Source organism: Euphorbia lathyris, chromosome 10 (assembly GCF_963576675.1).
Source record: "Euphorbia lathyris chromosome 10, ddEupLath1.1, whole genome shotgun sequence".
NCBI classification, from domain to species: domain Eukaryota; kingdom Viridiplantae; phylum Streptophyta; class Magnoliopsida; order Malpighiales; family Euphorbiaceae; genus Euphorbia; species Euphorbia lathyris.
The window spans coordinates 5984909-6056997 of NC_088919.1; the positions used below are offsets into that span (position 1 = coordinate 5984909).

The 72089-nt window shown below is 34.6% G+C and overlaps 3 protein-coding genes and 1 long non-coding RNA gene across 4 annotated transcripts in view; all 4 read right to left on the reverse strand.

Annotated features, from left to right (window-relative positions):
• Positions 1–15983: 15983 nt before the first annotated feature.
• Positions 15984–24176, reverse strand: LOC136208500 (GDSL esterase/lipase At5g55050-like). The gene is made up of 5 exons (XM_065999411.1): positions 22045–24176; positions 20799–20947; positions 19218–19442; positions 17647–17908; positions 15984–16293 (listed from the first exon to the last, which is right to left on the reverse strand). Exons 1-5 carry the CDS (start codon positions 22292–22294, stop codon positions 16055–16057), a joined length of 1125 nt encoding a protein of 374 aa, XP_065855483.1. The 5' UTR covers positions 22295–24176; the 3' UTR covers positions 15984–16054.
• Positions 24177–36363: 12187 nt separating this feature from the next.
• On the reverse strand, positions 36364–40369 carry LOC136208501 (uncharacterized). Its single transcript, XR_010677185.1, has 2 exons — positions 40218–40369; positions 36364–40087 (listed from the first exon to the last, which is right to left on the reverse strand). It is a non-coding gene; the product is annotated as an uncharacterized lncRNA (long non-coding RNA).
• A 1309-nt stretch (positions 40370–41678) lies between these two features.
• On the reverse strand, positions 41679–47038 carry LOC136208004 (GDSL esterase/lipase At2g23540-like). Its single transcript, XM_065998859.1, has 3 exons — positions 46855–47038; positions 43738–44075; positions 41679–42592 (listed from the first exon to the last, which is right to left on the reverse strand). The coding sequence occupies exons 1-3, from the start codon at positions 47036–47038 to the stop codon at positions 42350–42352; spliced, it is 765 nt and encodes a 254-aa protein (XP_065854931.1). The 3' UTR covers positions 41679–42349.
• Positions 47039–60417: 13379 nt separating this feature from the next.
• Positions 60418–72089, reverse strand: part of LOC136208005 (GDSL esterase/lipase At5g55050-like) — a 13333-nt gene continuing 1661 nt past the window's right edge. The window contains exons 2-7 of the mRNA XM_065998861.1: positions 71302–72021; positions 64838–65020; positions 63558–63694; positions 62885–63121; positions 61996–62245; positions 60418–60635 (exon numbers count right to left, since the gene is read on the reverse strand). Of these exons, the coding sequence (XP_065854933.1) occupies positions 60418–60635; positions 61996–62245; positions 62885–63121; positions 63558–63694; positions 64838–65020; positions 71302–72021 (1745 nt within the window). The remainder of the gene's footprint in view (positions 60636–61995; positions 62246–62884; positions 63122–63557; positions 63695–64837; positions 65021–71301; positions 72022–72089) is intronic.

A 72089-nucleotide genomic window follows, 5' to 3' on the forward strand; every position in this document is an offset into this window, starting at 1 on the left:
TGCATATTTGTACAAATATGAGATCCACATCCAGTATCAAGTACCCAAGATTCAGACTGTGAAACTGTATTTATTTCAATATAAAACATACCAGATGTTGAAGCACCGCCCTTTCCCTTCTTGAGGGAGGCTAGGTACTCCTTGCAGTTCCTTCTCCAATGCCCGTCTTTACCACAGAAGTGGCACTCTCCTTTGGGCTTCTTCACTTCCTTTCCCTTAGCTCAAGTGGGCATGGCTCCCTTGCCTTTCTTGGGATGTTTAGGATTGGGAAAATTCCCCTTCCTCTTCTTTGATCCCTCTATGACAAGAGCCGGTATTGCCTTATCTTTCTTCATATTGGGCTCAACTGACTTGAGCATATTTGCAAGCTCTTCAAGAGAGGTTTGCAAGTCATTCATCTGGTAGTTCATGATGAACTGTGAATAACTTTCTGGGAGGGATTGAAGAATTAAGTCTATGCTTAGTTCGTTATCCATCGCGAATCCAATACTAGAAAGCTTGGTAATATAGCCAATCATCTTAACACAATGTGTCATCACAGATGTGCCCTCTTGCATCCTGCAACGATATAGAAACTTGGATATCTCGTAGCGTGCCTAGTCTGTTTCCCAAACAGCTCCTTTAGGTGCATGATGATGGAATAAGCATCCATTTCCTCATATTGCCTTTGCAATTCCGGTGTCATCGATGCAAGTATGATGCATCCCGCATGATCGTCATCAGCTTTGTGCTTCTGGAAAGCATCAATTTCTTCGATGGGAGCATCATCAGCTGGGATAGGGGGTATCGTTGTATCAAGTACATACCCTATCTTATCGAACTTCAAAACGATTTTGAGGTTACGAAACCAGTCGGTGAAGTTTGAACCGTTCGACTTGTTATCGGTAAGTATATTTTGCAGATTGGTTTTAGTCATGATTTTAAGAGTGTTTTAATATAACCTGAGAGTGAGAAAGAGTAAACGTACGTGTATTCATTTGCTTTAAAATACATCAATCTAAAATTATAGGCCTTTTGTTTATTTTAGATTGCTCCCACTATTTTGCCAAATTAATAGCCCTCCATATTAATTCGAAGAATTTCGCAAATCCTTTAGTGAGCTAGGATCCTAACTCCTGAGATTTCACCTTGAGTTTGCTCAACAAGCTAGTCTCATTTGTTAGGTAGATTCATGTAATCAATCACATCTTTGATGTGATTCCTAGGTTATTGGGTTACTAACCATATTAGTAACTAATATGCTATTCATATTAATCTCAACCATATTGCCCATTAGTTTATGACAACATGAGTTTGCTCATCCAATTATCATAATCTAATTTAAGTATTACCCCATATTCATGAAAGAACGATTTTCGATAATTCAGGTGTTACCATAAGACCCCGAGCTTGAGTTTGCTCAACAACCCAAAGGCCCCCAGTACTGCCGGCTGAATTATAATATTAGGGAGGGGCAACCGATTTTAATAACTTGCTTATTTACTTAACTTTTAATTAGTGAGGGATTTTTATTTTAAGTCTCATAATCTAACTTAGTCTTGATTTGCTTTAGCATACATCAGACACATACATTGGCGTTATGGACATATCATCTAAATTATTCAGTCGAGCCAGAGACGGAATAAAGGGCCAAACCTAGGGAAATACTAACTATTACATATTTCTCTTTAGGTCCTCTATCTTCTCCATGGCGCCTTGAAATTACATATTAATTTCTATTCTACTAAAGAAAACTTCAATTAACTTGAAGGGAATTAGATGAGAGGAGAAATTACAATAGATAGTAGAAAGGCAGGACTCGCAGGCCCTATTTCAAAAATACCAAAAGACTGAAAGAGGGTCCAAACATGTCCATAACTCCAAACATGCACAGACTCAATTAAATAAATTTAATTGGTTGATTACATAAATACTTTATGTAATATTTAGGTTAATCACATTAACACATCAAATTAACTTTCATCCAATTTTAATTCTAATAGTTTCGCATCTTCTATATTAACCTTTTAGATTAATACAACTATACAAAACTTTAATTATGCATGTCCCAATTATTTTGATTTCAATTCATTTAATACTTTTGATTTACAAATAGGTAAACCAAACTTTTAAATAAACTTTTCATTCGATAATCAAAACGTAAAACTGATTTTAAAACGATTTTAAAATAAGTGGGTCTCGGGCCAGTCTCGAGGACGCGGCTGCTGCCATTTGGCAGCAGCCCTAACGCGTCTGGCCCGCCGCTACGCGGTTGCTGCCGTGAGGCAGTAACCGCGCGACAGCAGCCGGGTTGCGCCGTGAGGCGCGACCCGTTATCAATCTAATTATAAAACTAATAGATTTTGTTATAATGATTATCAATCGAAATAATTAGCAATATATGCATAAACTATTTTAATTAACAATTAATTAAAACTTATTTATCTTTAGAACTAATTAATCAAAATAGATTTGTTAATTAACCTAACTATAAATATTTATTCAATCTGATTGAAAAACTTCTAAATTTTCATATATGAAATAACGAATTTAACGCAGGCTCTGATACCACTGATGGAAAATAAGGCTAACGTATGGCAGCGGAAATATAAAAATTTTAACCTTTTTCCACTAACCCAAGATCCGTTAATCGTTATTTCATATAAAGAGGGATAGAAGGAAATACCTTTTGACGAACTATCTATCGTTGCAAGCGAAGTGCCCTCAACTCTTACTCCGAGTTCACGAGCACAAAACAAAACACAACCCAAATCAAGTTAGTGATCAACCGTGAAAACAATCAAGTATAGATTGTCTCTAATAAATCAACAAAAGATCAAGGATAAAGAGAAAGAGATGAAATCAATTGAATCGGTAGGAAGCGGTGGATTATTTCATCCTCGTCTAGGGGGGTCGAAATTCTCTCTCTTGGTTGCTCTAGTGGGTTTCGAAAATCACACATATAGGGGGTATTTATATTCTCTTGTATCTAAACCCTAGTTAGATAGAATTAGGTTACTGAATAAGAATTTAATTCGGAATATAATTCTTATTTATTATCTATAATTATATCTTAAATATAAAGATAATAATAGTAACCTTATAGGATAATAATAGGAGCAATTTAATCTAATTAAAACTCCTAACTTATTTATCCTTTAATTAATTTAATTCACAATCATAATCTAATTAGAATTGTTTAAGAATCAAATTAATTATTCATGTAATTTTCTTACATGAAAATCGCCCCCCCCCCCTTATATACTGGGCCTTAGTGGACTCAGTTGGGCTTCCATTAATTAATTAACATCTGTTTCTCTTTTGGGCTCCAAGTCTTATGTGTGACCCATTAGGTTCTTATTGCTTCTAGCCGTATGCAACTATTAAATTAATTTTCACATAATTATATTTAATCTTTGCATAATGGAATGAGTACGCGAAATATGATTAGCAAATCCGAAACATTCCCCCAGAGCTATAAGAAGACAGGTTGATTCTGTCGTTGACCTTTCCATATTAGTTACAGTATAATTCGATCCTTTGTCAACTACATCCTTGAACTGAATCTTATGACTATGGATAATGTCAAGTCACATATAGCGAGACGTTCGTTTTACTTGTACAGGCCGAGTCAACTCCAATTAGATAGGTTAAGTGAAATCTGTATTTCAAGTCTTAAGTTATCACCTTGTAAGGATTTAGAGTCAAGTCTTCCACAACCGATCCTTGGACGTATCTCCCATTTATCGAGAGTGACAAATGCTCAATCCAATGTATAATTATCCTGCAATTACTTTTTGTGATACCCAACGTCTGCCGTTCACACCCCAGAGTCATCTCTGTTATGGATCGTGTTACAACAGGATCAAAGCATCACATTCCGTAATCCAGAATCACTAATTAACATTCCTTTGAGTCTGAGGATTACTTATACCTATTAATACCAATGAGATCAACATGTGACAAGGATGAATCTACCCATCCTATTATCTCAAGCCGGGTCCCCAATCCTAATGAACTTCTTTTCATTGGATCCATGTAACTGTCCAGATATCTGTATATATGAAGCTTGTGAGATCAGCTTTCTATCTCGACAGAAGACATTGTTACATGCAAGTCTCAGCAGTGATATGTCAATCCTAAACATATTACTTGACTTGGGGTGGTTTTAAGTTTATTAGTTTATCATAAAGTTTCGTCTCACTTCATGCTTGTATGAACACTTTATAATCACTTTAAACAAACTTATGGAGTTCCTTTTATTAGACTTTATTTAGTTCTTAAAAAGGGGTTGCCTTTATACAGTTATGAAATCATATCTCATTAAAACAAACGATATAAAGAACACTTCATTTACATTAAGTTCGTATCCTAGAACAATTGTCTATAGGACACTAAACCCCAACAGGCGATTTTTATGTATTAAATGCATAAAGAAATTAATTTGATTTTAAGCAATCCTAATTAGATTATGATTGTGAATTAAATTAATTAAAGGATAAATAAGTTAGGAGGTTTAATGAGATTAAATTGCTCCTATTATTATCCTAAAAGGTTATTATTATTATCTTTATATTTAGATATAATTATAGATAATAAATAAGAATTATATTCCGAATTAAATTCTTATTCAGTAACCTAATTCTATCTAACTAGGGTTTAGATACAAGAGAGTATATATACCCCCTCTATATGTAAATTTCAGCCAACCCTAGTCTGTCATAGAAAGAGAATTTCGACCCCCCATAGTTGAGGACGAGATCATTCACCGCTTCCTCCCGATTTAATTGATTTTCATCTCTTTCTCTTATTCCTTTGATCTTGTGTTGATTTATTAGAGGCAATCTATTCTTGATTGCTTTTACAAGGTTGATATCTAACTTGATTTTGGATTGTGTTTTTGTCTTGTGCTCGGGAACTCGGAGTAAGAGTTGTGGGCACTTCGATTGCAACGGTAGATAGAACTTCAAAAGGTATTTCCTTCTATCCCTCTTTATATGAAATAACGATTAACGGATCTTGGGTTAATGGAAAAAGGTTAAAAATTTTATATTTCCGCTGCCATACGTTAGCCTATTTTCCATCAATTATGTACCAATTTTTAATAATTGACACATTGAAACGGTATGAATGGATGAGGTTTTTGCAGACTCTATAATTACATTGCCGAGGTGCTTTACCACCTCGTCGAGTTGCGGTGACTAAAACTAAGAGAAGATCACAATATTCTCACATTGTCGATGTTGGGAACCACATGTATTTTTGTTAGAAAATAGTTTGTTGACTTCTGAACCATTGGCTGATGCTCCCGATTTGGTTATATGTAACAAAACCTTACAAAAACGCCTGAAAATACACGAAAACAACGTTAAGCATGTAAATTATTGAAAACATATGCAAAATTATTATTATAACTACAAAACTACATGGAATAAATACCAGTTAAATGCAAAAATACTATAAAATGCGACGATAACAACGGACATGCTAACTTCTTGATAATTCCATTAGATTTAAGTTGTAATTTTTGAAATTCTTAATCAAAGTCAGAGTATAAATGTTTGATTATGATATTCTATTGTTTATTAATCATGGCATAAAAATCTAGAAAAATAGAAAATACTTCACTTTTTTGTTTCATGCAATTAACCCATGTTTAGGGTCCATTCCCTATTTTATCAAAATTAAGCCCAATGGGTTAATTTTGATAAAATAGGGACTGGACCCTAAACATCCAAAATACAAATGTTCAAACTTAAATTGACTAGAACGAGAAACATAATCCTGTTGACTTTCCTAAAGGACGGGACAAACACGCCTCTGACGATGGGGATAAAGGTAAGTTGTGTTGCTTAACCACTTGTTGAACAGTATGAGACTGGCAATGTCTGAGACATGCATCCCAATAGAATATTGGTACTTTGGAAGTAATGAGAGATTGTTTCAGGGTAGTGGGAAAATATACAAATCGTCTTTACTCGGTCCTCGCAATAGGATTTCCTTTTTGTCCTTGATAAGAAAATAGTTAGGCCAAAATTTAAAGAAACATGTATTGTCACGACTGAACCTTTGAATAAATAATAATGACTTTGTGAGTTTAGGGGCTAATAACACATCATTGAGTAAAAGATTGGTAATTTAAGAGGAACCAAAATGAGAAATTTTCAAACCTTGATCATTATTGAGCAGAATGTTATTGTAAGGGTACATGTTTTGAAGGTTATGAGGTTCTCCAGTCATGTGATGAGTTGCCCTAGTGTTAGGATACTAGGGTCACTAAGCCATTGGATCATAAGGAGCACTCTATTGTACAAGGTTTGCTTGTGATCCAGGTGTTGAAGACCATCCATTTCCACGCGTTCCTTTATTCCGACGTTTATTGTATTTGTTTGCCCAACGATTCACACCACCAAAGATAAGGCACTTCCCTCTTTTCTTCCCCGACTTTTTGTCATTATTTTCAGAATTTTGGGAGGTAAAGTTAATCATAAGTGCCAGAGTCACGATGTTTAGTAAAATCTCATTATTGACCAAATGATCATACAGTTCATTAAAGTCAACTAAAGGCCCAACCTGATTTTTGTTCAGGATGTAATAATACTATGATATTCTACCCCAATATTACATAACATCATACTAGTGAGAAGAGTAAGAGGAAATAGATTACCCGAGGATGCAAGGTCATCCGTAATTGCTTTAACTTTCTGTATATAGTCAACCACACTCATGTTATTCCTCTTCTAAGTATGTAATTCAACAGTAAGTTTCAGCTGTCGACTTTTAGAAATAATACCATATGCCTTCTCAAGAGCAACTCAGATGGTTCAGAATGATGTTAGTGTTGGTCCCGTGTAACATGACAAGATTAGTTCCAGGGGGGTTAGGAACTATTTAAAAAATTTCACGTAAGGCTGACTTATATTTTGAACTTAGACTTTTGTTAAGTCTTTTAGCACAGTAATGCTGAGTAAGGTTAGAGACAGATTTAGTCAACTGCTGACTTGAACTGTTTCTACCGTGAGTCAGGAGATAGCACTTAAGTCTATTCCTGAACTCAACTCTCAGATTACCCAACTCAGCGTATGTTCGTTAGCATTTTACTAGGCAGTACTTAGCAAGCAATATATTTAAAGGAGTAAAGGGTTAGAAGTTACTCAACATACGTATCCTGGTTCGGCCTCTCCGCCTACGTCTAGTCCCTGGAATTCCTTCCGAGCTTTTCGAATCCTCTACTGAGCTCTTTAAAGGTGGCGCACAAACCTTTCTACAAATAGTCACTAAGTATACAAGAGTACCTTCCTCTATTCTTCTACTTAATACTATATCTACCGCTGAGTGCTATAACCGAGCAACTCAGCTTCTCCTTTCTATTCTTCTAGAAATGATAAAGTGTTTGTTCTAAGCAACAGCTAAGAACACTTTAGATGAATTGAATCACTCTAGACTTTTACACAAAGATATGAATTGGTGTAAGAATTTGCTTTGCTTTTCAACACAGAACTTCGAGTTATGATTTGGTCAGCGTTTCGACTTGATGAAGATCTACATCGAATGAAGCGTTTCAGAGGCCTATTTATAGTGACACTTGAGGCACCGGTCATTTCGAATTTTGAAATAACCGTTGGAGGGAAATGGCTTCCTGACGCTTTCACTCAGTCAGTGCTCAGCGTCTTCGGCCAATAAGAACGTTGCATCTTCTATTTTCGTCAGGGATCAGTTGCTTTTGCTCAGGCTGGTCAGAGTGTCTCCACATTTTGGGAAAAGTCTTCCAGACAGCTTTCTGCTTCGTCTGAACATTTCCTTAAGTGGAAATACTTTGTCTCTAAGTTGTCCAGGCCAGCTGCTGACCTGACTTCCTTGTCGCTTGACTCAGCAGCTTCGTCTTGAAGCTATTGAGAGGGCTTCTTGATCCTCCTCTCCACTGGGCTACGTTTTATTCAGCTTGTGCCGCGTTTTGTTCTTCTTGGGTCGTGTGGCTTTCAACAGTTGACTTGGGCTTGACTTTCTCTTGTGGGCTTTTGGGCCTTGTTCTTTTAATGTCTTGATTCTTATAAATCCAATTTACTCAACATTGAACAAACACATTAGTATTAATAAATCAAAGTACTTAAATTTAATGTGTTAGAATATTTTAATCATGATGAATTAACTATACTTAACTAATTTTTTCAAATCAAAATCATGTGAAAAGGTGTTTCAACAGTTAGGTTTGTTATAATCAGAAAGACTTCCTTAGTTAATGATGATATGAGTCATGCTCGAACAGTATTTTTAGTTTGCTCCCACCGAGTAAACGATGGATTGAGGATGAAGTCAGATTTATTCATAGCGTGAGGAACCAATGTAATATATCTCTAGGGTTGAGGCGTGTCATTTACAACGTGATCATAAGCTTTGAGAAAGTGGAGAACTGTAATAATATTTGTTTTCCAAGCCCGATAATTCCTCAGATATTAATTTCCCATTAATGGCCGATATATAGGGGAATAAGGGTTTGAGTGGAGTAAAGATTAAGAGACATGATAAACTAAGGGGATTGGTTTATTAGTCCGTAGGGTCGTGGCTACATTCGGGCAAAGTTAGACAATTGAGTGGTAAACATAAAGGGATTCTAGTAAGGTGGAGGAATTTGAATGGAATAATAGAGTTTTGTGGTGGGATTTGAAGGACCCCAAAAGACGGGTTACCAATAATACGCGGAATACCAATAACAACACCACAAGGATCTATCTCACAAACAATCAACCAAAGCACAATCCAAGTTCCAAATCAAGGCAACAAATATAACCACAAGAATGGAAATCTAAACCACAATCAACAACACAAGATTTATACGTGGAAAACCTCTTCGGTGTGAAGAGTAAAAACCATGGGACGTTTGAGGAGTCCACCCTTCTTCTCTTATTATGATAAAATTGAGGGCAAAACAAACCCAATAGAGTCTTACAAAGGTTTATAACCTACCAACAACAATCATAATCAACAAGAGATCAAGAACAAAACAAATACCACAAAGAGAAGAATCAGTCTACAATCTGCCCCAACTTCGAACAGACCTTCCCAACCTCCGAACGACAATCACAATGGTTTGAATATGGAACAATATGTCTAGAAGCTCTTGTCCAAAAATCGTGACGATCCGACGGTTCAATCTCCGGGAATCCACAAAAACGTGGACTGACCTGATGTAGAAAAGCAAAAAACGAATTTCTCTTTTGTGTGTGTCTTTTCTTCTTCCTTCACTTCTCTTAAATAAAGACAACTCATAGACTTAAATACATATTAACCTAGCTTCTCAAAGAAGCCAAAATTAATAATAAATGGACCTTAAATATGGGCGGAACCCATAACAATCTCCCCCTCCAGCCCATCACGGAGAGGAAGAAAATCAAAATTCTTCAACGTTTGAATCTCATCCCGGAGAGCTTATTGCAAAGCTCAAGCTTGCTTCCGGGAACCACCTTGGTTAACATGTCTGCTGCATTTTTGTCTGTGTGGACTTTCTTCAACAACAATTCTTTCTCTTCAATCACATTGTGCAACCAATGATATCTAATATCAATGTGCTTAGTATGTGCATGATACATTGCATTCTTGCTCAAGTCCATAGCACTCTGACTGTCACATAATTTCACATACTCACATTGCTTCAAACCCAACTCTTGAAGAAACCTCTTCAACCAAATCATCTCTTTACATGCTTCCACAGCTGCTATATACTCTGCCTCAGTAGTAGACAATGCTACACACTTTTGTAGCTTGGATTGCCATGAAATGGCTCCCCCTGAAAATGTAAACACATAACCTGAGGTAGACATTCTATTATCTAGATCACCATCCATGTCAGCATTTGTATATCCCTCAAGAATCGGTTTGCCACCTCCATAACACAAACTCAATCTGGAAGTACCATGCAAATATCTGAAAATCCACTTAACAGCTTCCCAATGAACCTTACCCGGATTGGATAAGTATCTACTCACCAAACCAACAGCCTGTGCAATATATGGTCTAGTACAAACCATAGCATATATCAAAGAACCAACAACAGATGAATAAGGAACAGAAGACATACTTGCTTTTTCTTCATCTGACTTAGGACAAGCTCTATTACTCAACTTGAAGTGAGCTTCTAAAGGTGTATTAACAGGCTTGGCATTCTTCATATTGAACCTTTCAAGCACACGTTCAATATACTTTTCTTGAGATAACCACAGCTTTCCAGCTTTCCTATCACGAACTATCTCCATTCCTAAGATATGCTTAGCTGGACCCAAGTCTTTCATGTCAAATGACTTGGACAAATCCTTCTTCAAGTTGGAAATCATCTCTACATCTTGTCCAACTATCAACATATCATCCACATATAAAAGAAGGATAATGAAGTTACCTCCAAGGAAATTTCTAAAATACACACAAGGATCTGCTGAAGTTCTATTATAACCATTCTTTGTCATAAAAGAGTCAAACTTCCGATACCATTGCCTTGGTGCATGTTTAAGCCCATAAAGACTCTTCTTCAGCTTACAAACAAGCTTTTCTTTTCCCTTCTCTTTAAACCCTTCAGGTTGCTCCATATAAATCTCCTCATGCAAATCACCATGTAAGAAAGCAGTTTTCACATCAAGCTGCTCCAACTCCAAATCAAGACTTGCAGCTAAACCCAAAACAATTCTTATAGATGTCATCTTGACAACAAGAGAGAAGATCTCATCAAAATCAATGCCCTTCTTTTGATTGCAACCCTTTACCACCAATCTGGCTTTGCGCTTCACTATCTTATCACCATCTTTCTTGTTCTTGAAAACCCATCTGTTTTTCAAGACTTTCTTACCTTTAGGAGGCTTCACAAGCACATATGTTTCATTCATTTTCAAGGAATCCATCTCTTCCTTCATAGCATCAAACCAAAGATTTTTGTCTTTACTAGATAACACTTCTTCAAAGCTCTCTGGCTCACCCTCATCAGTGACAAGAATAAACTCTGAGCTTGGATATTTTGTAGAAGGTTTTCTTTCTCTAATTGACCTTCGAACTGGTGCTTCTTCCACCAAAGGAGCTGGCTGCTCCCCCTGCTCATGAACATCCTCTATATCATTCTGATCATCATGTGGAACATCATCAAATTCTGGTACACTATCACCATCATTATCAAATTCTGGTGCATCACCATCTTCATTTGGTTGTACCTCCTCAACACCATCAAATGTTGCTTCAACATTCTCATTTGTTGGCTGCTCAACAGGAATAGGAGTAGAAACGGAAGAAACATCAGTAGTATCAAAAGACAACGTAGGAGTAGAATTGTACCTTGTACTTAGAAGTTCTGAGACCATCTCATGCTCAAAGAATACTACATCTCTGCTTCTCACTACCTTCTTTTTCTCTGGATCATAGAGTCTAAAACCATACTCCTCATCATCATAGCCAATAAATACACAAGGATTAGTCTTGGAATCAAGCTTTGATCTCTGTTCTTTTGGCACATGCATGTATGCTTTACATCCAAAGACTCTCAAATGTGAATAAGTAGGATCTCTGCCCTTCCATGCTCTCTCATGAATATCAAGGCCAAGAGGAATTGATGGTGAACGATTGATCAAGTACACTGAAGTATTAACAGCTTCAGTCCAAAATGTCTTTGGAAGATTAGACATTCTAAGCATACATCTCACTTTCTCCACAATTGTTCTGTTCATTCTCTCTACTACACCATTGTGTTGAGGGGTGCCGGGCATAGTTTTTACATGTCTAATTCCATGGTGTGAGCAATAGTTCTCAAATTCTTTAGAAGTGTACTCACCACCATTGTCAGATCGAAGACACTTCAATTTTCTTTCTGTCTCCCTTTCTACCATGACATGAAACTTCTTGAAAGTTTCAAACACTTCACTCTTTGTCTTCAACATATAAACTCAAGTTCTCCGAGTAGCATCATCAATAAAAGTGACAAAATATTTAGTGTCACCAAGAGATTCCACCTCTAAAGGACCACAGACATCGGAGTGTATCAACTCCAATTTTCCTTCCTTCTTTGTAGACTTCTTAGAAAAGGAAGCTCTATGTTGCTTTCCTGCTAAGCAATAATCACAAGGGTCAAAAGAAACAAATTTATCAACAGGAATAAGAGATTTACCTGCCAAAAGCTTTAACCCTTCATCTGTCATGTGTCCCAATCTTCTATGCCACAAATTTGGAGAGTTCTTTTCTTCAACTGCATTTAGCTCACCAGAACATACATTCAAGTATGTTTTATACAAAGAACAACACAAATCGCCTCGAGCAACTGTCAATGAACCTTTGGACAATCTCCATTTGCCATCTCCAAAGGTATGCCTGAATCCTTCTAGATCAAGAACATTTGCAGACAACAAGTTAAGGCGTAAATCGGGAATATGGCGCACATTCTTCAATACAAGCATGCACCCAACACTTGTCTTTACCCAAATATCACCCATGCCAATAATGCTTGCCGAACTCTGATTTCCCATCTTGACACTACCAAAATCTCCTGCTTTGTAGTTCAAGAAGTATTCCCTTCTAGGAACACAATGATAGGAAGCACCTGTATCAACAAGCCACTCTGTGTCTGAACCATCAACATGATAACACCCACTAGTTGCACAAATCAAAGCAACACCATCATCACTTTTAGCAGTGACAGCTGCGGTATTTTTATCATCTCCATCCTTCTGAGAATCTTGCTTCTTGCCTTGTTCTCTTTTCCAACGGTAGTAATATTTCTTTATGTGGCCCGGTTTGTTGCAGTGATGACATACCATAGGCTCTTTCCCATCTCTGGACTTAGGCCTACCTCTCGAGTTACCACGCCTCTTTGGACCTTTACTCTTGCCTCTACCTCTGTTTTCAACAACAAGAGCTTGTGAATTATCAACTCCCATCTCCTTTCTTCTTATCTCTTCATTAAACATACTCTCTTTGATCCCATCCAAAGAAAGTACACCATCTAGAGCAGAGTTACTAATAGTCACAACAAGAGTTTCCCAACTATCTGGCGATGAACTCAACAGAAATAAAGCCTGCAACTCATCATCAAGAATAATCTTCATAGTGGTAAGTTTGTTGATTATATCTTGAAAATCACTAAGATGTTTAGAAACTGACTTCCCACTTTTCAACTTCAAATTAACAAGCCTCTTAATCAAAGAAGCCTTGTTATGAGCAGTCTTTCTTTCATAAAGACCTTCTAATTTCTTCCACAAATCATATGGGTCGGACTCTTGAGAAACATGGTTGAAAATGCTAATATCAACCCATTGTCTGATCCCCAATGTCTTTCTTTTCAATTTTTCCCATTCTCTATCTTCCATCTTTTCAGGTTAAACCGGTTTAGACACACTACCATCCTCTTTAATTTCTGTATCAATTGGGTCATACAAGTCTTTGCAATAAAGCAAATCTTCCATCATAGGTCTCCATATAGAATAATTGGTTGATGTCAATTTAACCATGGAACTATTACTACAATTAGACTCCATAGCTAACTTCAAAATTAACCTTGCTCTGATACCAATTGAAGGACCCCAAAAGACGGGTTACCAATAATACGCAGAATACCAATAACAACACCAAAAGAATCTATCTCACAAACAATCAACCAAAGCACAACCCAAGTTCCAAATCAAGGCAACAAATATAACCACAAGAATGGAAATCTAAACCACAATCAACAACACAAGATTTATACGTGGAAAACCTCTTCGGTGTGAAGAGTAAAAACCACGGGACGTTTGAGGAGTCCACCCTTCTTCTCTTATTATGATAAAATTGAGGGCAAAACAAACCCAATAGAGTCTTATAAAGGTTTATAACCCACCAACAACAATCATAATCAACAAGAGATCAAGAAGAAAACAAATACCACAAAGAGAAGAATCAGTCTACAATCTGTCCCAACTCCGAACAGACCTTCCTGACCTCCGAACGACAATCACAACGGTGAGAACATGGAACAATATGTCTAGAAGCTCCTGTCCAAATATCGTGACGATCAGACGGTTCAATCTCCGGGAATCCACAAAAAAGTGGACTGGCCTGATGTAGAAAAGCAAAAAACGAATTTCTCTTTTGTGTGTGTCTTTTCTTCTTCCTTCACTTCTCTTAAATAAAGACAACTCATAGACTTAAATACATATTAACCTAGCTTCTCAAAGAAGCCAAAATTAATAATAAATGGACCTTAAATATGGGCGGGACCCATAATAGGATTGAAGGTAAACTTCCAATTGAAACAAAATGGAGCTATACCTTCTTGTTTCCTAAGAAAAGATGGATGAGTCAAACTAGATCTTGGAAGAGGCTTTTAAGAGAGTTAACGCCTTGTAGACAGAGGAAGATGGAGTCAATAAACGCGATGTGATAGGGCTAGTGCAAGTGTGCTATAAAATGTATATGTTACGCGTCTAGTTTCGAGTAAACACTCAAACAAATAATTCCTAACCACAACTAGGGAAAAGTGTATCACGTCGTGCTAAGTATTGGATTCGGTAAAGACGGGGTGCAAAATCCATAGGAGTTATTGTTAAGAAAGTATTTTCTTACTAGGATTCCTTAATGTTTAAGTGAACAATAAAATAAGTTTTGATTCTAAATTAATTCTACTCGTACTCCTATTCTATGTGAGATAGATTTTTAGCATGTCTTTTTCTAACTAGTACGAATAAGATGAAGTGTGAAAAGATTGCTTCAATGAATTGTGTTCTAACACATTTTTATCGAAGTAACTATCTTTTTCTCTCAGTCTAAACCCATTAGTTTAGCCCCAGTAGGGAATGGTGAAACCTAAGCCGAGAAGCTAAGGACTCGTAAGTACTCATAGGGTTGGTAAACCTACAATTGAGGAGGTTTTAACCCTAGCAAAGTACACTAATATATACTTGGATAAAAGATAAGGTGATTTAGACATAATTAGACCAAGGGAAAACAATCATAATAATCGAGCAAATAACAAGAGACTGAATAAGTATTGAAATCAAAATTCAACCAAATGATATAGGTCCTAGGAGAGAAATAGATTATGCCCTCAGAGCATTTGTTAACTCAACCCTTCACACGTTAGAGGATGGATGATGGAATTTCTTCAATTGTAACTTGCATGGAATACAAAACCTAAACATTTGAATACTTTTATTTTAATACTTAGAAATGAATTATAAGGGGATTTATATAGAAATATAAGCTTTAAAAGCGGTATATAAATTAAAATTTCAAGAGGTATAATATTGTTGTACAGTCTTTATTTTTGTATATAAATATATACTTAGTGGTGAACTCCCACTAAAGTGCACAAAAGGTGAATCAACCTATTAATTAACAACATTTTTTAGTAGTTTTTTTTTCAAAATCAAATTTCTAATTTTTACTCTCTTTTCTCCATTTTTTCTCTACAACTCCATCATTCTCTCTCCCTTATTCTTTTTTTTTGTCATTAACTCCATATATATTGGGAATTTATGAAGAAAATTGGAGATCAAAATAGACCAATCAATTGTAAGCATCATTTTTTTTAAGAAAAATAAAAAGTTAGAATTAGTGAGTGTGTATATATATATAAAAAAATTACATACGTAGTATTCCTATTTCACACTTTGATATATAACCTTTAATTTTATACATAAAAGTGTATAGCCTTTTAATGACCTCTCACTAAAGTGTACAACCAGTAATTGTGACCGGTCAACGCGAACTCAATGCGTCACGTCAACAATTTGACCTCCATAAAAGTCAGAATAGCTGACGTGGCATGTTGACTTTTGTGTCGGTTAGTCAAGTTTTGACTTTTATGGAGGTCAAATTACTGAAATGGTGCATTGATTTCGCATTGACCGGTTACAATTATCAGCTATACACTTTAGTGAGAGGTCACCAAAAGGTTATACATTTTTGTATGTAAAATTAAAAGTTGTATACCAAAATGTTAAATATGAGAAATGTTGTTATGTAATTTACCTATCTATATATATATAAGAGTAAATGCAAGCATATCACATTATCAATTAATTTATTAACAAAAGTTGAACTAATCCACATTAATTTATTGAAATTAGATACATAATTATATATGAACTTTAGAAAGAGCTAATTGACTAAAATTGAAGGGTGTCATATATTTATTATCTCCACTAAAAAGAGTTGAGGCTAGCAATTGAGAAGCAGCTTGAGTTGGATGATATAAGTCCCAAAATAAATGGTCACTCCTATTATTGCATAGATTTGAATTTATCTTATCAAAACACCCATTTTCTCCATTGTAATTTCCCAATCCACAGCAAGCATACTTTGTCTCATTGAATCCTATTCAAGAAAATCAAAATTAGTAATTTTATTTAACAAAGTAAACTCAAATTATTATTAAGACTTAGATATGTTCACGGGTCCAGTATCCAACCAGTTCGTCCAGGTCCACATCTAATATGTCGGGCTTGAATAAGAAAAATGAACTTAGGCATGGCCCAACTTAGATTGCTAAAGCCCGACTATATCTAGAACGGGTTTGAGTTTTATAAAAATATTACGTTTTGGCTCGTTGTATTAATATTGGCTATTACATTTGTATATGTTAAACATTTTTAAAGTACAAATTTTCATTTATACTACTAAAAACAATATATTTTTTTTTTTGGATAAAGCTATATGCAATTCTATATCTAATGTTGGCGGCAATAGCAATTACACTCTTAATACTGGTAAGTTGAGTCAATTTCAGACATTATTGAAAAAAATAAATATTTTGTATGAGTTGCATATCAGTTATTCAAAGAAAAGATTTTATTTTTTTTAATTTTATAATAGAATTAGAGATTAAAATATTTTTTAAACTTGACGAAATATTTAGATTTTTTTCCAACTCATGAGAATACGTACGGTATAAGTTTTTTAATTTAATTTATTTTTTCATATGTATACATATGTTCGTGATATATTATTAATAAGTGATAAATGACACACATATATGCAGTTAGACATGTTCATGGGCTGGGGTGGACCGGGCCCAGCAGACTTTTATCTAAAAATGCCCATTTAAGGTCCAGTCTAGCATGCTGTTAATTTAAGCGGGCTCAGGCCGGACTGTGCTCGAAATCAAAAATCAAATCTCAAACTCAACCCATGTAGGCCCACCTAAATATATATGTAAAATTTTTACTTAAAAATAAATATTAATATATAAATTTATTAATTAATATTAATAAGCGAGTCAGGCTGCGCCAGCCCGTACTATTTTTATAAATCCCAAACCTGCCCAATATATAGACAGACTTTAGCCGGCCTGGGCCAAAGGACAATTTTTCTTATCCAAGCCCAGTTCATGGGGAATGGGCTTGGGCGGGGCGAGCCGGTACGTGGGCCTGTGAACAGGTCTATTTTCAAATTGACCTACTTGACAATGTTAGATATAAAATTTCTCTTTTGATCGCTAATGTTAGGGGTAAAATTATACAATTTTATCCTCCAATTTTTTTAAGGCGAATTTATTTGGGCTAGATTTTGAAATTTGATTTTTAAACCCGAAGCTACTCCAATCCAAATCCGTTAAAATAACAACGGGCTGAGCTAAGTCTTGACTAAGCATTTTTTAACAAAAACGCACTCGTCCTAGCTCGACCCTACCCATGAACATGTTTATGAAGAGTTAATTATGGAACTTACCGTAGGAATGATAGTCGTTGAGCATATCCATAGTCATATCATAAACATTGCCAAGAGAATACTTGAAATTAGGAAGCAACGAAGTCATGTTTTGCAAAAGCATGAGTGTGGAATTATAGAAATCTTTGGCAAAATCGTTCAACATCGGCATACAAGCATCACCTCCACCTTGTCTTTGGTTAATAGCTCTTGAATATGGACAACAACCGATCGGCGGAACCCCCATTACGGCGAACTTCCGACCACCCATATTGTACACATTCTGCCACATCAAATATTAATACAATCAAGCCAAAATCCTACATAGATTAGGAATTCTTGATACATTTTATAGTTTTAGGGAAGTCAATTAAGTAATTCGGGTGTTTGATTCCCGGAATGCTTATTCGGGACTTTAAACTCCGGACTATTTAAAATGATGTAACGCTATCGGGAATTTAAGTCCCAGACAAGCTTTTTGTAGAATCCGGACTATTTAAAATGATGTAACGCGCTATCAGGAATTTAAGTCCCAGACAAGCTTTTTGTAGAGATTCTCTACAGACTAGTGAGTAATTGGTTTTTGGCATCCGTTTTTTTTTTTTTTGCTATTAGCAAAAGTTTTTAAAACGACGCCAAAGCTCGTCATTGATTGCCTGACTAATGCCGCCAATAGCATGATCTTAGGGCCGGTCTTTAACAAACGACAGATCCCAAAGACCATTTTAAATTTCGTGCGGTCCATAAATTATGGACGCTAATGAAGACCAATAGAGTCGGTTATTTAGTACGATCGACGCCAATGTAATGATGTTTGGAGTTGATCTTTAACAAATGACCGACCCCAAACCCTTTTAGGTCCGTAAATGGAATGATCTTTCCGGTCGTACCATTTATGAGATGACAGCATGCAGAGATTCTTCTCTACATTGTTGACATGCCACATAAATCGGGACGTAATTAGCACGGATGGTCACAAAAGTTTGGACAATGTCTCCAAAAAGTCATAAAAGTTTAATTTGACTCAATAAAATAAATTTAAACGTTTTTCAGTCACTTTTTCGCCGAAATTACTGACGTGACATCTCAACATCATGTACTACACATTTTAATTGACAATCGATGTCACGCGAGTTAATTTTTAGTTGAAATTTTAATTGCAAATCCTCATTTACTTGTGTTAATTTTTGTTATTATGTCACATGACGTTTAGACATGTGATTCGATGTCACGTCATCAACCCCGACAGAAAAATGATCAGAAAATATCCAAAGTGGGGACATTGTCCAAACTTATATGATTCTATGGAGACAAATTAAACTTTGATGACATTGTGGGGACATTGTCCAAACTTTTACAACTACTGGTACTAATTACACCACTAAAAAAACTCTCCAAAAAAGCACATTCGGGACTTAAAGTCTTGATAACCTTACAACATTTTGAATCGTCCCGGACAATCATTCCGGGAGTAAACACCCAAATTACTTATTTGATTACCCTAAAACTATAAAATGTATTAAAAATCCCTTAATCTTGTAATTAGTTTCTATAATTACAGTAAACATATAATTTAATTAATAGGGAAGTACCTTTAAATGGTCAAAGTATGCATATTGAACAGAAGACTGATAGAGTTCTTTGGGAGTGTTATTTTTCGCACGCATATAATCGAAGAAGTCGTTAGATCCAATGCAGAAGATATGCAACGCTTTTGCAACAACTTTTTCTGTTGCATTAGGACCTCTTGCTACTTTTATATTTGATATCACTTCTCCAAACTGCTCTATTTGCTTTGTCATTGGAACTACTTCATTCTGCAATTTTCAATAGATCCAATTGACAGTTTCAACATATTGTTAGGGATTTAATTGCCGATTAAAAAAGATTACAGAGCTAATTGAATTTCAAAATATCAATCGATAACCTAATTGATAATCGTCGGACTAAATAAAGCCACGACGCAACTAATAAGTCCATTGTGTCGAGCTTTTGAAGCTCGACGCAATTGATGAAAATTCCGTCAATTGCGTTGCAATTGATGAATAATATTACTTAGCTCGTGCTTGTAAAAAGAGCGACGCAACTATTGTACATCAATTATATCGCGCGTGTGGAACATGCAATATAATTGATAGTAATTGTGTTGGCCTTCTATATGAGTCAACGCAATTATCCTTCTAATATAAGAATACGTAAATCGTGAGCTGTAACTTAGTATCGGTTCGTTTATCGGAAAATATTGTGCAGGAAAACATTTTGGTGCTTTTTTCGGTGTTAGTTTGCTTAGAAAAATAAGTCAATGGAAAATTTTATATCAGTCAACATAAAAAATTACGAAAAAGGTGAAGAACATGTTTTACCCTTTTTTAATTGTAAAACATTAATTTTCCTAAATTTTTGGAATCTTAAGGCCCGTTTGTTTTACCTATTGTTTGGCTTTTACTGTTGGAAAAAGCTGTTTTTTCCAAAAAAAACATGGATTTTCTATTTTTGTAAAAGGCTACTTTTCAGTTGTAAAAAGCAAACAAGGTTTATCTAACCAAACACCAAGAACTCTCCATTTTTAAGTGAAAAAACAAACAGCAGCATGAAAATGAGCAACCTAACACCCTATTATTCTATTCCTTATTACCTTTTTGAAAATATTAGCCGCCAACTACTACTTCTTCCCATTTTCGAATGTTGTAGCTAAACAATGAATAATATTTATTTTCTTACATAAAATTATTCCCTACCCAAAAAATTTCAAAACGAAATATTTTCTGACAAACAAAGAAGGCTTTAAATTCCTAATTTTCTATTTTCCCCCAAAACTGATCTCTCAAAAAGTTGAGTTTTCTCCGGAGAACACCGTCACTTCGAGTGATTGTGGTCATTCGTTTCGACCGAATGACCACAGTCACTTCGAGTGATCACAAAAATCGAGCCCCTTCGACCAATTGACGCTTAATTGCATCACACTTTTAGTCGATGCAATATAATTGCGTCAAGGTCAATTGTGTCACCGAAAGTGTGGCACAATTAGACCTGAAAACGCGGCGCAATTAAGCCAATTTTTACTAGAGTGATGATTTTAGAAAATTAGAAACATAATGATTTTTAAGATATAGATTAGGGACGTAATTTTGAACTTTAAACCTTTTACAAAGAAAAGCTATAAAGAAACTGACCCATGTATTGAAACCAGTATTGTAAAAAATGCCAGATCCTGCAGATGCAAAGTTGACACCTCTTTGAACTTTCTTCTTCAAGTCAATGGAGGGATTATTTATAAGGTCTAGATATGCTGGTGGACTCTTCTTGAACCCAAACATCATTGCTAATAAAAAAAAAAAAAAAACAACCCCAATAAATAAATAAACAGAGAATCAATACATAGATCACCCATCATAATGTTCGGTTTTAAAGTTCATACATTATAATGAAAGTAAGTGTAAAGTTTATGGACCTTAAGTGTAATTTACCCATAAAAAAATCTAAGTTAGCATCCTAAAATATAGGCTTAATACACCCTGTATTTGGCCCAAAACTTAAACGGTCTCTCCAAACTTTCAAAAGTATCACATGACCCTCTATTTTTGTCCCGTTACACTCAATAACCTTATATTCTTATCCAATTATATTCACTAAATATATTTTTATCCAATTGCATTCAACAACCACAAAATTTCAAGCGCCATATGAACTTTCAAAAGTTTTTAATTACTTATCTAGTGATATTTTCTTTTTTGACACGTAGTGAGCACTTTAATACGTGGCGGAGCGTGTCTCTTAATTTCTGCATCTAACAAATTCTATTCTAACAAATTCTATTGAGAAATATAGAATTATTGAATGCAATTAGACAAGAATAACTTTTTGAAAGTTGTGGGGGCACAATTGAAGTTTTAGATTAAGTACAAGGGTCATTAGGCCCAAAATATATAAAAAAAAAAAAAAATCATTAGTAAATTACACCATGACCATTGAAACTTACTAATTTTCATGCTATAGCCACTAAACTTCAAAATGTAACATAAAAGTCACCCGACTTTACATTTTGTTACATCTGTGGCCACTCAAGGGCTCAAAATGACTGTTAATGGTCCCAAAATGAAAATAATGAAGAATTAAAGTTGTTCAGAACGATATTTACCATGAAAACACATTTTTTTATTTTTAAAATCGCCATTTTTGGAGCTCCCTCTCTCTAAAAATTCACTTTCTCTTCTAACCAAACAACATATAAATGATCTCAGAACGAAAATTTTCGACAATTAAAGTTGCTTAAAATATCAATAATTTTTCAAATTTTTTATTTAAAGGCCGTCAACAATCATTTTGAACTGTTGAGTAGCAATACCCTGAAAATTAGTAAAATTCAGTAGCCATGGTGTAATTTACCCCATAAATCAAATATATATAAATGGTATTTACCTAATTGATCACCAATGTTGTAGCCATTGCTGAACCGTCCAGTAGGCTTAGAATGAGGAAAATCAATCCCATTATATGGAAAATTAGCCTTAGCTGATGATAAAGCTAAGTGATTATTTGTTCCGATATCAATAGCCGAATCCCCAAATATGAAAATCGCCGGCAATTTTCTCTCATATGCTCCGGCACCGGCCACTAAGTTAAAGTAAAATCCAACTAATACAATAACAACATTCTCCAACTTTCCCATTAATTACCACCGAAACAGAAACGGACACGAAAGGCGGAATTAACCTTTCTTAATTCTTAATTAGAACACAACTTCTCCTCTTCTATATAATCTGATCTTCATGTCCTATATATGTTTTTGTGTTTGTTTTATATAAGACAAATAATTGCATCTGTAGGCGGATTGCCCTACTGAAAAACTTAGTTCTTAGTAATCCTAAGATTATATTATATGTAATTAATTATGTTTAATCCAATAATCTATCCATATTAAGTATCAGCAATGATGCAACTGCTTAATTTTTTTGCTCTTTCCTCAAGATTCCCTTGTTACAAGGAATATTTATTGGTTAATTTCTTAGAAAATATCATTAAAAATGACTTGCATTGTTCTTGTCTTTTGTCTTTTTCATTTGTATGTATAAGTGTACAAGTTTAATTATGCATAAGATGTACGCTCTAACTTCTTTCTTTCAAGGACAGGTGCCAACCTATGTTGCACGGATACATACATGGAAATGCAAATGGATACGGAAACGGACACGTGAAACCTTATTTCTAAAACATAACCTTCATAAAATAGCCTACAAACAAAAAACGATATGGACACGAAACGCATAAACGCTACTAACTAGAAGTCTCCGTCCAACATAGGTGCCAACTGATGGAAAAATGACTAACAACGGAAACAACAACAATGTGGAATTAAACTTCGTTATCAATCTTTTCTCTACTTGATTGTATCAGTTCTCTATTATTCTTTCATTTATACCTTTTTCGAATTTAGCAAAACCAGAAATGGTTTATCTTGTACGTGGATCAATACATCTACGTGGTTGCATCAAAAGAAATGACTCATATCTGAATATTCGAAATTGCCTAAATGCTAAAGATTGGATTACATTTACTTTTCTGCAGATTTCGATTTACGATCAATATATGTTTCATTGTTGTTTTGTGTTTTTTTATGCCTTTACCACATTTTTTGCTCTTTGTAGTCGTTTTAGTCTCTTAAAAAAAAAAAACACGAGAACCGTAGTCCACTTAAACTTTTCACTATATAAAAAATAATGGGCAATATAATAGTTCTTCTCTAGACAACACTAGATACACACTCAACATCACACTCTTAAAAATCACCTTCAAGAAGTATGGAATCAAAGAGAAAACATAAAAGATGAGAAATACCCTAAGAGACAAAAAAAATCTACCACCTACCCGAACTGGTCTTCGGGTCCTCCAAAATTTTCACAACTGGAGAAAATATCTCATCAAAATCAATACCTTTTTTCTGACTGAATCCATTGACCATCAATCTAGCTTTGTACCATGGTTAGGAAGCGTTCAACTCAAAAGAGTCTCGCCGAGACAAGGCGGCACCTACTAACGTAGGAGCACACCAGCGTTGTGTCTCGCCGAGACACAGTTTGACTCACAGAGACACATCGCGGATCCAGGGCTCATCAGCCTGGATCCACCCTTATAAAAACACCCCAAACCCTATTCTTTTAGACCAGCCGACTTCTCCTCTCTTTCACCCCCAATTTCTTCACCTAAACCCTAACTTCTCTCTCTACAACCCTTTCCCATCTCTCCCTTCCTATCTCCTACTTCTTCCATCCTATCTCTTCTACTTCAAACCCACAATTTCTAGTTTTTGTAAAGGTTCCTTACTACTCTTTTGTCTTTACTTATTTAATTTGTGATAACCCTCTTTTCATTCTCTTTGGTGTTTCCTTGCCACTTTTTTCTTTTGTGATATTAGGTTATGGCAGAATCATCCCGTTCCATGCGGTCCAAGAGCAAGAAGCAAGTTGACGATGACCAAACACCGATTGAAGGCTCCGGGCAGCCCCGTTGGATGCCACCACGCCCTCCTAGGCTCCGAGCTTCATCACAACAAGTCGATACTCCGTACCCGTCCGAGTTATCACGTAAGTATCTTTTCCCTTTCTCAATCAAATCTGTTGATGAGGGGGAGCTATACCTGAAATTTTAAGACTACAAACTTGCTCATCCTCGATATTTTGACTGGCCTTTACTTGAGAAAGCGGGTAAGGATGAGAGAATTAAGAAAATACTAAACCGGATGGGGTGGAAGAAATTGGATGAGAGACTGTATAAATTTTACAATTTCTATATTGTTGAGTTCTTTACTACCCTTCGAATCAACACCGACGACGAGGGAGTAAGAACGCTACACTATAGGATTGATAATACCGAATCCAAATGGAGTGAGGCGGAATTTAACGAAGTCATGAGTTTTAAAGAGGGCGATTACACCGACTGGGACGAGGGCCTCACTAATAAGGATGTATGGTTTGAGCTTTCGGGGATCTTCGACTTTAAGAAAAACAAAACACTTAATAAGAACATAATCGATCCTCAAATCCGTTTAATGCATAAATGGATTACATTTAACCTTGTCGGTCTCCCCGAGGCCGATAAGGTTAGCGAGGCCGACCTTTTACTTCTATGGTGTTTGACCCAGGACAAACCCCCTAGGATGGCCCATTTTATCTAGACTTTGATGGTCGGGGTTCGCTTTTCAAAACGAACTGCCCTCCCATTTGGCCATATTATCTCCCGCCTAGCCGTCTGTGAGGGAACAATGACCACTTTCCAATTAAAAGACTCTGAGAACTTTAAATTGTTAGATGCTAGTTATTTGTTGCGTGTTGAACTCCTCCACAAGTCGGGAATGTGGTGGAAGGATTTTCATTCTGCAGGTACAGGTTCATCTGAGCCAATGGACCTCGCTTGAAATAGATGAAACACTCTAGAGTTGTTCAATTGCATACCTCTTGAAAAGTTCATCGAAAGAAAAATTAGACAAACAGGACATCTTAATTTTACCTTGAATAATTGATGATGAGGTAAATCGCCAGTACTTAATTTTGCAATTTAGTGTAATTTTAGTAGTCCGCCTTTAAGAAAATGATGGAAGCCAAAATTGTGAAATCTGAATGTCAACCTAAGTTGAAGTCGTGTTACCAGAAGTAGTTAAAGTTACGCTTAACGAGTGATAAATGCATAAATTCTTATATCAAATTTGCTTGCCAATGCACTGAAAATCTAAATCTCCAAATACCTCTTCCCACCTTACTCCAATGCCTACAATCAATAAGTGCAATTGCACAAACAAATTCTTGGTATGAGTATGCATAGCATCTTGGTTTTGTGATCGGGTTGTATGGTCGGGGGTACGTCACCCATGCGTTCAACCGGTACAAAAGGCCCCTCACATTGGAAAGAAAACGGGAAGAGGGAATCTAATTCTTCAACGGCTTGGTTTTGTGGTCGGGTTGTATGGTCGGGAGTACGTTATCCATGCGTTTCAACCGGTAAAAAAGGCTCCTCACACTGTCAAGTAATCTAATTAATTTAGCTTAACAACCTTAGTGTTTTGAATTGAAGGTTCACGGTGGATGATTTGGTTGTTCATTTTTGGCTAAACAAGATTAGGTTTCTATTAATCTTCTTAGAGTTTGGCTACTGAGATTATCTTTGAGAATGAATTTTCACAGGGCGACCCCCTATCATCTTCGGTTCAAGGGTAGTTAGTAAGGCGTGTTGTTTGGAAATAATCCGGAAATGTCAAGAGTCCAAGGGCTATGTGATTCAATTCCTTCTAAATGCTCGTCTTCCTTGCTTGAGGACAATCAAGGCTCAAGTGTGGGGAGGTTGATATTTCCATATTTCATAGATGTTTAGGGGCATTTCCTTTATTGTTCTTAGTTATTTTCAACCGTTTTCGTTTATTATTTTCGTGCTTTATGTTTTCTTTACCTTATGGCATGATTAGCGTTTTTCAGGACTTTTTGGACCTCCTCGAAGCTTTAGGAAGCAGTCAGGCATCAATCGAGAGGACGGAGAGCTAAAGTGGACTCGGTCACATACTGTCTCGGTGAGGCAGTGGTGGAAGGCGGTTTCGAGGAACGTTTGACCAACATGGAGAGCAACTTGGAGGAATTGACACATGAGTCCCGCGACTTCCGCATGGATGTCAACGGATTCATGTCCGATATGCGCGAATGGATGGATCGTCACCCTTAAGGGAGTCCATATCCTATTTTCTTTTCCCTTTATATGTTGTTTAGCTTTACTTTCCTGCATTTTTTAGAGTAAATGCATGCTTTAAGTGTGTGGGGAGGGAAAAATAGGATAGTATTCTGGTACATTGCATCTTTGTCGTTTTGTATAAACTGTTTGCGTTGTTGCGTGTGAGCCTGCTGTCACCGTGTCTGTCTTGTACCTGCCGTGTCCTTATCATTTTTTTTTTTACAAAATGATAAGGACACAGCAGGTACAAGACAGACACGGTGACAGCAGACGCACACACGCAACAATGTAAACAATTTATACAAAACGACAAACATGCAATGTACCAGAATACTATCCTATTTTTCCCTCCCCACACGCTTAAAGCATGCATTTACTCCCAAAAATGCAGGAAAATAAAGCTAAACAACATATAAAGGGAAAAGAAAATAGGATAGGGACTCCCTTAAGGGTGGAGATCCATCCATCCGCGCATATCGGAGATGAATCCGTTGACATCCATGCGGAAGTCGCGGAACTCATTTGTCAATTCCTCCAAGTTGGACTCCATGTTGGTCAAACGTTCGTCGAAACCGCCTTCCGGCTCTGATTGATAGTCACCATCCCCCTCTTCAGAGCCGAGGTCCATTAGCTCAGATGAACCTGTACCTGCAGAATGAAAATCCTTCCACCACATTCCCGACTTGTGGAGGAGTTCAACACACAACAAATAACTAGCATCTAACAATTTAAAGTTCTCAGAGTCTTTTAATTGGAAAGTGGTCATTGTTCCCTCACAGGCGGCTAGGCGGGAGATAATATGGCCAAATGGGAGGGCAGTTCGCTTTGAAAAGCGAACCCCGGCCATCAAAGTCCAGATAAAATGGGCCATCCTAGGGGGTTTGTCCTGGGTCAAACACCATAGAAGTAAAAGGTCGGTCTCGCTAACCTTATCGGCGTCGGGGAAACCGACAAGGTTAAATGTAATCCATTTGTGCATTAAACGGATTTGAGGATCGATTATGTTCTTATTAAGTGTTTTGTTTTTCTTAAAGTCGAAGATCCCCGAAAGCTCAAACCATACATCCTTATTAGTGAGCCCCTCATCCCAGTCGGTGTAATCGCCCTCTTTAAAACCCATGACTTTGTTAAATTCCGCCTCACTCCATTTGGATTCGGTATTATCAATCCTATAGTGTAGCGTTCTTACTCCCTCGTCGTCGGTGTCGATTCGAAGGGTAGTAAAGAACTCAACAATATAGAAATTGTAAAATTTATACCGTCTCTCATCCAATTTCTTCCACCCCATCCGGTTTAGTATTTTCTTAATTCCCTCATCCTTACCCGCTTTCTCAAGTAAAGGCCAGTCAAAATATCGAGGGTGAGCAAGTTTGTAGTCTTAAAATGTCAGGTATAGCTCCCCCTCATCAACAGATTTGATTGAGAAAGGGCAAAGATACTTACGTGATAACTCGGACGGGTACGGAGTATCGACTTGTTGTGATGAAGCTCGGTGCCTAGGAGGGCGTGGTGGCATCCAACGGGGCCTCCCGGAGCCTTCAATCGGTGTTTGGTCATCGTCAACTCGCTTCTTGCTCTTGGACCGCGTGGAACGAGATGATTCTGCCATAACCTAATATCACAAAAGAAAAAAAGTGGCAAGGAAACACCAAAGAGAATGAAAAGAGGGTTATCACAAATTAAATAAGTAAAGACAAAAAAGTAGTAAGGAACATTTACAAAAACTAGAAATGGTGGGTTTGAAGTAGAAGAGATAGGATGGAAGTGAGAAATGGTGGAAGAAGTAGGAGATAGGGAGAGATGATTCTGCCATAACCTAATATCACAAAAGAAAAAAAGTGGCAAGGAAACACCAAAGAGAATGAAAAGAGGGTTATCACAAATTAAATAAGTAAAGACAAAAAAGTAGTAAGGAACATTTACAAAAACTAGAAATGGTGGGTTTGAAGTAGAAGAGATAGGATGGAAGTGAGAAATGGTGGAAGTGAGAAATGGTGGAAGAAGTAGGAGATAGGGAGAGATGGGAAAGGGTTGTAGAGAGAGAATTTAGGGTTTAGGTGAAGAAATTGGTGGTGAAAGAGAGGAGAAGTCGGCTGGTCTAAAAGAATAGGGTTTGGGGTGTTTTTATAAGGGTGGATCCACAACTAATATTTTATTTGATACCAAAATTACCCCTCTAATATCTATTGATAATTTGTTTCCATTAAAAATGTGAAAAACAAAAAAAAAACTTGAAAAACACGAAAGTTGTGAAAAATAAATGTGAAAACGTAAAAAATATAATGTGAAAATGGAAAAAATGTGAAAAAGGAGTTTTCAAGGACGCATGATCTCTTAGGGAAAGTAAAATCTTTTGCAGAGATAGATCTAAAAGAACTTTCTGAGGTTATATGTATGGAATCTGACATCTTGTTGCATGATCAAAGTGGGCTTTGAAAAAACATTTAAATGCTTCACACAAGAGCACAAGAGGGGAAATACTATCTGCAAGAAAGATTCTAGATAAACATTTTAAATTAAATATCTCTAAGTATGGGTGGGAAGATGAGGTGATTATTGATGTGGCAAGTTTTGCAGGAAGTAAAATGAGAGAGAATAAGGTTTCCGTTGAGACACTAGTGCATTTCTGGAACTTATGGAACAACAAGATTGTGAAGATTTTTGAGTATTTGAGAGGTCCGGAAACAGAAAATGTCGACTGTGGTGAATTCTACATTAATTACTTGGGTGTGTGGAGACAACTGAATGATATAACCCCTATCTATAATCTGATGATTCTCGATGCTGATTGGGTGAAATGTGGTGAATCTATAGGAACAAGTGAAAGTTGATTTCTTTAGATGTTGAACAGTTTACTTGTGCTGCTCAGAGTTTTTGGGGCTCTAAATTGCTATAACTTGAAGGCATTTACATGCATTTGGGTTGAGAAGTCCTCATCACTATTCTGCCAAAGTAGACATCTTATTCATATCTATGAAGTAGAAAAATTTCTGCTAAGTATCGTGACAAAATAGCACTGGAGAAATATGTTAAAGTGCCCACTAAAAATTTATTTAGTTATGTGTATCCTCTATGATGGGGAAGGAAATTGAAAGAGAACATGATTCGTACAATGAGAAGTGAATAATTTAGTTAAGAAAATGACTAGTGAAAAAAATGTATGTAAATGTGATATGCGGTTTGGTAGGATATTAGTTGAGATTCGTAGGTCAAGAAAACTAGAGAACAAGTTGTTTGAGAAGATTAGTATAAAGAATATGAGATGGAAAGAGTCATGAGTTGATTTGATTGTTGATCGCTGTAGAGAGACGGTCAATAAAAGAGTAGTAGCATTTGAGCAGGTGATCATATTCATACGGAAGTCAGATGAAGTTTTAACATGTATTAAATATGATGTTAAGGGGAGAGGACATATCTCACAAGAATAATGGAAGAAAGGATATACTGATATTAATAATAAGATGGAAAGGAAGAAATAGGAGATTACAATCGGCAGGGAAACTCACTCCACTCTATACTGAAAAGCAGAGCCCTACCAAAGCAGATGAATATACGTAAAAACAACCTACCTTCTCTCACTTCCCCTATCAGATTTATAACTGAATTCCTGCCAGCTCAACAGTCAGGGCATAACAAACTCATTAGGCAATAACAAACTTATTCCCATTGTAACCTTATTCCAGCTAGCTAATTATTCCTCTATTGCTGATGTTTGGGCTTTCTTACGGACATAGACCTTCAATTCCCTGGGCCCATTAGTATTCTGATCTAATAGATTAGCTTGTTCTCTATCAACTACACTTTTATTGTTTGTCTCCCTACAAAGATCAACAATCAAATCCACTCATGACTCTTTATAGCTCAAACCATCTATACTACTCTTCTCAAACAACTTGTTATCTAGTCTTCTTGACCCAAAAATCTCAACTAATGTCCTACCAAACTGCCCATCACATTTACATACACTTCTTTCACTAGTCGTTTTCTTAACTAAATTCTTCGCTTCTTATTGCACGAATAATGTTCTCTTCCAATGTTGCTCCTCACCCCGGAGGATACACACAGCTAAATAGATTTCTAGTGTTTCAATGTTCCTCCTCAACCCGGAGGATACACAACTAAATAGATTTTCAATGGGCACTTCAACATATTTCTCCAGTACTCCTTTGTCAGTATAACCCTTATCTAAGAACTCGCAACCTTGCACAAATTTTGTCACTTCATAGAGATGAATAAGATGCCTACTTTGACAGAATAGGGATAAAGACTTATCAACCCAATGTTTGTCAAAGCCTTCAAATTTTACCAACAGATAGCAATTTAGAGCCCCAATAACTTTAAGCAGCACAAGTACACTGCTCACCACCTAAAGAAATCAACTTTCCGTTGCTTCCTATATATCCACATTTCACCCAATCCGCATCGGGAATCATCAAATTGTAGACAAGAGTTAAAACATTCAGTTGTCACCACATACCCAAGTATTAATGCAGAATTCACCATAGTCAAAATTTTCTGTTTCCGGACCTTTGAAATACTAAAAAATCTTCACAATAATATTCTTCCATAAGTTCAAGAAATGCACAAATGTCTTAGCAAAAACTTCATTTTTTCTCATTTTACTTTCTGCAAAACTTGTCACATCAACAATCACCTCATATTCTCACTCATACTTAGAGATATTCAATTTAAGGTGTTCATCTAGAATCTTTCTTACTGATAGTATTTCCCCCTTTGTGCTCTTATGCGCCTGCAAAACATTTAATGTTTTTTGCGAGTCCACAAGCTACTCTCATCATTCAAGGATGATGTCAGCTTCCATACGTACAACCTCTAAAAGCTCTCTTGGATCTATATATGTAGAAGATTTTGCTTTCGCTAAGAGATCATGCCTCCCTGAAAACTCCTTTAAAGGCCAATCTTTGCTTCTACATGACCAGAGAGAGCAAGCCAATACATAAGAAAGAATAAGCACTAATGCATCCTTCGAATTCCCAGCCTTCACAACCAAATCAGCCTCTTACAGAAGTTCATTAGCTCTTGCAAGATATATGCATTCTCTGGCTCGTTCCGTGCAAGACTCGCCACATTTCATATAAAGTTCTCCAGCAAAAGAAACAATTGCAAGCAATGAGTACATATATCCTTAATCGAACAAACTTATTCCTTATTATAGAAGTTGTAACTAAAGTTATTAAAAGAGCCTAATGTATAAAAAATAAGTACAAATAATAATATACTTGCTCTTTCATATTCTTTCAACATCAAAAAAACATTATGCTATAAGAAACAGAGGCCGTAGCGAGGTTCAAAGCATGCATTTTGTGAGTAGATGCTTTAAGCCCCGCAGCATTGACCAATTTCTCTGCATACTCATTCCTTTCTCTCCAGACCAATTTTTAAGTTTTTAATAAATTATACTCGAAATTTAAACAATTCATAAATTATTCAGAACATGTGGTATTATCTCAAACAAAATTGAGTAAGGAAAAAATAATTGTACTATTAAAGCTAATATATCGTATTTTGATATAAACCGTTAAATAACGAATTATATTCAAAATCTAACTTAGGCTCTATTCTTTATCACTTAATTTCAGTAACAATCAGTTCAGTTTCAGCATTCAATTTTAGTATTCAGTAATTTATCATTATTTATTATATTATAATTATTTATATATAATTTATTATAATTATTAGGGTAAATAATTATAAGGTGACTGAATTTTTACTTAATACACTAGTCAGTCCCTCTGTTTTTAGAAATAACTATATAGTCTCTCAGTTTTTGTGTTCATCAATTCCTTAGTCCCTATGTTTGAGTTAATGGTCAAATGATACCAAATAAATTTTAAAATACCAAAATTACTCTTTACTCTATGTTTTAATAATAAAACATCTATTTTTCCTATTTTATTTTTTATCTCTTTTTTCCTACATAATCTCTAAAATATTGAGTAATTAATTTATTGGATTTTATATAATTATAAAATTTTAATTTAGTAGCCTAAAATTTATTGACTAAAAATGAATGAAAAATATTTCAAAAATTATCAAAATAGAAGTAAAACAATATAAATTTTGTAAAAAGTAATCTTTATTGATCTCTACTAAATTTTATAAATAAAGAAAAAAATATGATTTTTAAAAAAATTATTAATATTTAATGTTAGTTTAAAAACATTATATTAAAAAATAAATACTTAAGAGAATAAAAATACATTTTTAATGATTAGTATATATAATAATTATATAAATTTTGGTGTATATATACTTCATCAACTTTATTAAAACTATTTAGATAAAAAAATTGGCCTTAAAAGATAAGTTTTTTTATGTAAATAACTAGGGGCAATTTGGACTTTCATCTACAAAAACAGGTAGAAGGACTAAAGAGTTGATTAAAATAAAATTTAAGGACCTTATAATAATATAATGGACCTACTAGTATGTTAAGCAAAAACATGAGGACTTTATAATTATTTGCCCTAATTATTATTATTATTTATCTATAATTTATCATTATTTATTATTATTATTATTTATAGTTTATCATTATATATAAATTAGATAAAAGTCAAGAAATGATAGTTTATTAAAGTATATATCGTTTAATAAAAAAAATTAAAACTAAAGTATGCATCCATATTTAAAAATTAGGAATGGCATCTTATATTATGAATTATTTCTCAAATTTACCGAATTTATCAATGTTAGGGATAAAATTGCACCATTTTAGACGTTAGAGGTAAAATTAATCCTGACCCAAAACGTTATTTTTGCACTTTAATTATCATTTATCTATAATTTATCATTATTTATTATTATTATTATTATTATTATTATTATTTATAGTTTATCATTATCTATAAATTAGATAAAAGTCAAGAAATGATAGTTTATTAAAGTATATATCGTTTAATAAAAAAATTAAAACTAAAGTATGCATCCATATTTAAAAATTAGAAAATGCATCTATATTATGAATTATTTCTCAAATTTACCAAATTTATCAATGTTAGGGATAAAATTGCACCATTTTAGACGTTAGAGGTAAAATTAATCCCGACCCAAAACGTTATTTTTGCATTTTAACCCTTAATTAAAATAAAAAGTTAAGAGTTTGTATTCATATTAAGATTTGTATTTAATTTCATAGGTTTTAAATTATATGTAAATTTGTGTTTGTATGTAATTTGTATTTTTCATTTAAATTAGACTCATTTTTATTTAATTTCATAGGCTTTTATCGAGCCAAGATTTTATCAATCCATGCTTTATTTGGTATTCAATTTAGTTTTATCTTTAATAATATATTTATTTATTATGCTATTATTAAATTTATTAGAACCATTGTTATTATTATTATTATAAGTTTATTAATGTCCAATATTATCATTAAAATTATTTTAAAGTCTAATACCATCATTATTGTTAAGTTCGGTAGCATTCAGTTAAGTTCAGTTCAGTATTCAGTAGCATTCAGTTCAGTATTCAGTAGCATTTAGTTCAGTTTTTTTCAACGATAAAGAACATAGCCTTAATAGAATTAATATATAATTTTTACATTTTTTGAATAAAATTGAATCTTAGGTTATGATTTACTAATTAATTTAGTGTCAACCAATTGGATTAATATTTCAATTTTTTATTAATTTATCGTAAATTATATTTAGAAACGTCTATAACCTATATTGCGAATTATGTTATAATATCATATATTAAAGTTAATATTAACTCTAATTATAATTCATATTATAATTAAACGTTTAAAATATAGTTGATTTCTATATAATAAATTATGACGAATAAATTCAAATCTAGATATAAATGAATAAACGACAATTGAATGTTTAAAAATGATTTTTTTTTATATAATAATAAGATTCATAAATGTTATATATTTTTAGATTTTTAGGAAATAAAAAATATTGGATGTGCCATTGTTTATTGTCGAGGTTTGAAATCTCTCACTAAAAACGACCAAAAAATAACCGAGATAACCAAATATAACCGAGGCAACCCGAAGAGGTCAATGTTAATGGGACATAACCAATGCCATAACCTATACTTACCGCTTCTGAAAAGCCAGTTAAAGCTCACATTAGATTAGGAAGTTTTAGTGCATAGGCAACCATTTTAATTTGAGTCCAAGAAATAAAAAGAGGCCATTTTAATTTTCTGTATTTTCATCCATGCATAAAAATCTATTTTTCTAATTTATTCATATTCTACAAATCATTTACTGCCTTCATAATTTTGCACTTCAAATTCATTCAATTTCAATTATTTATTTAAATTTTCTTCATAAATTAAAAAACACATTTTATTTCTTTAAGAAAGCTGGTTTCCAACATCAAGAAACTAAAGATCATTTTTTTTGGGGGGTAAACTCACTCAAGGATCATCCTTAGAAATGATATTTAGATTTGAAAAATTATTTACAATTTTATTAAATATTAATTTAAATGATATTAAACTAAAAAAATTATTATTTTTTATATATTTTAAAAATTAGAGATCAAAAATATATTTTATATTTTATATAAGTTTTAGAATTTATGAATAGATGCCTAAAAAAATTAAATTTTTTGTATCAAAAAAAAATTAAATTAAATTAAATTTTCTAATATGATTTAATGATAATTTTATAAATTTGCATGTAAATAGCATACCATAAACAAAAAATAAGCAACCGGACTCGCCAGATCCAACACCGGCCTTCTGCCCGCCTTCACCGACCAATCCACCCTTCCCTTCGCAGTCGCCTTCGTCATCGCCACAGAGAGAGAAAGGAAAAGGACTCCTATTTGGAGGAGTCTATTTTACTAGATATAACTAATTGAGAGAGAGAGAGAGCCAAGAGGTCAGTGACAAGGAAGCCAAGTGCTAATGTTAGTTCTATTCATCCGCCAGATATTAGTCGGAAGATGACTACGCTCCAAATTGCCCCTGAGATCAAGGTCAGACCCCCGGATATCAAGAAAAGGAGTGAGGCTGGTGTGGTCTCAGCTTCTGGCTCGGGGTCTAGGTTCGGTGTCTTGTCCCTAGAGGAAGGTCAGGAATCGGACCCTTCCAATGAACAGATTGATTTGAGCATGCCTAGTCTGGAATCGGTCAAGCCTGTTTCTAGTCGGGGTAAATCTATTAATCCCCTCTTTGTTTCTGATGCTAAGGATAAAGGGAGCTCCCAGTCTCACCTTTCTATATGGGAAGGGTCAAGTAGTAAGGTTGTTTCTCTGGTTCCTCCTGTGGATGCTCCTATTGGAACAGCTATAGGAGTGAGTAAGATGAACATGAAGAAACTTAAAGTGAAACCTAAGAAGAACCTTAATGGGTTAGACTCTTGGGCTAAAAGGGGACCTTCTGGGACTTCCTCTAGGCTCTCAGGAGCCCCGAATAAATACATGATCTAGGGTTTGGGCTTGTGTTAGTAGTCTTCCTTTCTGATGGATTTCTTTGTTTGGAATGTTAGAGGTGCGGCGAGCAAGGCAACCCGCATTCATGTTAATGATCTTATTAAACAGTTTAACCCCTCCTGTTTTGTTCTTTTAGAGACCAAGGTCAGTGGAGCCAAAGCAGACGAGGTGGTTAGAAAGTTTAAGAATTGGAATTGTGTCAGATCGGAGGCTACTGGCCGGGCTGGGGGGATTTGGCTCTTTTCGAAGCCAGGACTTGTTAATATTGATATTGTTAGTATGGACTGTCAGTTCATTCATAGTAAGGTGTGCTACCCTGGTAATAAACATTTCTTTGTTACCTTTGTTTATGTCGATCCTGTTCTTTCTAATCGTACAAGGCTATGGGAGATCCTTCATTCTATTAGCTCTAACATGGTGGAGGCTTGGTTGGTGGCCGGGGATTTTAATGATATTGCCCTTTTAAGTGATCAGAGAGGAGGGGGTAATCATTATGTGAACCGGTGCCTTAACCACAAGCGTAGTATGGATCTGTGTGGGCTTTCAGACCTGGGTGCTGCTGGCCACAAATTTACCTGGAAAAGAAATAGCTTGTTTGTGAGGTTGGATAAGGTGTATGCTAATGTTGCGGCTATCTGTAGGTTTCCTGAGGTCAAGGTGCTGAATCTCCCCTTCCGTCACTCTGACCATTGCCATATCCTCATTAATTTGGTCAAAGGTAACCGGCTGAAAGGTAACAGACCCTTTAGATATCTTGTGGCTTGGGATTCTCATCCCGACTTTAGGAATTTCGTGAAAACCAATTGGCATCCCCACTCTGATGTTCTCATCGCTGCTGAGGAATTCAAAAGGAAGGTGGTTGTTTGGAATAAAGACATCTTTGGCCATATTATCAGGAGGAAGAATAAACTCTTGAGGAGGATGGAAGGTGTTCAGCGTTGCTTGGAGGCTCGTTTCGACCATAGCTTAAATGGTCACCTTAGAGCTCTCCAGAACGAGTTGGAAGCTGTGCTTAGACAGGAAGAGCTTCTTTGGTTCCAGAAGTCTAGGAAGGTCTGGATTCAAGACGAGGATCGGAATACCAGGTTTTTTCATCTCTCTACGATCATTAGGAGACAGAGGAATATGATTGATGCTATCAAGGACGCTAGTGGCGAGTGGATTTTTGAGGAGGAAGGCATTCGTCGCTCAGCCCTTGATTTCTACAAGGACCGGTTTAGAGAGGAAGCTGTGGACTTGGAGAGTGCCCACTCTGGTATTTCCTTTCCTCGTTTGGGGGAGGAGGCTATTAAAGATGTTTTCCATCCTATTGACCTTAAAGAGATTGATCTGGCCTTCTCTAGCATAGGGTCCACTAAGGCTCCTGGGATTGATGGTATCCCCGCTAGTTTCTATCATAAACACTGGGATACTGTTAAGGATGGCATATACAGTTTTGTGTTAGGTGTTTTTGGTGGCTCTAACGATATCAGGTCGGTTAATAAAACCCTCCTTGTCTTGATTCCTAAGGTTGTTAAGCCTTCTTCCTTCCTCCAGATGAGACCCATCAGTCTTTGTAATGTTTTTTATAAAGCTATTACTAAGATTGTGGCTAATAGAATCCGGAAGATCCTTCCGGATATAATTAGCCAGAACCAAGGGAGCTTTGTTCCTGGTAGACAATTGATGGATAACGTTGTTATTGCCCCAGGAGGTTGTCCATTCTATGAAGATTAAGAAAGGTAAGAAAGGGATTGTGGCCCTCAAACTGGATCTGAAGAAAGCCTATGATAGATTGAACTGGAGCTTTCTTCTGGATAGTTTAGCCAAAGATAGCATCCCGGAGAACTGGAGGATTTTGATTGAGAAGTGTATCTCCTCTCCTGTTTTCCAGGTCATGATCAATGGGGACATGTCGGATGAGTTTTCTCCTTCCAAAGGAATTCGTCAAGGAGATCCTATGAGTCCCTCCCTCTTTGTTATTGCCATGGAAAGACTGTCTCACCTGATCCAAGAGGCGGTGTGCAAAGGGACTCTCCACCCTGTTTCTATCAACAGACATTGCCCCCCTATTACCCATTTACTCTTTGCTGATGACGTCATGCTTTTCGTTGAGGGTAATGAGGAGCAAATTAAAACAGTTATGGAGATCCTTGATTGTTTTTGCGAGGCTTCTGGCCAGAAGGTTAACATCCAAAAGTCTCGTATGCTTTGTTCCAAAAATATGGACAATAGCTTGTGTAGAAGACTGAGTGAGCTCTCTGGCATACCTCTGACGAACTCTTTGGGGAAGTATCTTGGGGTTCCTCTTCACAGTGACAGGGTTTCCAAAGCCTCTTTCAAGGATATTTTGGACAAAAGTAATGGTTTGTGTGCTAACTGGAAAGCTAATTCTCTTTCCCTTGCAGGTCGCCTTACCTTGATCCAGTCAGTTAACTGTGCTGCTCCGAACCACATCATGCAGGCCTGTAAGCTTCCTGAGCATGTCCTTAGTGACCTGGATAAGATAAATCGGCGTTTCCTGTGGGGTGAGTCTGGAGCTGGGAGAAAGGTTCACCTGGTCCCGTGGAAGGAAGCTTGCCAGCCTAAAAACATGGGGGTCTTGGTATTAGGCAGGCAAAGGACAATAATAAAGTCCTGTTAATGAAACTTCTTTGGAGAATGTGGCAATGCCCCTCCTCCCTTTGGGTCCGTCTCTTGTGCGGGAAGTATCGGAAAGATAGAATCTTTGGTGGCCCGAAGGAGAGGGTTGTTAGCTGTTCCTTCCTCTGGAAAGGGCTCAGTGCCGTGTTTGCTGAATTCTGTACGGGGATTGGCCTAGAGGTGGGTAATGGTAGATCTATTAGTTTCTGGTATGACACCTAAATTGGTGATAAACCGCTGATTGATGTGTGTAATGCCCCTCCGTCGGCTGATCTCCTTTCCTGAAAAATTGCTGATGTGGTGGACTCGAAGGGAGACTGGATCTGGTCAAAGTTCGACTCTTTCTCTAGTCTGGAGACCCTTCTTAACATTAGAGAGTGAATATTAGCAATCAAGAGGAGGATAAGGATAGACATTGCTGGGCCTTGACGAATAATGGTACTTATTCTTGTAAATCGGTCTATGAAGCTTTTACCCCTAATAGGGCTGATCCTCCCTTAGAGATTTGGAAGTCCATATGGTCCCTCAAGATCCCTTACCGTATCAGGAGCTTCCTTTGGCTGGGTATCAAAGACAGACTCCTTACGAATGCGGATAGGCACAGAAGGCACTTGACTGAGTCTAGTGCCTGTAGTATATGCAGAGGCAATGTGGAAACCTTGTGCCATGCCTTGAGGGATTGCCCAAATAGTAAGAAGATCTGGGAAGAGATCCTCCCTCATCACATCCTCCCTTCCTTCATGGCCTTTTCTGAAGGGGACTGATTCTCTCAAGGAGCCAATGGGAACTTGCTGGCCAACATGGAGCACGGTGCCATCCTCTTTGCTATTACTTGTCACCAAATCTGGAAGTGGAGGAATGAAGAATTATTTGCGGGTAAGTTTGTCCTTATTCCTGATTTACTGTTTTTCTTCTTGAAGAAGCTCTCTGTTATTACTAAAAGTTTTGAAAGAGATTCCCTTGTTCGCCCCTCCCCGGATAAAGAGATCCTGCTAGTTGGCTGGAGTAAGCCTAGAAAAGGGTTTGCTAAGTTGAATACTGATGGCTCCTGCCTTAGCAATGGCAGAATTGCTGCTGGAGGAGTTCTTCGGGATGCTGGTGGCAATTGGATGGCGGGGTTTACCCATAACTTGGGGACGGGCTCCTCCTTTTCTGTAGAGCTCTGGGGTATCTTGTCAGGTATTAAACTCGCCATTCGCATGGGTGTTAAAAAAGTCTCGCTGGAATCTGATAATCTAGGGGCTATTAACAGGATTTCAAGAGCCAGAATCTCATCAAAGCTATTTTGAGGCTTCGTCCTGCCTTTGAGTATCTTAAGTTCTCCCATATTTTTAGGGAGCAAAACCGCGTGGCGGATCGCTTAACAGCTGCTGGGCATGAGAGAATGTTAGGTGTTTCTACTCTCTCTGTTCCTCCTTCTTTTCTTTTGCATTCTCTCCTAGAAGATAGGATTGGGGTCAGCCTTCCTAGACTGATTCCGGTGTAGGTTTTTATTGGTTTTGTTTTTTCCTTTCCTTTTTTTCAAAAAAAAAAATAAAAAATAAACAAAAAATAAACCTAAAATCAAAAATAAACAAAAAATAAGCCACATCTATATAATATGTTATATATACCTACTTCTCCTCCATTGTTCATTTATGCCCTTCCAGGACCCGAATCTACTACTGTCCTTTTCCCGGTCAGTTTTCCCATTCATCGGAAATCACTTGAATCTGAAACAGAAGAAGCAAGAAAGTAAGAATATATTTTAAGGTAATTTTTCAGTAAATCAAGATCAAAAGAGGGAGATCTTAACCAGAATCTAACAAAGAAAAATTCGGGAGAGGGAAAATACGAACTTACCACCACCGGATCTAAATCCACGGCCGTCTCTGCACTCCGCGCTCCGATCCTTAAAAACTCCGTTACCGTGAACACTCATTTCCCGTTTTTATTCTTCACTTCGGATGATTTGGATCTCGGAGTAAATAAGAGGAAGGCAACTGCGGAGGGACCGATCCAAACGGAGCGGTAGCCATGGAAGCAATGTAGGAGGTTTTCGGTCCAGAAAGAGAGAAAGGAGAGGAGGAGACAAGGCGGAAGAAGGCGGAGCAAGGTGGCGGCCATGGTAGGGGGAGCTGCGTTTTTTGAGAGAGAAGAGAAAGAAAGAAAAGGGAGGCTGCTAGCCAAACCTAAATTCAGATGAAGAGGTTTTATCCAAGAGCCCATCTACTCTGATTTCGGACCAAGGTAAGACATTCTCCTCTATTTCATACACTAATAATCATAAGTTATAGTCTAATTAATTGGTTTCAATATAATTTAAACAAATTAATGAGATTAATTTGATCTTTTCATTAGATGAATTTTAATTGGGAAAATTATAAAAATTTCAACTTATTACATATTTAGACTATTTATTTGTAATTTTTTCAAAATGCCTTTGTATATATAATTCTTACTCTTTCTTCTTTCCTCTTCATTTCTTTCTTAGTTTGCAAATTTGTCACTCCGTTTTTCATTATCGAATCGCATATACGTAAAATCTTTCTTCTTGCGAACTTGGCACTCCGTTTTTTATTATTTTGTACGTCAGGATAATAATTCTCGCGTATGATTTTACTTTGCAGAATGAATTTTTTCTTCGCAATTTTTGCAAACTGTGAAGCAAATTCATATACTGAAGTAGTATTTACCTTCACACACGGGCTTCACAGTTTGGGGAAAATGCAAAGTGGTGTATTTACAACAAGTTTGTAATAATAATTCAACAACAAGATTGCAACAATAATTATAACGTTAAAATCATAACATTATCAAAATTTACAACAAGATTGCAACAATAATTCAAATGTTAAACTCCTGCAATTGAGGAAATGTGCTTTCAGGACATTTGGAATTTTATTAGCAAAATGTTCTGGAAGCACACTTACTCCCTAGTATGCTTCTGGATATATAGGAAGAGTGTGCTTCCAAAACATTTGCTAAGAAGTTCAGAAGCAAAAGGAACTAGAACATTTTAGTTTTCACCATCTTCATCACATCTCAATCACCCTTCTCTCTAAACTCTAAGTGAGAACTAATAATAAATGCTTCGTATGAATTGTAAAGTATTCCGATTATACGGAGAAAGTAAGTTGGAAACTATAATTAACTTAGCTTGTAATGTCAGAATAAATATTTATATAAAAAAAATACTTTAAGCACATCCATTCCATTTCATTCTATAAAAATAATTTATTTATCAAAGTTGTTCTTAGTTTAGTTTATTAGAATGAGATGTTTTAATCCATTAAAATTCAGATTTACTGGAAACAAAAGAAACAGATAAAAGTGATAGTGAGATCGATATCTTTTATTACTACAAGGAAGTCGTGCACGTGGAAATTCCTCAACAAAACTCATTTCATTTCCTATTAATTTTCGTATTGCCCAGAGCTATGATACCATAGACACAAATAGACTAGATGCTAACAATACTAAGAAATCACAAAGAATGAATGTATTTAGGAGAAAAGTTGCTTATTCCATCATAGCAAACTAGAAAAGCCAACATAGGCACAAAATATAAAGCTACACAAAATAAGAATATTGTCTCACCTCCAAATAACACAAGATGTTCACGGAGAGAGAAGGAAAGCATCGGTACAAAAGCAAATAAGAATAAAGGTTCCGGAATAGTTCCTAAATAACAAAAATAGTACAAAATTAAGTAAATATTTGTGAAACTCTCGTTAGTTACAAAAAGATTATTTGTATCGCTCTATGTCTAAACACCTTATAAATAGTCTAGTCATCTTGATTTGACCAGACTGTTCGTAATGAGTTTTTATAATTCCCGACACGAATATTCTTTTCATAGTTCTTCACATATAAGCTAGTTACAAATAGGATGTTACAATTGAGGTTTTTTTATTACACACCCGAATACCCCAATAATAGAAAAAGATGGTTCTGGTAATGGAAAATAGAAGAACATGACAGGAACAGATGAATCAAACTTGAATCTCCGATAGTTGCTTAAAGGTGATTGGTTTGACAAAGTTGAGGAATCCATAATAAAGGCTTTTGGCCGATAAATTAGTAGCAGATTGAGAAAGATGATACAAGTCCCAGAATAGGTGATTTTCACGATCTCCACAAAGAATTGGATCCTTTTCTATATCGCAAAAACCTTCTCCATTGTAATTTCCCGAACCGCAACACGCATTCACAATATCATTAAACCCTACATGAAACAATTAGAATCATATTAGCTGGGATGAGGATCCCTTAGTCAGGGACGGAGAATCTCCAATTAGAATTCACGTGGGTAGGGATATGGAGTGTTTTGTTCTCCACAAGCAAGAACAATGATAGGTATCCCATCATGTGGGGATCATAATCGTCCTTGATATGCCCTTATGGAGATCCTGTAAATTCCGCAATTAATTTCTTGTGTAACTTTTTTTATGTGTATTTTATATATATATATTTTTTATGATTTTTTTAGAGTTAGGTTGACTTTTCTTTTGGAGACGAGTCCCAAACTTATTCTTCCATTTCTTAGCTTTTTTATATATATTTTTTGTTCTGGGAAGTTGCGTAGGATAAAAAAAAATTGAATAAAAGTTTTAGAGAATATTATACAAATAAATCATATTATTTGGCTGATTTGAAAAGACAATTTCCATGGTTTAAAAGTTTGTAATAAAAGGATTTGTATTTTGTATAGTTTACAAATTCAGTTAATCTATCAAAAATTGTTATCTTGATTATTTATCCGAAAATAGAGTGATTTGGAGCAATTGAAAAAACTTACTTCCCAAAATACAAGGCATGACATTGCAAATTGACTTATAGATTCTTTAACGGTAAAATTGACAAAATACATATCCTTATTTGCAAACTTTTAAATCAGGATTATTGTCTTTGCAAATTAGTCAAATCACAAGATTTATATGTACCTTTCTCAAATATATATATATATATATATATAATACAATGAAACAAGGAATGGAGATCTCCGAGGAGTTGGGACAAGGAAAACATTGTCTCGTTTAAGTTTTGAGAACAAGAAAGGAAATCCCTAATAGGTAAAGGAATAGAGATATGGAATGTAATTTCCATCCCGATGCCGCCCTGTTTATATCCCTAAACATACTTACTCTACTTTAATCCTTTTAACTTTAGTTAAATCTAACTCTTTTAACCGTATTAATTAAGATATAGTAAATAGAACACATGTCATAAATTGAGTGGAAGATAAGGAGATAGAGAATGGAGTACTACTTATATATTGACTCATTTATGAGGAGTCTAACAATAGCAGCGGGAATTGAACCCGGGTGAGTGAAATAAGCATTGTTTTCTTACCGTTTAATCTATCCTCGTAGATTTTTTATTTATTTTGTTTTTGGTTTTCGCAATTTAGAAGTTGAAGAAACATAAGTGGATACATACCGTAGGATTGATGATTGCTCAAGATAAATTTGCCCATCGTGTAAGAATTAGCGAGTGAATACTTGAACTCCGGAAGTCGTGAACTCATAATTTGCAACATATCGTCAACATATTTATGAAAAGCTCGAGCTAAATCATTAGCTGGCCGCAAACAACCACCTTCACCCGTCATTGATTTGTTCATAGCTCGCATACTAGGACAGCATCCAAGTGGTCCTGCCGTTATAATTCCAAATTTTCGAGCCCCCATATCGTACAATTTCTGCCATTTTATAAACAAAAATTAGCAACATATTTGATTAAATCAATATTTCTGAATTAAATTCGGACAAGGACACCGCGGAAACGCTATTAAAAAGCAGTGTCTGTGTAACATATATGATGGCACGAACCATGTGTAAAAGAATATACCTGAAGTTGTTGGGCGTAGGCCGATTGGAGAAGCGGAATGAATGGTTGCGTTGAAATATTGGCTCCTAATCCTAAACGAAAGGGATCAAGGATATCATTTGATCCGACACTTATTATGTATAATGAATTCGATATCATTTTCGAAGCTTCTTCTCTATTGTTCGTCTTTGTCATATTTCCGCACACGAATCCAAATTGTTCAATCTGCTCATCTAGTGATACGGTTTTGTTCTGTATTTTTTATATTTGTTCAACAAAACAAAAAACCAAACCCAAAATCAAAATCATATAAACCAATAAAAGATTACAATACAAATTCAGTTTATTATGTGTTGAAATTCATAATATTGTAATTTAAATAATAATGAATTTATATTTTATATGATATTTAATTTTATGTTAATTCATGTGCTATTGAATTCATATATACAAAATTAATTTGTAATAAATAACTACATAATAAATTTACCTTTCTACTGTAAATTATTTATGTATTTCATAATATTCGATAATTCAATATACTACGTAATTTAATTTGTTACATGTTATAACGTTTAACTCTTTTTTTGTTACTACCATGTATTAAAATAAATTATTAATTTTAATTTTAATGATTAAGTTATAAAAAAAATTAATAATTTGTTTCATTTAATTGATCATTAAGTAATTGATTAAAAATTTAATAATACAATTATATGAAAAATTATATATTTGTTATTATTCAAATTAAGATATTAAATTATTAGAAATCGAATACCAAACGTATCCGAAATTTAATATAAAAATTATTATTGACTTTAACCATCGACTTAAATACAAGAAAACAAAAGACTGACCCATAATTTTTGGCCGGTCTGAGGAAAAATTCCGGATCCACCAGAAGCAAAGTTAATCCCTTTCAACATTTCCTCCGTAATGTTTGAAGTTTGATTTGCTAAGTATAGAAATGGTTTTGGGCTCATCTCGTATCCATACAGCATTGCTATTTTCATTATAATTTCACAAATCAACACAATTAATACAATCAAATAAATAAAAATTATCATGATGTTTTATCATTATTTGAATTTTCATTTCACTATGTATTCTTCCAATAGCAATGTTTTAAAAAACTAGATTGGAAGTCCAATGGAATTGATAATTAAATCAGAGATCAATTAATTCAACTAGCTGACTCGGATTGATTGAATCAGATGACCTCATAAATAATATATATATATTAATTTAATTTAAATTATAAAATTACTAAGAATTTTAAATTTCATTTTATGTATATTTAAAATTTAAATGCTAAATAAACTTTATTTATAATGCAAAGATCAATATAAATCAAGTTTTAATAATATTTATCAAAATTATTATTTAGCATTAATTTTTTATATATTTTAATAAATATTATTTTTTTCTGTTAAAAAAATATTTATCAAAACATATTAAAAAATTAATACTAAATTTCTACCAAAAAAAAAAAAAAATTAATACTAAATAATAATTAAATTTTAAATTTTAAGTATTAGTATAATATATAAATATATAGTGTTGTTATTAATCACAAGTTGATAGTTAGCTTAGTGGTAAGATTGACGGAGCGAGGATTTCATATTTGGAGGTCTAATTTTAGTCCTATATAGTTTGAGGTAATTTCCTAGAGTCCAGTTCGTCAGGGCTGGGCAAAATATTTTAGCCTCCAATATGATAAAATTCTTTCGTTTTAATGTGTTGCCTAAAAACAAGTAAAAGTGTCTAACGTGAAAAATGTAGACATATTTAATTTTCTATAATTTTCTAAATTAAAACCCTTAAACAAGCATATTATTTTTATAAATTGAATATTTACATTGACATTTTGATTAAAGGAAAAAATTAAATTAATTAATAATAGTAATGAAAAAAGATAATTAAATTAATTTTCTAGAGCCCTCAACTACCACATAGACCAACTCTTAATTTTGTATCTTATAATCATGTCCTAGGTATAAGTACTAATTTAACTATCTTGAGGGATTGTAGAGGAATGCACCACTATTCTCAATGGTAGTGCAGGAGACTGGAGGGCTCCGGATTAGAGATGACAACGGGTAGGGTACCAGCGGGTAGTGTCAATCACAAACTCTTACCCGGTTATTTTTTAATTACTCGTACTTGTCACATTATCCTAACGGGTATACTTTTTGCATCCCATACCTGTCTCATTTAATTCACAGATACTTTTACCCGTTAAGAATCAATAAATGAAACAAAAAATATTATAAATTTGACAAATCAGTTATGACGGGTACCGGATATCCTGGGAACCGCTTTAGCTAAAAGCTCAAGCTGATAGTTGAAGATCCACTTCATATTAATATCTGACACATACCCACACGCGAAAGCACACTTGGGCTTGAAGCGTAACAACACAGGCCTATATTACAATGTAATGCAAATAACTTAACAAATGGGGCTGCGAGGAATCGAACCCAGGACCACTTGGTCACACTGGCTCTGATAGCATGTCATGGAACCGTTTTAACTAAAAGTTCAAGCTGATAGTTAAAGGTCACTTCATATTAATATCTGACAACAACTAATGGCTAAACTCTATTTTCGAAACATGACTTATATGAAATGAAAATATTAATGAATTAAAAGTAGATAAAGTGTATACCAAGTTGATCAGCAAGGTTGAAGCCATTACTGAACCTTCCAGTAGGTACAGAATTAGGAAAATCAATACCATTGTAAGGAAAGTTAGCAAGTGCATATGTTTCTTCCAAATAATTATTAGTTCCAACATCTACTGTTGAATCTCCAAATATGTATATGCTGCTGCAATTTGTAGAAGCTTCCATAATCCTAACCATGCTAAGAATAAATATTACAAGAAAATAAAGATTAAACATATTACTATTTGCCTTTTCCATAACCTTACTGATGCAAAAAGATTCCTATTTTTCTTCTGTCTTTAATTCTTTATTTATACAAGCTAAAGAAACAAGAAAACGGTTGAAGATTCTCTGGGCGGTTTCAACTATGGATTCGAATATTTTTCCTTGGGGAAATACTACTCGGCAGTTGTGTTTTATTTGATGTTACTGTTTATGTGACTTATGTTTTCGGTATATTCTAATGAAGTATGGAAGAATATGAGCAGAATAATAATTTACAGCTGGAGGTCTTGTTCAAATCAACAATAACAAAGATACTTTGTTCTCCCTATAAGTGTACTAATAGGGAGAGTCTTTAACTCAAAAAGCCTAATTAGGGATGGATCATATATGTAGGTATTCGGCAGAACCCGATTCTAATGGGACTACTCGTACTCTATATAAAAGGTTATGAGATAGATATGAGATCAAAATCATTATCCGTGACGAGTATAGGAATACTTCTAGATAGTGGCAAATACAAGATTGTTCGGTTGGAGGGGGGGCAATTTTACATGTGGTGTGTAAAAAAAATTTAAAAATCAAACTTGCTCAAATTTATATATATATATATATATGCGTGTTATAATGTAAGTGGTCAAGAACTAATTTTTAAGTACCACTGTAGAACTTTTCAAAATTAAGCTACATTATTTTTAAGATTATTGATATGTAAAAATATTGTGTCTAATAAAAAAAATGGATTTAAAAAAAAAATGGATTAAAGAAATGCCTAATATAGGCCAAAAAAAATTTAAAAATTTAGATTTAAGAAATGCCTAACAAGTCAAAAAAAAAATATTAGAAATTTTGATTTAAGGAGGGCTTAACAAGCCAAAAAAAATTAGAATGTTAGATTTAGAGATTGCCTAACAAGTAAAAAAAATGAGAATTTTGGATTTACCGAGGCCCTAATAGGACCTAGGCCAATATTGGACGTGTTAATTCAGCACCTATCAAAATTTCTTGGAGATATGGGTCGGAACCACCATAGCCTTAAAATTTGTGGAGACATGGGAGCCGAAACTACTCATAGTCATGGTGGTTCCGGCAGCTGGAGGGGCCCGGACCCCTTATATCCGCTCCTGACTGTACCCAGCACTATCCGGTCCTAATGAGACTATCCGTACCCTGTATAAAATGGTATGTGATCAAAACAATTACATGTGAGGGGTATGGAGATACTCCTAAGGTACCCGTTACCCGTCATAAATATTTTACAGATTCAAAAAAATAGATATAAGATGTGAGATTCAAACCTCAACCTTTTATTTTTCGACCATTAAGTGATCCCATTAAACTACTTTATTCTTATTGATTAAGGTTTAATTTGCTCAATTTTTAGATGGATGATTTATTAAATTTATAATTTGTTAAATTTATAATATGTTTTGTTTTACGTATTGATTCTTAACGTGTAAGGGTACCTGCGAAATAAATGAAACGGATATGTGATGTAAAAAGTATACTCGTTAAGGTAAGGGGGATACGAGTAATTAAAAAATAAATGAGTAAGAGTTTGAGATTGACACTACATGCGGATACACTACCCATTGTCATCCCTAAGTATAACCATCAAGGATACGTTCCAATCACAAAGAGGGATTTGAAATGTACGTTCATGTTCTCCAAAACACGGTGGAACTTACACAGTGAGGAACAGGTGCAAAAGCGGATGAACACGTGGGTCAGTGAAATATTATCACTTAGAAATCTATCCAAATATAGGGTACCCCTTTTAATCTCTATAAATAGTCATCTCAAATATAAAAAAAAGAACAACCGCAAACTGCCGCCTCTCTTCTGATCTTCTTCTTCTCTAGTTAAATTCTCATGCTATACTTTAAACTTTCATCTTTTGTAGATCTACTTTGACGAGGAAGAATGAAGTTTGTCTTTCTTCTTCTTTCTCCCACTTGGGTAGGATTTCTGTGTATTTCTTTGTTGTTTTTTTAAGTGAGTGTTCATATATTTTTTTTTGATCTCTCTATCTGTCTGAATTGTATCTGCTCTCTATTATTCTTTTATATATACCTTTTTTGGATTTAGCAAGAGCAGAAATTATTTATTTTATCCGTAAAATAATAGATCTATGTGATTGCAATAAAAGAAATTACTCAAATTCGATAGTTCAGAATGGCCTAAATGATGCAGATTGAATTGCAATTGTTTTTCGGCAGATTTAGATTTTCAATAAATATATAGATTTGTTTTTTATTTTTATAATCATTTTTGTCCCTCCATAAAGCTTGTAAGATTTTATTCCTTACTCTTTCTTACTGTAGTGTTATTATTTCATCTAATAAAAATAATTAATCAATCCAATTACTAATAAGTGGTATGTAAGGCTCTGTTCTTTATCGCTGAAAAAAACTGAACTGAACTGAATTGAACTGAATACTGCTGAATATTGAACTGAATTTAACTGAATACTACTGAATACTGAACTTAACTGAATGCTACTGAACTTAACCGAACTTAACAATAATGATGATATTAGACTTTAAAATAATTTTCATGATAATATTGGACATTAATGAACTTATAATAATAATAATGGTTCTAATAAATTTAATAATATCAATAATAAAGAAATATATTATTAAAGATAAAACTAAATTGAATATCAAATAAAAACCCGGGATGATAAAATCTTGGCTAGATAAAAGCCTATGAAATTAAATAAAAATAAGTCTAATTTAAATTAAAAATAAAAATTACATACAAACACAAATTTATATATAATTTAAATCCTATGAAATTAAATACAAATCTTCATATGAATACAAACTCTTAACTTTTTACTTTAATTAAGAGTTAAAGTGCAAAAGTAACGTTTTGGGTCAGAAGTAATTTTACCTCTAACGTCTAAAATGGTGGAATTTTATCCCTAACATTGATAAATTGGATAAATTTGAGAAATAATTCATAATATGGATGCAATTTCTGATTTTTAAATATGGATGCATACTTTAGTTTTATTTTTTTAATTAAACCATATATACTTTAATAAACTATCATTTCTTAACTTTTATCTAATTTATAGATAATGATAAACTATAAATAATAATAATAATAATAATAATAATAAATAATGATAAATTATAGATAAATAATAATAATAATAATAAATTATATATAAATAATAATAATATAATAAATAATGATAAATTACTGAATACTGAAACTGAATGCTGAAACTGAATGTTGAACTGAACTGAACTGAATTGAATTGAACTGAACTGAACTGAACTGATTGTTACTGAAATTAAGTGATAAAGAACAGGGCCTAAGTCTTGAACTGAATTGATTGTTACTGAAATTAAGTGATAAAGAACAGGGTCTAAGGCTCTGTTCTTTATCACTGAACTGAACTGAATTTAACTGAATGCTACTGAACTTAACTGAATGATACCGAACTTAACCGAATTTAATCGAACGTAACAATAATGATGATATTAGACTTTAAAATAATTTAATGATAATATTGGACATTAATAAGCTTATAATAATAATAATAATAATAATATTTCTACCAAAAAAATAATATCAATAATAAATAAACATATTATTAAAGATTAAACTAAATTAAATATCAAATAAAATCTAGGCTCGATAAAATCCTATGACATTAAATAAAAATGAGTCTAATTTAAATTAAAAATATAAATTACATACAAACACAAATTTATATATAATTTAAAGCCTATGAAATTAAATACAAATTTTTATATGAATACAAACTCTTAACTTTTTATTACAATTAAGTATTAAGGTGCAAAAATACCTTTAACGTTTTGGGTCCGGAGAATGAAGTGGGAGCGGGGGATGAATTGAGAGTGGAGAATGAACTTGACGATGATGATGAAGTTAACGAAGATGATTAAAAACAATTAAAATGTAGTTGAGCCAGTTAATTTTTTAGAGCATTGTAATGTAAACGTATTAATATAATATTTATTTACTTTTCGCAAAATTTGCAAATAAGTTGCATCAAATAATTATAATTATAATAAATAATGATAATATATATAATGACAAAGCATAAATTATATATAAATATAATTATAATGAAAATAGATAAATTAATATATAATAAATTATAATAATTATAATAAATTGCTGAAATTATAAATAAATAATAAATTATATATAAATAATAATATATAATAATTATAATAAATAATGATAAATTATTGAATACTGAAACTGAATACTGAAACTGAACTGAACTGATTACTACTGAACTGAACTGAACTGATTGTTACTGAAATTAAGTAATAAAGAACAGAGTCTAAGTCTTGCTAGTATATTTATTTACTTTCTTTTATTGATTGATAAAATATTCTTCCAACAAAATGTTGAAGTTTGTGAGGTAAATTTCAATTATAAGAAACTTTTTAATTTGTGTGATAAAACCTTTTCAAGTTTAATTTAAGTTTCCAAAAGGTTATTATATCAAAATTTTAACCATATCCGTATATTCTTGATTATATTCATTAGTCATAAACATGTGTAAGCAATATATATGTTCTGTTAAGGTATTATAATATGGTTAAAACTTACAATCGAAGCTTAAAAAAAAAAAAAAAAAAAAAAACCTTACAATTGAAGCTTGTACATAGATATAATACATCACAGTTTTCTGAACTTGTCCAAAATAGTAAATTGGCTCCCTGAACTTTATAAGTGTCTTACCAACTTCTTAAATTTGCTTATTTCGTATCACCAGCTCTCTAACTTTGTCCATAAAAGTATATTAGCTTCTTAAACTTTGCAAATGTCATCAACTCCCCAAACTTGCTTATTCTGCAATAACTAAATACAAAAATCATAATCCTAACTTTTGATCCTCATTCATTTAATCTCTCCAACATACAACGCTAACTCTTATAATAAGTTGAAAGGTAGGAGAAATGAAAAAAATTACCTGTCAAATAGATGAAGACGTATTTTTAGAATTTAGGTTTAATAAGTTTTTATATTTAGTTGTTATAGAATATGCAAGTTTAGGAAGTTAGTCTTGCAAAGTTTAGAGAGTTAATCTACTTTTAAGGACAAATTTAAAGAGCTGGTGAGACATTTGTAAAATTTAAAGAATCAATTTACTATTTTGGACAAGTTGAGGAAACTGGTAATGAATTAAGCCTTGTATATATTAAAATGGACAAATATATATGAACTCAAACTGTCACACATATGATAATTTCAATATTAATGTCCCTTATTAATAAATATTAAAAATAATATATAGTATTCACGATGAAAACATTGTCACTCTCTTTGTATTCTTCAAACTCCTGGTGTGAAATATAAAGTGACACTGAATAGATAAATAAAATATTTTATATTTAATTGACTCCTTCCTAATATATGATTTTTTTTATTCGGCAATATTCTTTAGTGTCTTATTCTGTCATTTTTTAATTTCTGTCCATAATTTTGTCTTTTCAATCTGTTACTATTTGACCTTTCATTTGGACTATATATTTGCGATAATTATGTACATGTTTTGTGGTGTGTGCCGCATAAATACGACAGTTAATTAAAATATAAAATTTTTTATAAAAATATATTCACTTTATGTATTTTGTTAATGTCTCACCAGCTTGTTAAATTTGTTTTTTTTCCGTATCATCAACTCTCAAAACTTGTCCATAAAAATAGACTAACTTCCTGAATTTTACAAGTGTCTCACTAACTCTATAAACTTGTTTATTCTGTAACAACAACAACAACAACAACAGAGCCTTAGTCCCGAAATGATTCGGGGTCGGCTAACATGAACCATCATATAAAAACCGTGAAATCAAGTCGTGTCAGCGACACAAATTCGCTCCCTCCACTCCGTCCTATCCACTACCATATTTTCCTCAATTCCCAGTAAACTCATATCACTGTCGATCACTCTCCTCCAAGTTTGCTTAGGTCTTCCCCTACCCCTCACCACTACATCCCTTTGCCACTCTTCGGTTCTCCTAACCGGCGCATCAAGCGCTCTACGTCTCACATGACCAAACCACCTTAGTCGATTTTCTCTCATTTTATTCTCAATAGATGTGACCCCTACTTTTGTCCTAATTATTTCATTACGCACCCGATCCTTTCTCGTATGACCACACATCCATCTCAACATACGCATCTCCGCCACCGACATCTTATGGATGTGGCAATGTTTCACTGCCCAACACTCCGTACCATATAACAATTCTGGTCTAATTGCCGTCCGGTAGAATTTTCCCTTCAATCTATTAGGCATGCCGGGGTCACAAAGGAAACCCGTAGCACTCTTCCACTTCGACCAACCAGCTTTAATCCTATGAGCAACATCTCCATCTACTTCTCCATCCGTTTGGATAATAGATCCTAAATACCGGAAGCAATCCGAGGCCTAAACAACTCTCCCATCTAGGGTGATTGTCCCTGCCTCCCTACTCCTATGGCCGCCAAACTTACACTCCAAATATTCTGTCTTACTTCGGCTCAACTTAAAGCCTCTAGATTCTAGAGTTTGTCTCCATAGTTCCAACTTCCTCTCCACTCCTTCTTTCGTCTCATCGACCAACACAATATCATCTGCAAACAACATGCACCATGGTATACCATCTTGAAGTGAACTTGTTAGTTCATCCATAACGATGGCAAAAAGAAATGGGCTTAGTGCGGAACCTTGATGCACTCCAATCGTAATAGGAAACTCTTCAGTCTTCCCAACACTAGTACGTACACTCGTGCATACTCCCTCATACATGTCCTTTATGATGTCAATATATTTCCGCGAAATGCCTTTCCTTGTCAAGGTCCACCAAAGTACTTCCCTTGGTACCTTATCATATGCTTTCTCCAAATCAATGAAAACCATATGCAAGTCTTTCTTCTTATTTCGATAGTGCTCCATTAATTGTCTCATTAGATGGATGGCTTCCATAGTTGATCTTCCCGGCATAAAGCCAAACTGGTTTTCCGAGATCTTCACCGTCCTCCTTAGCCTTTGTTCGATCACTCGCTCCCAAAGTTTCATAGTGTGACTCATTAATTTGATTCCCCGGTAGTTGGCACAATCTTGGACATCGCCTTTGTTTTTATACAAAGGGATTAAGATACTTTTCCTCCATTCTGATGGCATCTTATTGTTTCTCCAAATTTTGTTGAAGAACGTCGTCAACCATTCGATTCCTCTTTCTCCCAAACATCTCCAAATCTCAATAGGGATGCCGTCAGGTCCTACTGCTTTCTTCGACTTCATCTTACTTAATGCCATTTTGACTTCACCCTTTTGAATTCTCCGCAGGCATTCATGATTTATCATATCGTGATGGATACTTATATCTCCAACATCTTGTTGGTGATCTCCATTAAATAAGTCATCAAAATAGGACCTCCATCGTTCCTTGATATCCTTATCCCCAACTAGGACTTTCTGGTCCACATCCTTCACACATTTAACTTTTCCGAGATCTCGCGTCTTTCTATCTCTCATCCGAGCAATTCTAGATATATCTCTTTTCCCTTCTTTCGTATCCAATCTTGTATACAGATCCCGATTCACCTTTGCTCTAGCATCTCGTATGACCTTCTTTACTTCCCTTTTAGCCTCTTTGTATTTTTCGTAGTTCTCGTCACTCCTACATTTCCCCAATATTTTATAGGATTCTCTCTTACTCTTTACTGCTTGTCGTACTTCTTCTGTCCACCAAGATGTGTCCTTACCCGGTGGCATGCTACCTTTAGATTCCCCTAGAACTTCCTTCGCTACTTCCCTTATACTATGCTCCATCTTAGTCCATATCGAATCTATATCTAAATCCATATTGCAAGTCCAAATATCTTTTTTGGTCATCTCATCCACAAATTTTTGTTGATTCTCCCCTTGCAATTTCCACCACTTAATCTTAGTCTCTACTTGTGGTGTTTGTTTTCTTATACATTTCCTACTTCGAAAATCAAGCACCACTACTCTATGTTGGGTTGTCGTACTCTCACCAGGGATCACCTTACAATCAATATAACTCTTTCTCCAAGCACTCCTTACTAAGAAGAAGTCAATTTGGCTCGCATTACCGCCACTCCGATAAGTCACTAAGTGGGATGTTCTCTTCATAAACCATGTGTTCATGATACTCAAGTCATAGGCTGATGCGAATTCTAAAATATCATTTCCTGCTTCATTCTTATCTCCAAAACCATACCCTCTATGAACACTCTCAAACCCATCACGTCTAGAACCCACGTGTCCATTGAGATCACCCCCCAGTACCATTTTTTCATCCCTAGGAACCTGTTGCACCACTTCCTCTAAGTCCTCCCAAAAAGCTTGTCTTATAGACACATCTAATCCTATTTGTGGCGTATAGGCACTAATGACATTCACAACCTCATCCCCTATCACTAGCTTAACACTCATAATTCTATCGCTCTTCCTAGACACCGCTACTACATCATCAATATACTCTCTATCAATAAGAATACCTACTCCATTTCTACCCTTATCCTTTCCTGAGTACCAAAGCTTATATCCCCAAGGAGCTATCTCTCTAGCCTTGGCTCCAACCCACTTGGTTTCTTGTAGGCACATTATATTTATTCTCTTCCTCTTCATAACATCTACAATTTCAGCTAATCTTCCTGTCAAAGAACCTATGTTCCATGTCCCAAAGCGTAACCTACTACCCTTACCCCTACCCCTACCATTACCGTGGACTAGCTTATTTACCCGCAACCCTTGCATATTTGACACCACCCCCGGGTCCTGGGGTGGCGCGCCGCTTCGGGACGACGACCTAGCAACCCTTGCACATTTATCACTACACCCGGGTCTAGGAAGTGCAGCGCGTCGCTGAGTAGGGAACGCCCCAACGATGTTTATATTTTGGTTCATGTCATAAGATGTGGCTAAGTTTTACGCTGGCCGCCACAAACCTACCGCAACCCTCCTCCTTTGTCCGGGCTTGGGACCGGCTGTAAAGGCCACCAAGTGACCCTCACAGGCGGAGTTTCTGTAACAACTAAATATAAAAATTTATTAAACCTAAGTTCTAAAATTACATCTTCATCTATTCAAGAGGTAATTTTTTTCTTATCCTACCTTTCAACTGATTATAAGAGTTAGTGTTGCAGGTTTGAGAGATCGAATGGATGATGCAGATCAAGGGTTAGTATTATGGTTTTTGTATTTAGTTGTTACGGAAAAAATAATTTCAGAAATTTAGTGAGATATTTGCAAAGTGCAGGGAGCTAATCTCATTTTATGGACAAGTTTATGGAGCTGGTGCTATAAAAAAAAAAAAAATTAGAGATCTGATGAGACACTAATAAAATTCAGAAAATAAATCTACTTTGATAGACAAGGTCAAGAAGTTTGCGATGTATTAGGCTATATATATATATAACTCACATGGTTTCCGTGCATTTGTAAATAAAAGAATATGGGTATACATTATTTGCTTTGAACTTATTCAAAAAGCTTGTTTGATTTCAAAGTGTCTCGATATTTCTCAACTTATTTAAAGTATCTCAATAAGCCTCTCAATTAATCATTTAATTGCAAAAAAAAAAAAAAATTGAATGCAAAAGGTGTGTTGCACACACTTTGAAATGTTAATACATAATTCACATAATATATTAAAACATATTAAAAATGAAGTTGTTTTTTTTTTTGATTCAAGGCTGGTTACCGAGGACAGCAACGGACATCCCAGCTAGGCTGGCACCCCCACGCAAAAACCCTCGAACCCTTTAAAAATGAAGTTGTTACTTACTCAACTATAAGACTTGTATGCTCTAATATTATAACATCATACATCGACCTTAGTCGTTTTACTTTTTCAAAGCGTGTGCAACACATTTTCCGATGCAACTTACCTTTTTTTGCAATTAAGTGATTAGTTGACTATATTTTATGCAAGTTGAGGGACTATCAGGACAATTTAAACAAGTTAGGGGATATTGGAATATTATAAAAATTCAGGGACCAATCCAGTTTTTTAAACAATTTTAGAGTCAAATAATGTATTAAGCTTTTTTTATATAAAAAGGTAATTGCTTTACACAATTAACAAAAGGAATGAATTTGACTAACAATGTTAATTTTTCATGACGCAATGTAAAACTTTGATTTTGATATCGTGACACTTTAACTTGTTTACTTTGTTTATATAACAAAAGAAATATTGATTTTTACTGACATGATATGATATGTTGACTTGATGATATGTTGGTGTGTCAAACACTGTTAGTCGAATTTTTTATTTGCTAACCATGAAAAAAAGACATGTCCTTTTTATTTGGAGAAATAAAAAATGTTAAAAAACTTTCATCAATTTGCAAAATGATGAAATAGCAAAGATTTTTAGTTGTATATTTCACTTTAAAAAAAATCATGGTTTGCCCAATTTAAAAATAAACCATTATTTTTCAGTAATACTAAATTATTATTGGATTTTTCGTACTAAAATGAAAAATGTATGATCTACCGTTAGTAAATTGAATTTTTTTTGTCTTTCACAGTTAAAAGTAATGATGTAACAAGAGAAGTGCCAGAACTTTTGAGAGACAATTTTTTAAAACATAATTATTTTTGTGTACCGGGGACTGAAAAACTAAGAGATTCCCGCTTAAAAAGAATGGACACCTTTACTTTACAAGTCCAACAATAATGTTTTTAAAATCACAAATTTTATCTTTTCTTTTAGTTATAAATTTTTATATTTTTCATAAGTTAAATTTTAATTTAAAAAATAAGTTTTTTAAATATCAAAAGTTAAAATTTTATTTAAGGAAAAAATTGAGTTCAATAGGTTAAGAAGATAAAGAGTCAATTTAAATTAGTTAATAATAATAACATGGTTAAAAAAATAAAATTGAAACAAACATTTATTTTATGAAAAAATAGTTTGATGGGATTGGAACCTTGGCGTCTACACTAAAACATATATCTTAAACTAACCCAACAATTTTAAAAAAATTAAATCAAACTAACTGAATCAAAATAATCTAATATTAGTATGAGTTGCTAAGGGGCGATACCATCCTTCATCGGGGGTGGAACCACCCAACGAATAGGGGAAGGGGGAGCCTGGGCCCTAGGCTAGCTTGCCTCTGGATAAAGGATATTTTCATGCAAATTTTTTTATTCAAAGTACTTCTTATTCTCTTTTGTCCATCCTCCCCCTCCTCCTTATTTTTCTTCTCATTGTTTTTTTTCTTAAACTTTCATTTACATTCATCGGTGATATAAATATTTATGAATTAGTAATTCTTTCTCTTTCCTTTTTTTTTTTCTTCCCATGACCTAAAAACTCAAAAACCTCAACTTGAATCCATCATATGTACCTCCCATATGCAAGGATTGATCCAACTAATCTCATTACTCTCATTTGATTCTTTATTAACTATACATCATAATCATCACTTCATCAGTTTGACATGAGTTTGACCAATTTCATTTAATTTCATATAAGATCAAATTGAGTGAAAATATATCAAGCTGAGTGAAATTAGTGTAAAAGTTCATTAAAACCCTTTGAAACTGAACTAAAATTTGATGAAACCTCAGAGTTAATTTTTCAAAATAGATTTTCCCATTTTCACATAAGTTTCAACAATTGCACTTACTTTTAGATGAGGTGAAACTTAGTTAAATTATATGAAACTGAATGAAACCGGTGTAGAAATCCACTACGACTGTTGAAATTTAAGTATAATTTGATGAAACCATTAAGTTAATGTTTGATAATAGTTTATTTTATTAATATTACATGAATTTTACACACTTTCACTGGCTTTCTCATGACGTGGAATTAAGTAAAATTATGTGAAACTGTATGAAATCGCATTTAAATCTATTGAAAATCAACTATAATTTGATGAACCTTAGAGTTAATGTTCATAATCATTTTAATAAGTTTTACACGAGTTTCGACAAATTTTACTCACTTACACATGAGGTGAAACTGAGTGAAACTGTATGAAACTGAGTGAAAATCGAGTGAAATTGCATGTTTTTAAAACCTTATTTAAAAAAAATTGCGGAATTGCGCTTACATTAAAAATAATAAAGAAAAATCCTCAACCCACCCCATATGAAAATTATGTGAAATTGCATTTAAATGTATTAAAAATCAACTATAATTTGATGAAACCTTAGAGTTAACGTTTCAGAATAGTTTTGATCAAATTTACATGAGTTTCAACCAATTTCAACCACTTTCATATGAGGTGAGATTGAGTGGAGTTATGTGAAACTGCATTTAAACCTGTTGAAACTCAATTATAATCTGATGAACCTTGCAATTAATGCTCTAGAACAATTTTAATCAATTTAAATGAATTTCAACCAATTTCACTCACTTTTACACGAGGTGCAATTGTATTTCAACATGTTGAACCTTATCTATAATTTGGTGAAACCTTAGGTTTAATGTTTCAAAATAATTTTAATCAGTTTTACATGATGTTCAGCCAATTTACCCACATAACATGAAGTGAAATTGAATAAAATTGTGTCAAACTGAGTGAAAGTCATTTGACCTAACTATAATTTGATGAAACTTTGGAGTTCTTATTCCAGAATACTTCTAGCAGTTTTACATGAGTTCCATCAAATTTCACCTACTTTCACATAAGGTGAAATTGAGTGAAATTATGTCAAACAGAATGAAATGCTGTGATTATCTCTTTCCTTTAGTTCTTGAAGATTATCTCTTCTTTTAACATATGGCCATTTAATTGTCCCAATTCTTTCTCAATTTCCCCACCAAAATTATAAGAAAAAATGAATGTTTGTCATATATACAAGCATTTCCATTAATACCCCAAGTCCTGTAGGAAGCACTTCGTAAAGCTTCTAAAGACATGAAGTCATTTGTGTCAAATAATATTCCATCTTCTGCATATGGTTCAACATTGGTTCCATCTTTTCCATCCATTTATACTTTTTAATGGCTAATGACGGATCCAAGATTCATTGACAGATAGTGCTTGTGGTGATCTCTCGTGATTTATGGATACTAAAATGATATTTTTTGGTATTTTTACATAAAAAATTAAAAACCTATACACAGTTTCCCGGCACAACCATATGATAACATTTGGTATTGTATCGATTGCATTCAACTTAGAATTTGTTAAAAGGAAAAGTTTACTATATTAAGGGAAACTAATTGAAAAGCTATATTCTAATAGGATATAAAACAAAATTGTTTATTTTTTTTTTATAATAGTACATAGGGAACTAATGTTGTGAATAGTTTATTAGGTTATGAAATGTGACATTTGAGACAAAAATATGATAAATTACTAGTAAATTAAGTAAACAATCGACTGAAATTCATGGGTGTGACATATCTTTTAGATCCACCAAAGAAAGTTAGGGCAGCTAATTTAGAAGCAGCTTGAGTTGGGTGAAAGCTATCCCAGAATAAGTGGTCTTTTCTATCACTACAAATACTTGCACTTGTATTGCATCCCATTTCTCCATTGAATCTTCCATTTCCACAACATGCTTTTTTCACTTCATTAAAACCTATCAAATCAAATAATATCTCAATATTATAATAGGTTACAAACCTAATTTTTTTGTGATCCTCTTATCTCGCACAATACATTATTTTAAATAAATTGAGATATTTTTATGTGCCGGATAAGAAAAGGGATATGTATTTGGAACCAGCAGATTTTTCGCTCTGAAATTGCTTAAAAGTGATATGATTAACCTCTAATCAAGTTTTGAACATGGAGAAATTTTAGTCTCGGACATGACGGGTTCAACATTTGTAGTAGTGTTCACCTGGATAGGGATGGTAACGGGTACCCAACACTACTTGATCCTAATGGGATTACTCGCACCATGTATAAAAAGGTATGTGATGTGTATGGACTCAAAAAAATTACTCGTGACGGGTGTGGAATGTGTATGGGAATACCTCGCTAGGGTATCCGCCATATATTTGACTTTGACTTTCATCCATTGACTTTTACCACTAACCGAAGACTTATAATGCTTTCAATCCCCACCATAGGATTCTAATAAGCATGGATCTTACAATGATTCAAAGTCTAGGTGAACATTATTATCAACCTTTGACTACTTAGAGTATAAAAGATAAGCTCAATCCAGATAGGTGGGGCGTAAATATTTTTTTTTGCGATTACCCATATCAAAACAACGCCATTTTATCTTAGACTAAGATCAGAAAAAAAGTAAAAGACCCACCACCCTTTATCTAACACGAATGCAGTTAATCAGTAGTGTTCACATGGACCCTGATGATCAAATGAATTCTGGTCATTCACCGTTAGATCTAGGATGATTAAATATAAGCTTTAAGATGTTTTGAATCTCCATTCCATGTTTTTTTTATCAGCCTAGATCTAACGGTGATTGACCAGAATTCATTTGGTCATCAGGGTCCATGTGAACACTATTGTGCAATTAATACCCAACAGATGAAGATGGAGGGTGGCAAAGACGGAACAACCGCTGTTTCCCGATAGTTGGGGTGCTCCATCACGCCCACTCTCTACCGCTGAATTCAGGTAAGAGTTACGTTTTATGATTTTCATTACCTAAATCTAAAATCACTCCATTTATCGTTACTTAAGCCAAATATTAAACGACACCACCAACTTTAAATATCTAGATTTTTAGACATTCTTAAGCTATACAAATATCTAGAATTTGGAAGAAAATAATTATAGTGAGTGTCCATAAATGTGTAGAGTGCAGTGAGCTTTTACACAAAGTGCTCAATTTTGATGAAATAAAGTTTGTTCAATTAAGTCCTTAATCCCTAAACATCTACTAATAACTATGAAATTAGGGAAAAATAATCAGTAGGAGTGTAATGAAAGAGAAAATAAATGTAATTAAAAGCATAGCTTACCAAAAAGGAGTGGGTTGTGAATGAAATCATAAGTGATTTTATAAGCATTTCCAAGTGAAAATTTCATTCCTTCAAGTTGGGAGGTCATGTTAAGTAAAATGGAATGAGTGAGATTGAAAAATGATTGAGCCAAATCATTCATTTCCTTCACACATTCGCCACTTTTACTCAAAGAAAGCTCAAATGGACAACATCCTACTGGTGGAATGCTCACTATCCCAAATTTGCGTCCACCCAAGTCATACAGATGCTGCCATTGTTAACCATAATAAATCAATATATCATTGTCACATATTTTACAAGAGTTTCAGTGAATTTCAACCACTTTCATATAAGGTGAAATTTAGTGAAATTAGGTGAAACTTCAATTAAAAATCTTGAAACTCAACTATAATTTGATCAACCTCTCATTTTAATGTTTTAGGAAAGTTTTAATCAGATTTACATGAGTTTCCACATATGTGGTGAAATTGGTGTGAAATTGTATTTGAACTTGTTGAACCTTAACTATAATTTGATGAAAGTTGAAACCTTAGAATTAAATTATTACTATCATTGTCACCGAATATTGACATATTAAGCATAAGAAATAAATTGGTCTCAATTTTATACGAGTTTCAGCCAATTTCAACCACTTTCATATGTGAGATTGAGTGAAACTATATAAAACCGCATTTAAATCTATTGAAATTGAACTGTATAATTTGATCAGCCTTGCAGTTTAATATTTCATGAAAGTTTTAATCAGTTTACACGAGTTTCAGAAAATTTCAGTCACTTTCACAAGAGGTGAAATTATGTGAAACTTGGTGAAATTGGTGTGAAATTGTATTTGAACTTGTTGAAATTTCCATTTGAAAAAGAATGGGGTTGTGATGAGCATATATACCCGGAGATGAGTTTGATAAGTTTGTTGAAGAAGTTGAAGGTATAGATGTTGTTGAGTAATGTTATTAGAAGCACCTTGAGCGTGTTGGTAAGCAAATAGGTCATTGCTTCCGACACTAATTAAAAACACCGATTCAGAAAGCATTTTTGCCGTGTTCTTCGGACCCATAAACTCCGTTATGTTATCTCGAACTGTTGAAAATTGTCGGAACTGCTCGCTCAATGGTATTACACCCATCTGTATGTATATGCATTCATTAAAGAGGACACTTATCAAATCCCTTACTTTATAACCGAACTTTATAGCGACCTTGCATTTGATAGCATAATGACTATTTTTCAATGATATCCTACAGTCAAGACAATTGGCAGAATCCCGTGAAACCATTTCATAGAAGTTCATTGATATCTTCTTTTTATAAAGCAAATTGACTTCGATTCTTGAATAATCTACGCCACTCCTACTTCTAAACAAAAGACTCATTTTTAGGTGGAAAAGGTCCTATCAAGAATTCTGATTTTATGTATGGACAATTTCTCAATATCTTATTCATTCATAATAAAATATTTTCTTTTGTACCGCGATAAACCTTGACTAGTTCAATTATTTAGTTTATTTAATTAACAAGTTCTTCAGACTTTTGTATGAGTTTGAAAGTGAAAAAAAGGCTTACACCGGTTGAATCAAGAATTCCAGAGCCTCCAGATGCAAAGTTAACACCTTGAATAATTAACTTCTTGAAATTTCGACGACGTTCCACAACAAGCTCCATAAAAGAAGCTGGACTCCTCCGGTAACCGAGTAACTTAACTATCCAAATTTAAACCAAAACCTAATTAATTTCATCATAAGAAATGTTGTGAGAATCGGACCCCATATCAAATCAGATTTATAGTTTGATTACGTTCACTTGGTTTAACCAAATGATCCGGGTTAGTCATTTGGATGACGTAATAAATTATATATATATTATAAAGTAGGTATACATCACTTGGAAATTGATTTTTTTTTTTATTCATTTGCAACATAATCAGCACTATTAATTCAGTATCATCATATTTCAGTCTGATTACAACAGGTTTCACATAGAACTATTATTAGTTCAAGTAAAGATCCAAAATTTTTTTTAAAAAATAATGGTTTTTTTTTACCTATTTCTTTTTTTAAATTCTTTAAATATAAAACCCGGGTCAACCTAGATCCCGGATTGACCCCGGTTCTACTTGGTTGTTAAAGATTAACAAATCCAACATGATCCAAATCGTAAACCTAGATGGTTCCCGATTGGTCTGATCCGGATCTGACAACATTATCATAACATAATATTCAAATTATTAATTCATATTTAAAAAATAATAATTAGCTATAGATTCAAGATTTGTTTAATACTCTCTCCGTTTTTTTTTCATATATCGTTTAAAGCAATTAAGTATTGATTATAATATCAAAATGATTGATTTACCTCTAATTCTTCTCTTATGAGTCGTTTTCGGATGTAATTGCAGACAAAAGAAGGAAGAATCATGAGACTATGTTTGGCAAACCGGACTATATTACTCTATTTTTCATACGATTTTTTTTTAATTATTACTATGATTTGGTTACAGGATTATTTTAATTAATACAAAACATCTCTCTTAATATAAATAACGGCAAATTTAAGAAACATTATTATATGTACATATATGATATAAAACGTCATATAAGAATAAATGGATAAGGTGAAAAAATACCATTAACATTACCAGTTATGAACAATTCCACCTCTAATATTGACAGTTAAATGCAATTTTTACCTCAACATTAACGGTTAACTGCAATTTTACCCCTAATTTTATCAAATTTACCATGATAATATTGTTTCTGGCTATGAATGTTGGAATATTTTTGCATCTGATCCAAGAATAAATAAATTGATAAATAATAATAAAAAACGAAGGGAGTAATTCATACCGATTTGGTCCGCGGTGTTAAAGCCATTGCTGAACCTGCCAGATGGAATAGAAAAAGCAAAATCAATCCCATAAAATGGGAAATTAGCCCTTTCTAATTGATTTGGAATATTTAAAAAATTATTAGTTCCCACATCAAAGGTTGAATCTCCAAATATGTATAAACCCCTTGGCAATCTACTAGCTTTACCAAAATCAGAAAACAAACATGTACTTAATAATAATATAGAAAAATTAAAGGATGATTTGGTATACTTTTTTTGTGCCATTAGAGAAAAAAAAACAATTGTGAAATTGTTTAATTCAGAATTAGAGTAGATTTAAGTAAAATTAAAAAAATAAAGGTCTAATTTATGATTCTGAATGTTTAAAACGAATTAACTTTCTTTTTTGTATATCTTTATAACGTTTTTTTTTTTACATTTAGGGATTTAATTACGACATTTTAAGTAAGTTTATGTGACTAATAAGACATTGTAAAACTAGAAAGCGAATCAAGTTTTTTGAAATTTTTTACGAGACAAATGATATATTAAGCTTATAGAACTAAAGTGAATCTAATTTTGGACGAGGTGTATTGAAATCTAACCAATGATAATGTTGAGATACTTTTTTTTCTATAAAGGAAAGAAATTATACCGGTTTACATCAGAAATTAAACCGAATTAATAAAAAAATAAAAAAAAAGAAATTGAACCGAATAAAAAAGAGGAACCGAATTGAATCTGATCGAATTCGATTTTTCGGTTTGAACATATATTTTTTAAACCTAAACTCAAAATTTTATAATTTTTTTGAAGATTTTTTTAAAAAGAAATAGAGAAAAAAAAAGGATAGAAAGAATGACCACGTGTTTTTCACATTTTATTTAAAACAAAAGTGACTTTTATAGGCTTATAAAATAACTGAATACCACAAAAATCTGAACTCAGATCTAAAAGCCTAAAAAATGCAACTAGATCAGAAAAATCTGCTAAAAATCAGTTAACCAAATCAACTTTGAATTTGTTTTCGACAAAAAAATAAATAAATAAATAAAATACTTTTCTAGAAAAATTAACAATGATTTGCAAATTTGGTAAAAAGATTCAATTAGTAACGGGATAAGGTGTAAAAATATTCCAAACGCCATGAGCAATTTTATTTCTAACGTCTAAAAATTATTCAATTTTATTCCTAACATTTGCAACAAATAGCAAATTTACCCCTAACATTGATAAGTTGGATCAATTTGAGAAATAATTTATTAAAATGTCTTCTGTCGTGAATAATGTCATCTACACTTTATTTTGTGTCATTTTATCACTCATTAGTAGACCTGTCCATGGGTCGGGTTGGGCCGGGTCTATCGGGTTTTTAGGTAAAAATGCTCAGCCCAAGCCCACCCGAACCCACTATTAATTTAGGCAGGCTCTAGGCTTAAAAATCAAATCTCAAGCCCATCTAAATATATATATAAATTGTTAATTATAAAAAATAAATATTATACTTTAAAATAAATATTTAATATATAAATATATACATTTATTAATTAATATTAATAGACGGGCTGGACTAGGCTGGTCCGTATTATTTTTAATAATCTTAAGCCCGTCCAAAAAATAGACAGGCTTTAGCGAACCTAGACCGGACTGGGCCTATGAACAATTTTTATTGTCTAAGCACGGTGCAAAGAACACGGGACTAGGCGGGTACCCGGGTCCGTGGACAGATCTACTCATTAGTAACATATAATAACAATATAAATTGACATGAATTTTTTTTAACAAAAAAAGTTGAAAAATTTATGTTGTATTTTCTATGATTTGAATACAAACATTTCGTGAAATTTAAAATATTAATTTCAAATTGTTTTATTAAATTTGTTTTTTTAATCAATATGGAATTGTTAAAGAATAAGGAATAAAATATATATCTTTTATAATGATTCTTGAAATTAATTCAAGGTCCTAAATTCAAGGAAAATGACGCTCCAAAATCGCAAAAAAGAAAACCTCCCTGCAATCACACTCGTCGCCGTCAACGTATAATCTTTCTGCCGCCCTCGCCGTCGCGAATCAGCGCCGCCGCGAGTCCGGCTGTCCCTCCTCCGCCACCGACGTTGTGAGAGCTTGTTCCTTCTTACTGTTTCGCTTTGTTTCCCCTGGGATTTCCTTCGCCGTCTCCCCTGTGCTGCGCCATCTTCGTCTTCAGTTCCGTCGACTCTTGCTAAGTCCGGCGAGGATTCTGTGGATTGGCTATCTTGATTTGATCGCCTCTCATTTTTATAGCACCTGGTGATTATTCCGGCGGTATTTCACCCGTTTGTGGTGACGCGGTTAGTTATCTGCCTCTCTTGATTTTCTGGTTTCGTTTGCTGATTGGTTTGGGATCGGCTCTGTGCTGTTTTGTCTTTCTGTTTAAAGTTTGTGGATATTCTGTGGGTAGTAGTCAGGTTAAGCGTTCTACAGGGGCTGTATTGAGCCATTGTTGTTCTTGTCTGTTCTGCTTTGGGTATTGTTTCAGTTTGCTCTTGATTAGTGCCTGGGCTGTGGTTTTGGTTGAATTGCTTGCTGTGTTTCTATCTGCTACTTGTTTGAGGTCTCTTGCTGTCCTTTGGTTGTTGTTGAATCATCTAGGTTCATTGCTTTGATATGGCTGGGGTGGAGAAAGAATTAAATAACCTGTCCCTTTCCGACGGGGAGGAGGAGGCCCTCGATCTTAGTGGTCCTTCCTCCAATCCTATTGCTAAAAACAGTGGGCTAACCGTGGTTGGTCGGTTTCTTTCGGATCGAACAATAAATACGGTCGCCATGAAGGCCAGAATGGCAACCATTTGGAGACCCGGGAGGGGGGTGATGCGGTTTCTGTGAAACCTCACTAAGGGATAAGTGTACCCCGTAGTTATCAAGTAATAAATTTCTGGTTTAAGTCCAGGTTATCGTCCACAGGATTTATTTCTGCAAGTATCAAGCTACTCGGTCTCGGATGTTATCTAGGCTTAGGGGGTTTTGAGTTTGGTTTGTTTAATTAATCTACTCCTAGGTTGAATTATGCTAATCCTAGCTAAGTTGTCTAATTCTAACTAAATTATCTAATTCTAGCTAAGTTATTCTAAGCCTAACTAAGTTACTCTACCCCTAATTGATCTTTCATTAATGAAACTATTTGAAGGAACATGGTATGAACGATAATAATAAAGATAGATTATCAAGTCTATTGAATAAAAACCTAATCTGAGTCACTTGTATTCAAGGCGATTAACCCTACTTGCCCTCCTGAGGTTCCTAGCGCGTGATTCCCTAAGGCCGAAACTAGGTCTAAGGCTCAGTAAATTGGCGCTTAATCAACTAAGAGGTCGTCAATCTCCTAGGCTCTAACTAGGTCAGATTCAGCTCGCAATATGTGCCTACTAGATTTTGGGGCTTTTGAATGAGTTAAACCAATTGAATAAAGCGTAAGACAGAGATTAAACAAATAATCATAGAACAAAACAAGAGCTAAATTATTATTAAAGGCGAAGATAATTGTCACAAGACACAATAAGTCAAGTTCGGCAACTGTATCAAAGAGTACAAACAAGGAAAGATAAAAGGAGATACAAAAATCCCTTTCAGGGAACCTGTTTACTCTGCAGCCGACGACTTAATCTTAAGGACGGACCTTGGTAATTCCTCGGTAGAAAGCTTTGAAGGAGCTTCAATGGAGGTTGAGGAAGATGGAGAAGATGAAGAGGAATTACAAGGGGAAAGCTAAAATAATTTACAAAAACGAAAGATATCTAAATTACATTGGAAAAATCCTATTTATGTCCTTATTGATGTAGGAAGTCGTGGGGTCCATCGTGGGGGCGGAATTGGTCTTTTTGACCAATTCCCGCAGGTCTGCTCGGCGAGTAGGGCTGCTCGCGACGAGCAGCCCCCTACTCACCGAGCAGGCGCCTGGCGGCCTGCTCGGCGAGCAGACACAGTGCCTGGGCAGTGCCTGGGCGGTGCCTGGGCAGTGCCTGGGCTGCTCGCCAAGCAGCGCCCGGGCTGCGCGCCGATGCTCAATTCGTCGAGCGACTGCCGGGGGTCCCCGAGACACGATTTTTGCCTGAAATTTGATCATGTTTTAACCTGCACACACATAAACTCGAAACAACATTAGTCCAAGGGCTAAATTGACCCGCCAATCGCTTATTTGAGCAAAACGCTTCGTTTGGTGCGACTTTTGACGGATCAATTAGCTTCAAAAGATAACAGAATTATAATATGCATGCCATTTTGGCCGTATTTGCCTAAATTGATCATAAAACAAGCCTAAACAACGAAAAGTAAATAAAACGTTTCCAATTTCTAACTAACTCACACAAAAGCATTTAAATGCGAGAATTGCTCGCTTATTAACTAAATGACGCTAAAACCCGTCCTAAAATCGTACCCAAAGATAGGGGTTTTTGACCCCTATCAAACCTCCTCACACTTAAAACTTTACTTGTCCCCAAGTAAACTAAAAAAAACTAAACTCGCAATCACAAGCAAGCTAGAAAACCTCCCGGTTTGACTAGGTGCTTGACACAATTTCGAGCATCTGTAACTACATGCATTCGGAAATACAAAGTAGAGACACGATATCCAAAAGCTGCATTTCAATTATCATAGGTCATAGTTTTAAGCAAAAGGACACATGTTCAATTAAACGAGCTTGAGGGGATCGCTAAGCAAAACACCTCACCATAGGTAGTTCACTCATTTCACACAATTTTGGTGGCTAAAGTGTTTACTCTCGGCTTATGTTCTTGCTTAGGATTACGTTGATTTTGCACGTTCATCCGCGTTCCTCTACTATGCTACATGACTCCGATGATATCAAAAACAGCCTCTAATTGGGGTTGTAATGTGGTTAGAGGGTTAAAGGTACAACAAAGGTTAAAAGTTCTAGCGCTACAAAAACAAAGTTAAAATGGCTTTAGCAAATATGAAGTGACTGAGCTTTTTATTCATCCCTTATTTTTTCTTTTGGGATGTTTTCTTGAGACGTTTTTTATTTTTAGGAATTAGGGAATGAAGTTTTTCCCTTTTGTTCGTCTCTTTTCTTTTCTTTTTTTTTTCTTTTTTCTGTTTTTCTCTTTTTTTTTCTTTTTGAGATAGTGATGCTCATTCACTTCTTAGCCTTTTGGCTTGCTACTGTAACGCCATAAACAAAGATAGAGCGCTAGAGGAAAACAAAGGCTCAATTCGAGCTTTGCAAAAACAAAGGTTAAGTAACGAACCAAGTTGTGGTTCGTAAAAACGGGTTAGAACGAAAGAAAAATCTACAAACTACAAAAATGTCGGCTCAAAGGGGCTTCCTAGAGTGGATGAAAAAGAAAAAATAAGGTAAAGAAAATGGTTAATTCTAATGAGGTTGATTCATCGTTTATCATCTCAAATCATTGCATGTAGGTTCAACACAGTATTAGGTGAAAAATCTGTAATCTTCCACAAGTCAAAGCATTCACACAAAAATGTCAAGAAAAGAGCTTTTTGATGTTCGATCTTAGGCTCAAATTCAGCTCACAATTCTTTGGGTTTCAATTTTGTGTTTACTAGTTTTCCCCAAACTCAAGTTTAATATCACATGCCTTCAATTATTAAGTTATCTACCTAAGTAATGATTTTAGCATTTCTTCAAAAGTAGGGTCTAAATGCAAACTGTAGCTCATGCTTTTACAGATACAAGAGTTGTGTCCTACGCCTAAGCTAGTTGTCATGCAATTTTAGATTCGGTTCTCAGCCCTCAAAGACAAATAACGAAGTTTAGATTCGAAGGAGGTTCACGGTTTTAGGTCCTAAACATGCAAAAACATAAACAAAAACCGAAAACGCTAAACTAAACTAGACACGACGCAACAAAAATTTAAAATTTATACAATTTTTGTAAGTTTGTCTACCCCTCCTCCTCACACTAAAAATATGCAATAAGTTCCAACATTGCATCATAAATCATGAAGTACGAGTGTAAAAAGTTAGGGTGGAAAAGACAACATACTGATCGGCCGGGGGTATGGCCAAGGCATGTTGTAGCGCTCGCAGTAATCTGCCGCTACGTATTCAAGATCCGAAAGCCTTCGGTCCATATTCTGCTCAAAGTTGGTGAACCGTTGGTCCATCTGTTTAACAGTGTTAAAGGTCCGTAGGTTAAGATCTCGCATTTCTGCCATCATGGTGTTGATGGCTTGGAACTGGGCCTCCGTCCCCGGCGCTTGGTGTTCCCTTTGGTCTCCTGCTGTCGCGGGTTCTTCTTCCTCGGGTTCCTCGTCCCTTTGTAGCTGTGAACCCCGTGCTCTTTTTCTTCCCCCTCCGCTGGAGCTTGCTCCTCCAGTTGGGTTCCTGTTTAAGACTTCTTGAAAAGTAGATTTCCCCAAAAACTTGGAGTTAAGCAAAGTAGGGTAAATAGCAATTTCGGGGTTGTCCAAATTTTTGAATTGGCTCTCAAGCAGGTTGGTAACTAAGTGCCCAAGACCTAGAGAACCACGTTTCCTGCTCGTTTGGCTTGAGAAGCCTTCAAATACGGTCTTAACATTATCCACATGCTTGTGGTTGGCCACACACCATAGTATGAGCAATTCCGTCTTTGAGACTTTATTGCTCTCATTTTTGCCCAACAAGTTATGGGCCACAAACTTGTGAACGAGATTGAGAAGTGGGTCTCGGAGAGCGACTGGGCTAGCAGTCTGGGAGTCAAATTTTGATACGCCTGTCAATTGTTCCCAAGCAATATCTTTTGTTATAGGCTTCTCAAAATCTGAGATCGCCTCTGGGTGATTATAAACTCCCATTAGGGCTGCTAGTGTGGTAGCATCAAGGCGGTAAGGTTTACCGTTTAGCCTAAAAGAATGCTTCCCACCGCCCAAGGGTAGCTCTTTTTTCCAAGTGGTCAAGAATTCTATAGTAAAGTTGTGATAAACCAGAGTCTGTGTTGTGGCTAGTCTATACCAGCCGTGGAATTTGAGGATTTCATTGAAATCCTTCTTTAGGCCTAGACTCGATAAAAAGGTTTGATCGACAACTACGTGTGTAGCAAGGTCTTGCTTGGAAAATCTATCGTACAAAATTCCCTCACGTTCATCAATAAGACCAAAGGGTGGATCATACTTAGCTTGGAGGCTTTCGTCGAACTCGACCTCGGATTCGGCTTCGTTCTCGACGACGATCTTAGCTTTGCCTTTCCGACCCATAGTTCCTGAGGAATAGACCAAAAATGGGAAAGTTAGGACATATTTACAAGTTTCAACATAAACCCCCAAACAA

Coding starts and splice junctions, on each gene's coding strand:
- LOC136208500 (XM_065999411.1), bottom strand. CDS start 22,294: ATGGGAAAGTTGGAGAATGTTGTTATTGTATTAGTTGGATTTTACTTT. Junction 20,948..22,044: donor CAACATTGGTGATCAATTAG/GTAAATACCATT, acceptor TTTTTTTATTAG/CAATGATGTTTGGGTTCAAG. Junction 17,909..19,217: donor CATACTTTGACCATTTAAAG/GTACTTCCCTAT, acceptor TTGATGTGGCAG/AATGTGTACAATATGGGTGG.
- LOC136208004 (XM_065998859.1), bottom strand. CDS start 47,038: ATGGAAGCTTCTACAAATTGCAGCAGCATATACATATTTGGAGATTCA. Junction 44,076..46,854: donor CAACCTTGCTGATCAACTTG/GTATACACTTTA, acceptor GTTGCTAATTTT/TGTTTATAAAATGGCAGAAA. Junction 42,593..43,737: donor AAAACCAAAAACAAAATAAA/TAAAAAATCTAC, acceptor TGATTCTAATTG/TTTCATGTAGGGTTTAATGA.